This window comes from Juglans microcarpa x Juglans regia, chromosome 2D (genome assembly GCF_004785595.1).
Source record: "Juglans microcarpa x Juglans regia isolate MS1-56 chromosome 2D, Jm3101_v1.0, whole genome shotgun sequence".
NCBI lineage: Eukaryota > Viridiplantae > Streptophyta > Magnoliopsida > Fagales > Juglandaceae > Juglans > Juglans microcarpa x Juglans regia.
The window spans coordinates 25415660-25487748 of NC_054596.1; the positions used below are offsets into that span (position 1 = coordinate 25415660).

The 72089-nt window shown below is 37.1% G+C and overlaps 1 protein-coding gene, 2 long non-coding RNA genes and 1 pseudogene across 7 annotated transcripts; all 4 read left to right on the forward strand.

The window, feature by feature from the left end:
- The first annotated feature begins 1799 nt into the window (after positions 1-1799).
- On the forward strand, positions 1800-13538 carry LOC121250147 (APO protein 4, mitochondrial-like). 5 transcript variants are annotated; one of them, XM_041149099.1, is made up of 5 exons: positions 1800-1817; positions 8565-8752; positions 10872-11134; positions 11729-13077; positions 13170-13538. In XM_041149099.1, the coding sequence occupies exons 3-4, from the start codon at positions 10881-10883 to the stop codon at positions 12459-12461; spliced, it is 987 nt and encodes a 328-aa protein (XP_041005033.1). In that variant the 5' UTR covers positions 1800-1817; positions 8565-8752; positions 10872-10880; the 3' UTR covers positions 12462-13077; positions 13170-13538. The 5 variants fall into 5 exon arrangements, with proteins under 5 accessions (XP_041005033.1, XP_041005032.1, XP_041005034.1 ...); XM_041149098.1 differs by lacking the exon at positions 1800-1817 and adding an exon at positions 10385-10493 and having other exon boundaries at positions 8503-8752; XM_041149100.1 differs by lacking the exon at positions 1800-1817 and having other exon boundaries at positions 8503-8752; positions 11729-12578; positions 12743-13077.
- Positions 13539-29019: 15481 nt separating this feature from the next.
- On the forward strand, positions 29020-29449 carry LOC121248463. Its single transcript, XR_005937463.1, has 3 exons — positions 29020-29072; positions 29173-29267; positions 29377-29449. It is a non-coding gene; the product is annotated as an uncharacterized LOC121248463 (long non-coding RNA).
- A 188-nt stretch (positions 29450-29637) lies between these two features.
- LOC121248461 lies at positions 29638-30229 on the forward strand. Its single transcript, XR_005937462.1, has 2 exons — positions 29638-29778; positions 30155-30229. It is a non-coding gene; the product is annotated as an uncharacterized LOC121248461 (long non-coding RNA).
- Positions 30230-30277: 48 nt separating this feature from the next.
- On the forward strand, positions 30278-31225 carry LOC121249396 (annotated as a pseudogene).
- The last annotated feature ends 40864 nt before the right edge of the window (positions 31226-72089 follow it).

Consider the following 72089-nt stretch of genomic DNA (forward strand, 5'->3'; position numbering starts at 1 on the left):
GAGGAGTGGGGCAGCGATTTCAACATTCAACGGAAACTGTTAACTCCCACGTAAAGAAAGTTATGCAGTCTCTGTGTAGACTTGGGACACATCTTATTTACCCAACTCACACATCCGGGGTGCACCCAACAATCGCAGCCAATCCGAGGTGTTACCTTGGTTTGAGGTAAGTTGTTTATGGTAGATAATTAATTATAAGTGGGGTGTATATTGGGTCATTGTTTAATAAATTATTTGAACCGTATGCAATCATATCTAGATGGGTTCATCGTTTACAGGGATGCATTGGTGCAATCGATGGGACGATGATTGACGTTGTTGTACCTGCAGAGGTGCGCGAGGCGTATCACAACCGACATGGGCGAGTTGCCGAAAACGTGTTGTGTATATGTGACTTAGACATGAAGTTCACATTCCTGTACACTGGTTGGGAGGGAAGTTTGCATGATGCACGCGTATTCATCGATGCATTGAGTCAGGGCCGCAACCAATTTCCAATGCCTCTCGATGGTAAAAATATTTATATTATTATAATAACTTTTGTTTGCAAATTCTTTCTCTTTATATATATTTTGTTACATCTGTGGGAATGGTTGGTAAGGGTCTGATTTTTTTCCTGTTAATGTAACAAGTCATTATTATCTAGTCGATTCGGCGTACCCATGTACTCGGGGATTTATGCCCCCTATCCCAGAGAGAGATATCATAGAAGTGACCGTCAAGGTCAGAGGGGATTTAGGGGGTATAAGGATTATTTTAATCATCGTCATTCATGCATTCGTAACGTAATAGAACGTACATTTGGGGTCTTGAAATCACGATTTAGAATTTTAAGACTCATGCCTGCGTATAAAGTTGGGAGGCAAGGGGATCTGATCATTGCATGTTGTACATTACACAATTTTATTAGAATGACGATGCCGAATGACTGGTTGTTCGAGGACTGGAGAAATAGGGAGCCGAGTCCGAGCGGTCGTGCATATAGTGACGCCGTAGCTTCAGTATGTCATCCTGACATGACCGTTGAATCAGCCCGAGCTATGGCTGGAATTAGGAATGACATTGCCATTCGTATGTGGGAAGCTAGGGGTGATCATTGATATGTATGTAATAAATATTGAGATTATAAGGGTGTAGTTAGAGATTCAAATGTATTACAAACTTGAATTTGGTGTGGCAATATATTACTTATTTCCATACATGGGGAAGTTTGTACCAAATTTGTTTAGAAAATATGGTTGCTAATTTTATGAGCTATATATGTAAATTTAGTTTAATGCAATGATTGGTCGATATGTAAATTTTATACTGCTAAAATTATAAAAAAAAAAAAAAAGAAGTGATTTTATAATTTAATGATGTTATTTTTTCTAATTTATTATCATTTACCATTATATATATAAAACAAATTTTTATATATTAGTATTATTTAACGATTTTGGAAACAATTAAAAATCATTTTTAAAACATTTTTTATTAATCAATTTTTATTTGATATTTTACAAAAAAATTCCATTACAAAAAAATTATAATCCGGAATATATTATTATTCACTATATTAAAAAAAATAAAAATTAGGTAGTTAGTTAATTAATAATTTATTATTACTTATTATAATATATTTATAATAACAACTATTTCATTTCAAAAAAAGTTAAAACCATATCAACTAACAACTCATCTCATTACTATTCACAACTTATCTCAACTCATCTCACTACTATTCACAAATCATCTCAACTCATTTCACTACTATTCACAACTCATCTCAACTCTTCTTCGAATCCAAACGGCACCTAAGATTCCTGTAACTTTTGGTATGTTTTTCTTTTCCTTCAGCTTTTTTTTTTTTTTTTTTTTTTTCTAATCAAGCATATGATATATAAAAGAAAATTACAGAGTTTGAGGAGGGTCATTTCCACTATCAATATACAAAAACCAACTAGGAATATTATCTATAGGTATGTTGCCAAAATCAAGATTGGTAGCTGCCCACTGCGCAACAGAGTGCGCACATCGATTTTGAGATCGATGAATCTTGACAAATTTCCAGTTTTGATTAAGATTTGATAAGTGCTGGATGTCCTTAATAATAGTTGATATGTTCCAAAATGTAGAGATGTCTGGACTTTCGATGGAAGAGATTATTGATTGAGAATCCCCTTCAATGATTGCTAATCCTTGAGTTGATGCCATATTAGCTGCTAGCAGTGCTGCTTTTGCTTCTGCAATTAAAGGAATTGTAGTTTGTACCTTTTCTGTTAATATTCCCAGAATATCTTCATTGTGATTTCCTTGAATTGCTGAGACCACTGAAAATTGATCCCATACTGCTGCATCAAAAGAGTAGCTTTGATAGTTTAGAGGAGGAGGATGCCAATTTTCTTCTTTGCTTTGTTGATCACTTTTTCCTTCCATGCATCTTTATAGTCTTCATAGGTGACCTTAATCTGAATGCTTGCTTTTTCAATTGATAGAGAAGTGTGATTATGAACGATATCATTTCTTTTTCTCCAAATGAAATCTAACATTATGACTGCAAATAACTGGAAATGATGTCGTTCCTCTTTTTTAAGTCTCAATTCTCTATCCGGATAGATAATCATTTTGATCCAGTCTGATATAGAATCTATAGGCAAGTTTGCAAAATTTAGAGGCCAGCTGCTTTGTTGCCATAGGATTCTATTGAATGGACATTCGACAAAAAGATGCACTAGTGTTTCTTTCTCATAGCTACAGAATACACATTCTTCAGTTTCTTGATTTGTTATGACTTCACCAATTCTTGTTCTAGTAGGAAGAATATTCAATAGAAGCTTCCAAATCAGTAACTTATGACAATCATGGATTTTAAGACTCCACATAGGCGTAAAAAGTATCATTGAAGAATGTTGCTGAAGTGGAACTTGATCTTGTATTGTAGCTTGATATGCTGTTTTGACTGAATATTGCCCATTGTGATTTAACACCCAAACCACTTTGTCCTGCTCATATGCTCGTATTGGTAGTGGTATTTTTTGAATTTCTAAGATGCTTTGATGATCAAAGAGAGCTTGCATTTTTGGAACATCCCAAATCCTAGAGTTATTTATAATAAGATCTGAAACTGTAAGATTTGGAAGTTCTAATTCCATACCTTGTAATGGCTTTGGTTTGAAATTGATCAGTGTGGGAATCCATGGATCCAACCAAATATTTACTGATTCTCCATTATAGATTTGGAAACATCGGCCTTTTATAAGTAGTTCTCTAGATTTAAGTATTCCCTTCCACATAGATGAATCTGTTACTTTCTGCGAAGCTTCCCAAAATGTTGTGTTCTTCAGATATTTTGCAGTTAGCATTGACTTCCACAAACTATTTATCTGTTCGCTTAGTTCCCATCCTGTTTTTGCTAGCATAGCTTGATTCATCTTTTCCATTAATTTGATTCCAAGACCACCTGCTTTCTTCGGTTGACAAATAGATTTCCAGGACTTCAGTGTCAAATTATGCATTTTGTCTTTCGAAAAACCCCACCAAAAATTTTTGAAAGTTGCATCAAGAGATTTACAGACAGACTTGGGTAGCAGGAATGTATTCATATGATAAGTTGGTATCGTACTTACTACAGATTTGATTAACATGGTTCTGCCTGCCTGAGTTAGTAATTTTGACTTCCATCCTTCCATTTTTTTCCCCACTTTGCCCAGCATTTCACTGTAGTTTTCTTTTTTTTTTTCCAGCTAAAGGAAGTGGGTAATCCTAAATATTTCATTCTGGCTGATGATGCTTTGAAAGGCAGCCACAGAGAGATAGAAGCTTTTGTTGCCTAATTGATATTTCTGGTGACAAACATTGAAGACTTGCTCAAATTTACTTTCTGTCCTGACCAGCTTTGATATTTTGTAAGACATTCTGAGATGGTTCGAGCATTTTTTTCCGTAGCCTTAGCAAAAATGATTGTGTCATCTGCAAATAATAAGTGTGATACCATAGGACTGTTCCTACTGATTCGAACACCTTCCAGCTTATGTTGCGCTTCAGCCTTTAATAAGATCCTAGAAAGAGCTTCTGTAACCAGTGTAAAGAGAAATGGCGAGATTGGGTCTCCTTGTCTAATACCTCTCTGAGATTTGAAGAAACCTCTTGGTGATCCGTTGATGAGTATAGAGAATGACACTGTTGTTATACACTCCTTTATCAGATTTATCCATTTGTGGTTGAAGCCCAGATTTTGCATAACTGTAAAAAGAAAATCCCACTCCACCTGATCGAAAGCCTTTTCCATATCAATCTTAATAGCCATCAAACCGGATTTGCCTTTTTTTTTTTTTTTTTTTGAGGTGATGGAAAAGTTCATGAGCAATAATGGTATTTTCCTTAATGTTTCTACCTGGGACAAAGGCAGTTTGAAGTGGAGAGATAATTTTTGGGAGAAGAATTTTAAGACGATTGGCCATGATTTTAGTTATGATCTTGTAGCTGACATTTGTAAGACTTATTGGGCGATATTGGCTTGGATTATTTGGACAGTTTATCTTTGGGATGAGAGCAATGTTGGTATGATTGATTTGTTTTAAGAGCTTCCCACTGATAAAGAAATTTTGAACTACCAATATGACATCTTGTTTCACAATACTCCAATAGTGCTTGTAGAATAAAGCTGTCATTCCATCTGGTCCTGGAGCTTTGTTGCTGGGAATTTGTTTTAGAGCTTCTAATATTTCCTCTTCAACTGGTATTGCATTTAGAGATTCATTCTCTATATCCGAAACTTGCTTTTCAAAGAGATTATCCAGTTGTTCCGGAACATTTGGATTTGAAGAGGAATATATAGATTTAAAATGATTAATAAAAGAAGTCTCTATAACAGTAGAGTCCATTGACCAATTACCTGGCGCCAGCTTGATTGAGTCGATAGCATTCCTTCTTCACCGGATGGTGGTTGTTAGATGATAAAATTTGGTATTTAGGTCCGTCGATGTAAGCCATGTGAGTCTAGACTTTTGCTTCCATAAGATTTCTTCATATTCTCTTTGCTTGTGAATTCTATGTTGCAAAAATCTTTCTTTTTCTTGATTAGAAGGAGTCATATCGGCTTCCTGTACTTCAAGAAGTTCACTTTCAAGTTGATGTATATTGTGGTTGATCCTCCCGAAGTGATCTTTATTCCAGACTTTTAGAGCTTCCTTGGTTGACTTGATTTTCTTGCATAGAATATAAGACGGATTGTCGAAGTGATGTTTACTCCATGCTTCACTGATTATTTGATGGCTTAAAGGTTCTCGAGTCCAGAATTCTTCAAACTTGAAAGAAGGAGCATGACGAGTATTAGCTGTAGTGTATAACAAGATTGGATGGTGATCTGATGCTGATGATGCAAGATGTTGCAAAGTAGCATCTGAAAACAGTAATCTCCATTCTTGATTTGCAATGGCTCTGTCTAATCTCTCTCGTATGAGCGCTTGACCTTGTCTATTATTTGTCCATGTAAATTTTGGTCCCATATAGCCAATGTCTATAAGGCCATTCCTATTCATAAGAGCTTTTAGACCCTTATTAGGATTATAATAGATAGGTCTTCCTCCAGATTTTTCATTTTGATCAATGAGATCATTAAAGTCTCCCAAGCAAATCCAATGCCCTGGAAAAGCTTGATATAATGAATCCAAATGGCTCCAAAAACCAGCTTTATTGTTCCATTGGGCCGGCGCATACACATAGGTAATCATCCAAGGTTGATGTGTAGGATCAGAGTAAACTAAAACAGAAATTGCATTAATATTTATATTTACAGGTTCTATTTCTACACCCGGTCTCCACAAAAGAAGCAGTCCACATTTTTTACATACTGCTGGATAGTGAACAAAAAGATGGAAACCTAAGCTATTTACAATAGAAATGGTGCGTTCATCCGACACCAAGGTTTCCGACAAAAAGATTACATCCGGGTTATATTTCCTAATATTAGCCCTTAAGTTCCTGATTGCTTCGGGTCGGGCTAATTTCCTGCAATTCCATGCCATTGTCCTCACTTGGTCTGTGGAGGCATTTATAAGCTTGTCTCGCTAGCTGTCTTGGATTTTCCTTTCAGATGGGTTGGTGGTCTACTATAAGGACTGACTTTTGCTTTTCCTTTAGATTTTTTTTCTTTGCCTAGAGAACCTGACTGTAATTCCAGAAGAGCAATTGCCATTGAAGTTTCATCAGAGTGTGGCTTTGGATCTGTATGTTCCACTTTTATAAGACGCTGTGACTTTCTTTTTGGAGCTTCAGAAAATTCAACTTGATGCTGTCTTTTGGAAGAAATATTGACTTGAGAATGACGTTGAGCATTTGTAATACATACAACTGAGTTCTCACTGAGGACATTTTTCGTATAATTTGGATCATCAGATAAGTTTACTGTCTGTTCAATCATCATAGGATTCTTTTCACAGTGAATACTTAAATCTTCTAACAGTTGGGAATTCACTTGATTTGGAAATAATTCCATAGCATTTTCAAATTTAAGGCAAGATGGAATGTGAGCAGAGAAACTATATGGAGCAGTTGGAGTGGAAGAGCTGTGCACTGGATTAACGTCTGAAGAAGAGTTGAATAGAAGCTCGGGCTTACTTGCGTAGAAGAAGTGCTGAGGCCGATTAAAGGGTATATCCTGTGGGCCCATGAATAAAGGCCTTGACTCTTTCGGTGGATCTGATTTATTTGCGGGCCCCTTTCCCAGACCGAGTCCAATACCAAGACCCATATATTCCTTCGGCTTATTATAATGCTGTAGTGTCGTGTATATCTGCTGCCAATGTGCTCTCCATGTCAGTTGAGAATGAGTTTATGGCTGTGATGGATGGAGCCGAGGCTGCCGAATCTGATTATAGTACCCGAGAGCTATTTTCCTCTGCCACCTGCTCCTTCAAGCTTGAAGACAAAAGAGATATTTTGTTTTGATTTGAGGTGAGGTTGCTAGATTTGGCAGATGTCTAAACAGTGAAGAAGTTAATGGTTCTTGGTGAGGAAATTAATGAGCGTTGATCACTGTAGCTGTAAGGATGAACTACATCATTTTCCATGGGTTTTCCGCCCGGTTGAAGAGATTTCGAAGGAGAAAACAATGGTTGCAAACTCAAGCTATTAGATGGAATTTCGTGGACTTGATCTCTGGTAAGTCCATCATGTTCTTTCAAAATAATCCCCTTTTGTTTGCTTGCATTGAGTGTTGTTTTTCCTTTGTTAAGCTTAACCGATGTTGAGAGTTTTTGTAATTCCTCTGTTTCTTCAAATTGCCCATCACCCGTTTGACGAAATGCTTGAGTGTTATCAAGAGTTGTTTGAAATTCTGCTCTTATCCATGGACCATACAGAAGTTTTGTTGGAGGCAAACTTAAGAATCCACAGAAGATTTGTGAGTGACCGAGCCTCCCACATGCATAACAAAAGTCTGACAGTTTCTCATATTTTATAGCAATCCATATTTCACTATTATCAGTCCTCGGCATCATGAATCCTCGCTGAAGTGGCTTGGTGATGTCTAGCTCAACTTTAATTCTAATAAACTTTCTGAAGGCTAGACCATAAAGAGGATCTTCCTCCACTTTGATTAGATTACCGAGAGCTTTTCCTATTTCCTTGGCATTGTTGAGAGTGATATGATCGAGTGGTAAACCATGAATTTGCACATTGAAAGTGGCTTGGTTTAGACTGATTTCATTGAGTGTACTCCCGGAGACCATGGTTTTAGAATTAGCAAATGCCCTTTAATATTCCATGGGGCTTGATTAAGCACTCTTAGTTTATCATGGGAAGTTCTAAAGGTGAATATAAACTTGTTTATATCCATCTCTTCGATTAGGAAATGTTGGATGAAATTCCAAGAGGCTTTAATGCCGGAAGAGATTGCATATTTATTCAATGGTCTATCGGCTACTAACCTTCCTATCAGGATTTTATCTGATGTAGCTTGTGCTGTTTCTGGATCAGGTTGTAGCTCGAGATCATGCCATAACAAAGCTTTGGTTTGTAGGATCAGCGAGTCGATATCCATTTGATTAAGAAGATGTAGCAGCAACAAGTATTCTGATAGTTGTTATAGAAGATGTAGAAGATGTATTCTGATGTAGCAGCAACAAGTATTTGGTCTCTTATGTGTAATCTGTTTGCATGAAAAGGAGCAACAGTAAGTGCAGAAATGTGATACCACCTCCTAGACCGAGAAGCTCTGACTTCTCTCTAGCCAGTTTTTATCCCTTTTCCTTCAGCTTATATGTTTATTGGTTTGATAAATTAGAAACATGGAATTTATTTCTTCTGAACCTGCGAAAGGTTAGATTTTCACTCTTTCACAACCTAATCAACAAAATGCTCCAGTTGCCCAAACCCATCTCGAAATCACTTAAATCATTGTCGCTCACCTACTTAGGCCTGTTCAAAAAAATTAACAACCCGCACCCACCCGATAAATCCATCCGACCCCACCCGTTAAATGCGGGTTCAACTGGACAACTGGACAACGGGTTGGAATGTTTAACGGGCGAAACAGCAGCCCGAGACTCTCTCTCTCTCTCCTTCCTCGTTCACGCCTGCAGAAACCGAGTCTCTCTCTCTCTCCTCGATCGCGCCTCCAAGCAACCGAGTACTCCAAGCAAACACTTCAGCTGCCTGCAGAAACCCTAGCCAGTGGCGTCCGTTCTCTGTCGCCGTCTCCAAGTACGTTCTCCGTCGCTGTTCGTCATCACCATCGGCCGCAGTTCCAAGATCAAGTCGATTTGCTGAGGTATGTTCCGTTTCTCATGCTCCAAATTTCTCTGTCTTCACCTTTTCTGCCCTTCCAATATCTCGTCGTTGCTGGTCTTCCGTTGTGTTAGTTTTATTTGGGGTTTTGATTCGTTGGACCGTTAGTTTTATTTGGGGTTTGCTTAGTTTATCTGGGTCTGATTCTTTCTTTGTTGAACTCGGTCTTGATTTCTCATTTGTTTAAAACACTTGATGTGCATAATGTAGAAAAAAACCGCAATGACCATATAGTGATTATGGTCGTTTGAATGAAGCTCTTTTTACTTTATGAAAACAGAGATACGGCAAAATAGGGAAACCCCATGAGCTTTGAAGGTTGGGATTTGGGTGAATCAACCCTAAAATAATTGTTCACCAAAGAACCTGTAAAGTGTTCGTGTTAAATTCCCACAATCCCAAGAACTGCAGTCAGTGAGTTGGAGTTCCTAACTTCAGTCTAATTTTTTTTTTTTCTTTTTGTATGTTATTTATAAGATATGGATTTTCGTCATACAGGCCACTGTGCAGACTGATGTGATTAGAATTGAGACACCTCCACCATGATTTTTTTAATTTTGTTTATAATTTGATTGTAGAGTTGATCCAGTGGCCAACTGAATCATAGCCATGCTTTGTTTGAGCCAAACCGAGATTGTTTGTTTTATGTCTTTTCATCTGTTTCTCTTTAGCATTTAGAAAAAATTGAATCAGTAGCAGAAGAAAAAGTACAAGATAGAATGAGGGAAGGTCTACGTGGCAGCCAGCTAAAGTAGTATCATAAAAATTCTGAAAAAAATATCATGTATAGCAAAAACTTAATTAGTTTATGGATCAGTTTGTGACTGCAGAAGAGAAAAAGAAATTAATTAATTCACCCCAAGATCATGGTTTTGTGGCACACCCTTCCTTCAATACCCTTTTTTGATCTTGAGGTTTAGTTGTCAATAATAATATTTATGAAGAAAATAAATGCTTGGTCCCCCTAATTCCTCTAAGATAAAATATTTTCTTCTCCAATCATGTCATTTTTTTTAATTAAAGGAGACAGCATAATGATCTTTCTTTCTTATCAAAAAAGGATCAACTCCAATTATTTAGCAGTTCAATGTCACTTTAGACTTGCTGACCTAGCTAATTTGTCTTATTAAGCATAGATGGCTTTTGCTAATTTGGTTAAACATCAAGACTTTCGACAAGATTCTCAGTGCAAAATGCTTTGATGCGGAGACATTAATTGCTAATGCTAGTAATTAGTTTCTGCCTGCCTTTATGCTTCAAGCATATTCATGTTCTACCTCTATCTCTTTAATAGCTATAGCCTATATATAAGAATATTAAGGGACTTAATTTTTGGCACAGCTAGCTAGCACAGATCAGTCTCGCATAAATATTCCTTGGATGCTAGAGTTTTGACTGAAAATTAAAGTGGTAATTCGTTGAAGAAAACAGGGTTGCATGTGGCTTTCTTTCTTTTTCCACATTATTTTGCTTAGCAAAGTGGGTTGGCTGTAGTACTAGAATCTTCGTGAGTCGTGACCTCACATCTTTGTTTTTTCTTTGCCTTTTACCTTCTTTTCCCTTTTAACATGTATCATTAATATATCATTTAATAATCTTCTTTTTTTTTTTCCAGAGTTTGATCCCAAATCAAGCTTTATTTATGTTGATGAGGAGTGACTCAAAGCTTATGTTTGCACATTCTATATTTGTTGTTAAAGATTCATGTTTGAGGACTTTTCTGGGTTGTACTCCTTTAAATTATGATGTTTGTTGTACTCTTTTAAATTACGATGTTTAATGTACTCTTAAATTACGATGTTTTTTATACTCCTTTATGTAGCAAAAAGGAAAAAAAAAAATCTGTTATATCTGGATGCGTTACAAGATTGGGCATCTGTACAAATGGGGGTTATTAAAAAAAAAAAAAAAGGATTATTGTTACCCAACCTGAATGGTCCGGGTTGGGTCGGGTTATATTGTCCTGAACACTGTTGCGGGCTATGAGGGGTCGGGCCAAAATTCTATTGGACAGGCCAATGCACTGGCCTACACCTACTGCTTGATCTAATGTCTCTTTGAGAACTTATTACTTATTTTATTTTTCTTTATAAATGGTAAAGATTTAGGTCATGGCTTTGTGGAAGAGACTGTGGCAGAATGATTTTGGGCCCTTCATTGGGTGCCTTATCCATGCGAGGCTTTACAGATCCAAGGTGGACCTAAGCAAGCTCAGGCCAATGATTCTAAAACGAATCGAGAGCCGGGCCAAGGAATACCCGGTGCGCGGTATGGTGCCGGTCGCCCAGGAGGTCCTTAAGGCTCGATCAGTCCTCTTCCATGGCGTGTCCACTCTTCTCAAAGTCTTTCCCATCATGGCCTGCAAGTAAGTCCAGCACCTTAAAAAGTTAGCCTTTTCCTATAATGAATGTGGGTGTTCCACTTTATGTATTTGATTGCTATGTATGGTTCCAAATTTCTACTTGTTTCATGATTTACGTGTATGATTTTGTTGATATATATGAGTGGTTAGGTTAACACTCTGGAGTGCTTGTTTTAGTGTTTTTGTGAAGATGTAGTTACTTATGCTATCTGATTTGATGCTACTTCATAGATGAATTGGGTTTTTATGCCCCCTCCCAGCCTCTTGCTACTAATTAGCTGATATTAATCAACAGCTAATAGGGGAGCATTGTGTGTGCAATTTGTCTCTAACATTCAATGGAGGTCTAACATTGTTTTTATATGCTAAATAAGTCGCACACCGCAGGGGACATGAATCCGTGACCCAAACACCAATCCATTATTGTGAGTGAAGATTCCATTCAGTCCAAAAGTCATTGGCATGTTTACTTGAAGGCTAGTTATTTCCAAAAGATAATGCATCTAACTTGGATGTGATTCTTCTCGGTTTTTTGTAAATGTTCTCTTCTTCCAAGAGGAAATTGAGTCCTCATTTCTTGAAAATATACTTTTGCAGGTTCTGTCCGGAAGTATATATTGGTGAGAAAGGTCACTTAATTCAGACTTGCCACGGTTATAAGCGTCGTGCCAAGAATCGTGTTCATGAATGGATCAGGGGTGGTGTGAATGATATACTTGTTCCAGTAGAAACATTCCATCTACAGAACATGTTCCAAGACGTTATTAAACACCACCAGAGGTTTGATTTTGACCGTGTTCCTGCAGTTGTTGAACTGTGCTTGCAGGCTGGAGCTTATCCTAATGATGAAAATCTATACTCCAGCAGTACGATTGAATGTGTACATGCTGGAATTGAAGGAGCGGACTCATTCTCGCCTCATGAACAAATGATGGTTGCCAATAGAACTTTCAAAGCATGGGAGATGCTCAGAAGTGGTGTACTGAAGTTGTTGTTGGTTTATCCGGCAAAAGTCTGTAAATACTGTTCAGAAGTCCATGTTGGACCATCTGGGCACAAGGCTAGGCTCTGTGGAGTATTCAAGTATGAGAGTTGGCGGGGAGGCCACTTTTGGAAGAAGGCAGAAGTAGATGATTTGGTACCTCCTAAGATTGTATGGAGACGGCGGCCTCAGGATCCTCCTGTCCTTCTGGATGCCCATAGAGACTTTTATGGCCATGCACCAGCAGTGGTGGATCTGTGTGCACAGGCTGGCGTTATTTTACCAACCAAGTATAATTGTGCGATGAAAGTGCAAGGTTTATCAGGACCTGTTCAATTCAAAGTTTGAAGCATGATATAAGTTGAATTCTTAGTGGGTTGGCTTCAGCGAACTTGATCTGTACATTGGGTATAGCTCAATCCACCCGGAGAGTGATATTTTGGGTCGCTCATAAAAGGTTTATTGGTATGCACTTTTGCTTCCAGCAACAAATTTTTTTAGCATGGCCTATAACCGAACCAGAAATAGAATAATAGTTTTGAATGAACCCATATATGGTTTAATTGTTATGTTTGTACATTTTTCTTGGTATGGATTTGATAATTATCTACTGATTTGCGAACCCCAAGTCCATGTAATGGATGGTCCCCAAACATAGCCACAACAGGACGTAGAGGTCTGCTTACATCCGATGATAGAGAGGCAACCTAAGAGGCCTCGAATGTTGAGAAGAAGAGCTACTGATGAACAACCTAGTGGTTATGAAGTGACCTATGGCAATTGTTAAGGTACATCCCACAATGGTATACATGAATGTCCTGTACCTATAAAATCCTAATGCAAGGGTGTCGCCTAAAAGAACGAAGAGGCCAAAGCAACATTGCATGTGAGTAAACCAACTTCTTCCCAGCCTATGGAGCAAACCCAGGCTTTAGCTACTTCAACACAGTAGCTCAGGCATGTAGTAAGTTTATGATCAATTGCATAACATAGTTCACACATGATGGGATGTCATTTGTGATGTTAATTAGTAACGTTTGCTAAATTGTCTTGCAGAGCGCACCACAACTTATGGAATGCTACCCCATGGGTTAAAGCTAAGGTCAACAAGTGCAATGATTATCTATGAGCAATCTAGTAGTGGGTTTTTTCTAGGAAGGTTATTTTTGAATTATTGGAATAGATTGCAACAAAAGAGTAAGCACTATTGGTGTTTTTGTTTGTTTGTTTGTTTTTTTTTTTCTTTAAAAGATGGAGTTGTGATGTTAGTTGAACAATGGCCGGGGTACTTGATAATGCACTTTTTGATGGTTGCCTTTTTGCTTGATGGAAATGTAAAGTTTATTTGAACAATGTGATGTAATAATGCATTCTGTCATGTTTGTCTTTTTTGTATATAAATGAAGTCTGCGATGATTGCATCTTTGACGGTTGTTTTTGTATGGCTATGAAGAATCTGTATAAGGTTGGTTAAATTGCTTCGTAGGGATGATCATTTTGGATATCATTTTATATAAGGTTGGTTAAATTGCATTGTAGGGACGAATAAATGGCAATGGACGATTTTGATCCCTACAAAAAAAGTACAGGAACCTGACCTCAGGTCCTGGGGTGCTAGTGATGAAGGCCATGGAGAGCAAAGCATAAAGGAAGCTTGGCACGTGGCTTGCAAAACTTATTTTGAAGAATCAAAAGCAACAAAAATAAAAGACAATGAAAGACAACGCAGGAAGAACAACGAAAAATAAAGTTTGATAGTCACCTGGGATGTCACTCAATTGGGAGTAGAGAATGCCGCTTAACTCCACTAATCGCTGAATCACTCATGTGACCAAGCCACAAGTTTCATTGAAAAGGATATAACCTAGGAAGCCACTCGACTAAGGGATAGTAGAAGCCACTCAACACTGTCTAATAATGGATGTCACTCAACATGACCAAGCCATGTGCTTGCTTAAGGGAGGAAGCCGCTCAACTCCACAAGAATAACACTAAAAAGTATTTTTCAGTCAAAAAGGTGTTTATTTTTGGTTCATTTCATTCACTTATATAGGAGGTTACATCATTTAATTCTCGCAACCAACATCAGCCCTAATGAGTGGGAGCCACTGCTAAACCATTTTTCTCATTTCCGTCATCTTATTTGCAATGAGTAAGAATTGGTCACAAAATACTTTTCCCGGTGCAAATTACATCCTCGCAATTAAATTTGGATGTATAATTAAAAAGGCTACTTTTGGAATATAACTCTATTTTGGTCTCTCTCTCAGTAGATGCAAACACACATGTCAGATTGAGGTTGTAATTCAAATATACAGGTTCTCATGGTTAGTAGTAAAGTTTATATTATATATAGATCATGTGTATATATATTGATGGTTGAGCCAAAGTTACATGAGTCCAGTGCCATGTAAAAAAGATATAGTTTCAAAACTTTATTCTATTATCCCGATTCCCGAAGAGACTTGTGGTTATTATGTTGATAATGGAAGGTGTTAGATAAAATTGATTGGTTTATTTGACATTTACAAGAAATTATTGGAAAATTCTTTGTTTGCCATTGGGTGGTTTGGTTGATTGGTTGGTTGGTTGGTTGGTTGGTTTGTGGGGGCTCCAAGATCAAAGACCATTCCATGCATGCTTTAATTACCTGCATGTCATGAGGACTTTATCCATGCATGATGATCTGTTTTTCCTAATTTGGTCCATGCTTGATGATTTGTCAGCCATGAGAATCATAACTAATTAACAAGAAATATGTAATGAAGGACAAGATCATGTATTCTGCTATAGCAGAATAAATTGCAGAAATCGTCTTTGTATATGGCACTGCAGTATTTAAAATAGCATAAAAGTTGGTAGATATATATTTATAAAATATATATATATAAACACACACACACACACACACTTCCATGCTTTATATCAATACAATAACTTATTACTTACCAAAAAAGTATGTGTGTGTATATATATACACACACACACTTCCATGTATGGCCTTAACTCTTGACATTTGGCATTTTCCATGCATCACCCTAGGATATTCTTTTTGGGAAGCCTCATTATTTGTAATTAATGCACTCTGGATAATGAAACCTATGTACAACATGTTACAACAATTATCATCAGTAAGCTTCCGAGCCCATGTTACTTCCTCCACCATATAAGTATTAATATCAATGGACATAGTTTTCATCACATTTGCCATCAACTCCCAACATGAATGGCTAGACTTTAGAATAGGTGTATGAAATGAAGGGGATTTAGAACTTGGACGTCAGCTTTTATTTGGCCAATATTGTTGAAATATATATAATTGTTAACTATTTGCATCAGTTTGCCCTTTGGTTTTGCTATAGTAATGTTCTAGCTAGTACTTTTGCCTTAAATAGATTTTTTCTATTGGCTAATACAGTTAAGCATGGATGATACTTTTTTCAGGTGGATTTCAGGACTCCAGTTAAGCATGGATGATACTTTTTTCAGGTGGATTTCAGGACTCCATGCTTTTGTGAATCAAGAGGGGAATGTATCTTAATGATGTATTCAAGAATGGAGATTGTCTCAGTGAATCAGCAATATTACTACAGCATGTGTTTAATTTTGTAATAAATCAGCAAGAATGGAGATTGTCCATGCTGTTTGTAACATCTGGGTCCAGCACCCAGCCTTCTTTCTAAAATTTTCTAGGGTTTTTTTGTATGAAAAGCCCTTTTGGAATAGTTTTATTCCACAAGTTTGCCATGACAAAAATTGGTGGAAAAAATACCATTTCTCACGAAGTCTATACTTTTATGGACATCAGTCCTTCCCGGGAAAATTTGAGACACGTTGAGTAATACCATTTTTCTCATTTCCGTCGTCTTGTTTGCAATGAGTAAGAATTGGTCGCAAAAATAATTTTCCCGCTGCAAATTACATCCTCGCAATTAAATTTGGACGCAAAAGTAAAAAGGCTACTTTTGGGTATATTTGGGTCTTTGGCGTTTCATTTCCAGCGAGTAAGTATTCTCCGCAAAAAATATATTTTGCGGCGACATCCAACATGTTTTGGACGGGAAAAAACTTAAATTATGACTTTTTAATTATCTTACGGCGACATTAGTTTTCTGTTAATGACAATTCGTTGTATTTAAATATTTGCAATGAATTAAATGTCATTGCAAAATGTCACAATTTAAATCATGAGCTCTTTCCCCTTAATTTTTTTCCCTCCACCACGATGCTCTGCCTCCCTCATCTTTGTTGGTTTTCAGTCACCCCTTCTTACACAGCTGCTGCTCCATCCCCACCATGACTAGCCGGTGAGTCTCTCCCTCTCTTTCGCTTTCTTTCCCTCTTCATTCCAAGATTTGCTCGTTGAGAATTTTGATTACTAGAATTTGCTTTCCATTTTAACTATGAAGTGCTTTTTTCTTCTGTTTCCTTTCTCTCCTTGAGCATATTCTCCCTTGACTACTAGGGTTTGCTTTCCATTTAACTAGTTTGCTTTGTTGAGTACCTTTTTTGCATGTTTTGGACTCATTTCTTTCTTTGTTGCATGTTTTGAACTCATTTTTGCCTTTGTTGGGTTCCTTTGTTTAGAGTGTTATACATTTTAGCCAAGCTTTTACTGATAATTATTTTTTATTCAATTTTTAATTTGTAACAAAGTATTTCGGGTTAAGTCACCTTTGTTTGAAAAAAAAAAAAAAATCCATTTCATTTGTTTTTTTTATGATGATCTTGAAAAGTTAAACTTTATTAGAAGTTTCAATTTACAAGAACAAAATAAGGTATCACTATTGTTATCAAAAGAAGAAAGAGAAAAAAAATAAGTTATTAAAATAAGCATTTGAAAACTTCTCAAGAGTGGTCATCATTGGCAATATGAAAACCAAAGTACATCCATGGCAACTTTTGGCTCTTCATGGTTTTGAAATCATGTGTTGTATTTCAAGCAATAGCCCCTGTTCATAAGAGTTAAGATGATATGAGATGAGTTGAGATCATCTCATCTTATAAGAGTTGAAATCATCTCATAAGAGTTGAAATCATGTGTTGAAAACTTCGTTTAGGCTCAGTTTGGATTGAGAGTTGATCTCAACCTATCCCATCTCATCATTACAACTTTCTCAAATTCCCACACAAAATATAATAAACAATTCAAAAATTTCAAATCTCAATGCAATAATAATTAAAAAATAATATTCTAACAATATTTTATTCAACTTTCAACTTTCATCTCAACTCATCATCCAAACCTAACCTTAGTTTATACTATTTAGTTTCCTTCATTTTACACTTGTTTTGCCTTTTTCTTTTTCCTGATAATGTTTATTCCCTTGTAATTTTGATTGTATAAATAGGTATGGTAAAGAATCCCAGTTTTCTTGCACAAGTTTCATCACATTTTGGAAAATAGGATGAGATTATTATTGTAAGTTTCTGTTCCTGAAAACTTTCTTTTTCTTCCCCTACAGGCTCAAGATTTGCAATGATCTCTGGTTTTAATATAGTAATTTGCTTCTTTCAATCCGATTTAAGCAGTTAATGCATTACATTTGTTCTGGATTTGCAGGTTTGCCCGAGTGGGAAAAGGTCGCTCATGGCTGCCACTAATCTGTTAGTTGTTGTAAGCACATCAAGCTTTTACTTGTTTCTAAAGCATTTATTTATGATTATTGGAATTGGAAAACAGAAAAGAATAAGGTTGAATATCAAGATCAAACGTATTAATATTCCAAGGGGGCTCATTATTATAGAAAACTTACAGCAATAGGCAATGGACCAAAACTGTTCATTGCCTTTTGCTAGGAATATTGAATTTATCCTTAAAAGTTTACATAAAACTTATATGATGAAAATGTTGAGTGATATAATTCTGATAAAGATAGTGAAATCACATGGAAGGATAAGTACTGATTTAGTACCAAGATGCTGTAGATAGTGGACAGCTCAATAGTTGGGAGACCTTCACCCGAGCCCTCCAAGTTAGATTCGGACTGTAACACCCCGTTCCCATAGGATAGAGATGTTACTAACATTCATAACATAATGCCCGGTAAAGAGATTCATATCCTGAAATACCTCATTTATTGAAAAACGATAAAATGTTAAAACTGATTTGAACATAATCGTCTCGAAAACTGAACGTAAAGTAAAAGAACATGAACTAATCCTATGAATGACGTAAAAGAGATCTAATTCTTGTGTGAATATCACTTATTCCTTCCTAATTCTTTGTACTAAATCTACTCCTGGCCATCCAGCTCTGCATCGTCATAAACATCATCTGTAAAAATTAGACATGAAAGAAAACAGGAAGACAAACAAAAATGAGTCGAGTACTCAATAAATAGCATATCATACTGTAAAACATAATCTGGCCTAGCATGGATTTAGTTTCTGAAGACTCTTAACAAAATACATATAGCATAAAAAATTCCCAATCATACATGTAATATAACTTTCTGAAAAAAAAAAACTTCACATATATACATATATCGTCATATATCCACACAACACATATATATTCATCATCATGAGCGGAAGCATACATAATCAGGGCAAACATGTAACGTGAATGCATAATAACTTGTTTATCTTGTCTTAACATTGAAGGAAATACGCTTGAGTCCGTGTTCCACTTAGCTGAATAACATGGAGTGAAACACGCTTGAGTCTGTGTTTCACTTAACTGGGTAACATGGAGTGAAACACGCTTGAGTCCGTGTTTCACTTAACTGAGTAACATGGAGTGAAATACGCTTGAGTCCGTGTTTCACTTAACTGAGTAACATGGAGTGAAACTCGCTTGAGTCCGTGTTTTACTTAACTGAAATACATGGAGTGAAACACGCTTGAGTCCGTGTTTCACTTAACTGAAATACATGGAGTGAAACACGCTCAAGTCCGTGTTTCACTTAACTTGTGGTTAACCACGCTTGAGTCCGTGGCACCGTAACATTTCTTATCTTTCTTAATGCATGAGAATTTATTAGACTTCATGAACATTTCTAACATGGCATATTCTTGTACATGGCATAGCATAACATGACATATTCTTGTACATGGCATAGCATAGTATGGCATATTCTTATACATGGCATAGCATAACATGACCTGACATAACATGCTCTGAACGTTTTATGACATTCCATGGCATACATGATCTAAGTACTACATGAACATGACATACATGATCTAAGTACTATATGAACATGGCATACATAATCTATGTATTATATGGACATGGCTTGTATAATCTGACTATTCCATTACATGGCATACTTGAATTACTACATGAACATCTCATGACTTTCATATGATTTTAGTAACATTCAATCAATTGGACAACAAATTCATTCATTCAAGCATAATCTCATATTTCATCAAAGATCGTAAGAGGAATCTAACCTTGACTTGTCTCTTAGCGTAGCGTAGTCAACCATCATAAGCACATCATATTTTTATATAAAACAATAATAATCACAGTATGCATGCATTTATATGATCATACTATTTACCTCTTAGCGTTGCTTCCTGATTTCCAACTTGTAGCGCGTTACCTATAGGAGGTACTAGACGTTACTAATTTCCTAGAAAAGCGTGTCATAATATTCCATGTAATTAAACACATATAATGGAACTAAAATAATAGGCTTCATAGCATACTTTAAAAAATATACTTTAAAATCCCTTAAATATATTTTAGTAGGGAATATATATATATATATATATTATCTATTTTATAAAATAACCGTGTAAATAATGATTTCACAAAATATGTTTATTAATACAATAGGCTAATCATGATTTATTACCCAATAATGCATGTTTTAAATCCCTTTAGACTTACTGCTGTAAAATGGTTTATAAACTTCCCCCTGATTAACGAAATGTGGACCCTTAGAGCAATAACTCATACAACACAGCCCACACTTAAAGCAAATTCAATTTAAAATCACATGTATAATTGAATTCACCCAGCCCATATAGGAAATCAGCCCACGTAATGCACAGGTTTAAAACATGAAATTTCCCAAAGACACTGTAGACTACATTGTAATTACTTTAAAACAAAGTTTCTTCAATAGGATTTACGGAGACACGAACAAGTGTTTTTGAGGGTATTTTGGGAAAACTGAAACAAACAAAAATAAAGAGAGAACATAGGCTTACGGGAGAGGGGGCTGTGCGATGCTCACCGAGAGAGGGCTGAGTGCAATGGCGGCTTTGGGTGGCTGGGAGTGACCGGCGACACAACTGTGGGGGTCCCTATGGTGGTGCGACCCCGAGAGAGGGAGAGAGAGAGAGAGAGAGAGAGAGAGTTTAGAGAGAGAAAAATGAAACTTAAAATACCGTGAGGGAGGAAGGTGACGCGCGGCGGTAGGGGCTTACCTGAGGGAGTGGGTGCGATGAAAACAGGCTGGCCGGTGTTTTCTGTGGTGGTGTGGGAGGTGGTCCGTCGAGATGGCTGTTGGTTGCTGGGAGGGATGTTGCGTGGTGCTTGTGGGTGAGTTTCTTTCTCTACGTGAAAGAGTCTTTTCTCTAGGGATTTTTGTGTGTACAATTCAGAGGCCTTGTGGGTTTCTTATAGGCGAAAGAGGGAAGCAACATAAATCTTTAGGAGATTGTTTATAATTCGAAATTGCCTAAACTGTAGGAACATTCTCCTACGAGGGATCAGATTCTGAGAGGATTTTGAATGTTTTGAGTTTGAGTTGGTCTTGAACTAGGAACCAAATCTAATACGGAAACCTAATGGATAACCATACGAAGGTTCTGATAGGGAAGGAATCCAGTTTAATCTATCGGTTAGCACATGTTCTAAAATGATAATAAAAATATAAAGACAATAAAAATAAATAAATAAATAAATAAATAAATAAATAAAATACTAGTTTTAAGTCCTAAATTTGGATCCGTATGTTACACGGACTCACTGCTTATGACAATCCAATGGAGACACTCACTAGGCTGAAGCAAACAACAACAGTAGCGTGGGTAAGTTTGAAGCCCTTTTAAATATATTTAAAGGGCTCTCGAACACACACAAACTGAGCTGCTTCCTTAGTGGCCTCATTGATGAAATTAGTCTTCCAATCCGCATGCTCAATTCAGTGAACTTGAGTGCTACATTTGGCTTAGCAAAAGCACGTAAGAGTATTTGGTCAGTACAAGAAAAACAGTGAAGAACTGGGGGGAGAAGGGAAACTCGTCACTGGGTGGAGGGTAGTGGTTACCCTGACCGTAAATTGGAGTTAATTGTGATGTTTCTGGAAATGGTCTTATCTGCCATTCAATGCATCCAAGAGATGCTTTGAAAAAGTTCCTTTTGAAACCCCCTATCAACCAAGTTTGTAATAAGGAGATATAATATTCATAACAATGTTGGAACTATTGCCTTACACATGGGACATGTGTAGGCTTATTTGACTTAGGCCCACACTTCATATTACCCAAGCCCATTAAGAGACCCAAACCCTCATCTACTGAAACTAATAAGGAGCTAGATATGAAGTTTGGGCCAATTAGAGGCCCAGGTGGAAAGACCACTGAGGTGGTTTATCGGCAAAACGGGGCTGGGCTTCACCCTTCAGCTACGGTGGCTTCCCTTGTGAAGAAGTCTGGTCCACCACCTCATACAAGGTTGCCGGCGAGGTGCGAACCATTGGGGAACATTTTGGTGGAGAGTTCTACGGAGGTGATCAGTGCGAAGGGAGCTGGGATCAATGTAGTAGTCACCCAATAGTCTCTGGGCTCTCTCCTTTGGCTACGGTGGACTGTGATGGTTAGAGTACTGTTCCATCTTCACAAAAAAACCGGCGAGGTGCGAGCTGACGGGGACTATGGAGTTGTCAAGTTCGACGGCTGTGAATAGTGATGAGGGGTTTTTTTCTACTGCGAAGATGGTGTGTGCTCAGTCCAGGGAGGATTTGGGTTCGATTCTGTTTGTGTCTTCACAGAAGGGGTCGATGGAGGTGGGGGGGTCTTCTAGTTGTATCCCGTCAAAGTGCTTGCCCTTATAGGATAGGTTGGAGGTTGGTGTGCAGTCGGCAAATTTTGTGGGATTGAGTCCAGTTCAGTCTAGGGAGGATTTGGTTGGTGATGCTAGGGCTGGGGTCTTGGAGGAGTGTTGTGAAGGGGTAGCCAGTTTCTTCTGTGGAAGTGGTGCCCTGCACCCTTCTCAATAATTCTGAATTACAGTTGGTGTTGGGGGGAGGGGAAGATTCGGTTTCGTGTGAATCAGGGGAGGTTTTAGATTCTGATGAGGATGAAAATCCTGTCCCTTTGAGTTTTTTGAATCCAGGCTTTGAATGGCGTTGTAATTCTTCTGACTGGGTTTTGAGGAAGGTTGAAGAGATTAAAGATATTGTGGGGATTTCTTGTAATGGTTATGATGAACAGATCAGAGCTCTTCTAATTGCTATAGAAGCGGGTCAACCTACTTTGGCCAAATCTGTTGCACAAAAGGAAAGGGAACTTAAGATGTGGAGTGTTCTATCACCTACAAGTCTAAGGATGGGAGTGTTTGGAGGGAAAAGGGTAAGGAAAGGGCTGTTACTGGTTTGTCATGAAACCGAAAATTATTTCTTGGAATGTTCGGGGTTTAAATGATTTTAGGAAGCGTTTAAGGGTGAAATATTGGTTGTGTCATTGGAAGGCTGATTTTATCTGCGTTCAAGAAACCAAGCTGAAATTTGTGAATAAAGCCATAGTTTAGAGTTTGTGGAATTGTAGTAGTGCAGGCTGGGTAGAGCTGGTCTCTAATGGGGCCTCGGGTGGTATCATTATTTTGTGGAATAGGACGGAGGTGGAGCTTGTGGATCACTTTGTGGGGGAGTTTTTGGTGGCTTGTCATTTTAAGAATCTTGAGGATGGGTTTGAGTGGGCATTTGCTGGGGTTTATGGCCCAAATGTGGATAGTAGGATGATTCAATTATGGGATGAAATGTTGGGTGTGTGTAGTTGGTGGAATTTACCTTGGTGTTTTGGAGGGGACTTTAATCTTACTTGGTTTCCTAATGAGAGGTCGGGGGATTCATATTTTTCAAGTGCTATGGCTAATTTTTCAGATTTAATTTTTGAGTTAAATTTGATAGATTTGCCTTTGGTGGGAGGAGATTATTCTTGGTCTAATGGTAGATCTTCTTCTAGGCTGGATAGGTTTCTGGTCTCGTCTTCTTGGGAAGCACACTTTTCTGGTTTAATGCAGAAAATATTGCCGAGACCGTGTTCCGATCACTTTCCTATTATGTTGGATTGTGGAGGAATTGTGAGTAGAAGAAGTTATTTTAAATTTGAGAACATGTGGCTTAAGGTTGAAGGCTTTGGGGAAAAGGTTAGAGGTTGGTGGAATTCCTATAATGTTATTGGCACTCCTAGTTTTGTTCTGGCTAGAAAGTTGAAATATCTTAAGAAAGACTTGACGAGATGGAATAAAGAGGAGTTTGGGTTGTTGGATACCAAGAGGAAGCGGCTGATGGAGGAGAAGCAAATTTTGGAAGAAAAGGATGTGCAAGGGTTGTTATCGGAAGAGGAAAGAACCAGAAAATTAGGGGTGGTTTCTGAATTGGAAAATTTAGCCTTGATGGAAGAGATTTCATGGAGGCAAAAATCGAGGGTGTTGTGGCTGAAGGACGGGGATAGATGTTCTAAATTTTTTCATCAAATGGCAAACTCGCATAGAAGATATAATGCGATTGAGGTCCTTCGTGATGGGGACAGGTTGATTATGGATCAAGAAGATGTTAAGGCCCACATTGTGAATTTTTATGAGCAGCTGTTTTCAGAAAATTTTTCTTGGAGACCAAAATTGGACAGCCTTGCTTTTAACTCTATAGAGCAGTTGGATGCTGTGTGGTTGGAGAGAGAGTTTGAAGAAGAAGAAATTCTAGATGTGGTTAAGGGTATGGACAAGAATAAGGCTCCGGGTCCGGATGGGTTCACTTTGGCTTTTTTTCAAGATTGCTGGAACGTTCTTAGAGATGATATCATGAAGGCAGGGGCTGTGGAGATAAGGGACTTTAGGCCAATTAGTCTGGTGAATGGCATTTATAAAATTATCTCTAAGGTGTTGGTGAATCGTTTGAGTAGGGTGATGGAGAAGATTATTTCACCATCTCAAAATGCTTTTGTGAGAGGAAGGCAGATTTTAGATTCTTTTTTAATTGCTAATGAATGTTTGGAGAGTAGGTTGAAGGTGGGCAAAGCTGGTATTCTTATTAAATTGGATATGGAAAAGGCTTATGATCATGTAAGCTGGGATTTTCTTGTTTATTTACTGAGGAGATTTGGTTTTGGTGCTAAATGGAGTTCGTGGATTAAGCATTGTGTTTCGACTTCAAATTTTCTATTTTGGTGAATGGTGAACCGGCTGGTTTCTTTTGTAGTTCCCGCAGTTTGAGGCAAGACGATCCCATTTCCCCCTTTCTTTTTGTTATGGTTATGGAAGCTTTGAGTAGAATGATTGAGAGGGCTGTGGAGGGTAATCTGCTGTCTAGTTTTGTGGTGGGTAATGAGAATAGGAACTGTTTAAAGATCTCTCATCTGTTATTTGCTGATGACACCGTGATTTTTAGTGAGCCTGATTTGGATAATTTTCGTGTTTTAAGAGCACTTTTGTTGTGTTTCGAAGCTGCTTCGGGGTTAAGAGTTAATTTGTCGAAGTCTGAAATTGTTCCTGTGGGTGATGTTCAGAATTTATCAGACTTGACTAATTTACTGGGGTGCAGAATCTCTTCTTTGCCTTTGAGGTATCTTGGGCTTCCTTTGGGAGCCTCTTTTAAAGCTGTCAATATATGGGATGGGGTGATTGAAAAAATTGAAAGGAGGTTAGCGGGTTGGAAGAGGATTTACTTGTCTAAGGGGGGAAGACTAACTCTTAGAAAGTGTACTTTGTCTAACCTTCCCACCTATTTCCTCTCTTTTTTTCCTCTTCCGGCAAGAGTCGAAAAGAGGATTGGGAGTTTATTTTGTAATTTCTTATGGGGAGGCATTGGTGAGGAAAAGAAGTTTCACTTGGTTAGTTGGAAGAAGGTTTGTCAACCACTAGATCGTGGTGGTTTGGGGATAAAAGATTTAAGGGTTTTTAATAGAGCTTTACTTGGGAAATGGCTTTGGAGATATCATTTGGAGAGTAGAGCCCTGTGGAAAAATGTAATAGAAGTGAAATATGGAAGTTTGTGGGGTGGTTGGTGTTCTAAAGCTGTTAGTGGTGCTTATGGGGTTAGTTTGTGGAAATTTATTAGAAAAGGATGGGATTCCTTCTCCAATAATTTCAGTTTGAAGGTGGGAGATGGTAAGAGGATTCTCTTTTGGCATGATTTGTGGTGTGGGGATACTGCTCTCAAGCTGGTTTTTCCTTCCATTTTCAGAATTGCCAGGGATCATAATGCTTCTGTTTATGATTCTTACAGCAGTATTAACAACAAGGTTGAATGGAATATTATTTTTAAAAGGGACGTCAATGATTGGGAGGTAGATGAAGTTAAGGCTCTGCTGGTTAAACTCTACAGTTCAAAGTTGGTGCTTGAAAGAGAGGATAGCATGGTGTGGATTCCTGCTGGAAATGCTAAGTTTTCAGTCTCATCTTATTACAGAATTCTGTCTAGTCATAGTAGTTGTGTTTTTCCTTGGAAAAGTATATGGAAAGTGGAAAGTGAAAGTTCCCAATAAGGTTGCTTTTTTCTGTTGGGTGGCATCTTTGGGCAAAGTTTTGACTACTGATAATCTTAGAAGGAGAGGTCTGTTTATAGCTGATTGGTGTGTCATGTGTAAAAGGGCAGGTGAATCTGTAAATCACCTTTTTCTTCATTGTGAAGTGACAAGATTCTTGTGGAATGAGGTTTTGAGTTGGACAGGGTTACATTGGGTTATGCCTAGAGAAGTGGTGGATTTATTGGAAGGGTGGAAGGGTTTGAAGGGCTGTAAGAAGGCGGTGAGAGTTTGGAAGATGATACCTCTTTGTCTTATGTGGTGCATATGGATTGAAAGAAATGGGAGATGCTCCGAAGATAAAGAATGCTCATTGGGAGATCTTAGGGATTTTTTCTTGAGTACTTTGAGTTCTTGGGTTAAAGTGTTTGTAATGGAGGATAATTTTCTGCACTTGTTTTACTTTTCTGGCATTTAGTTTCTTTTCGTTTGTGGAAGTTGTAGGTGTTTCCTTTGTATATGACTTGTGTACTTGGGCTTATGCCTATTTCTTTGAATAAATTATTACTTATAAAAAAAAAGTAAGGCATTATGAATGTTTAATTAAGCTTTGGGATGTTTTGTTTCATTCTGGTGCAAAACTTTTACAAGTTACCGTTTTTGCTGCGATTTAATGCATACTGCTAGTACAATGCTAGGTTGCATAGTATGTTATTTGTCATGAGCGAAGGTATGTAGCCTTGTGTTACATGTCTCAATGCTCCAAGTCTTCCTTCCATCCCAAGCGGAGGTTGGAGGGGGTCAGATTTTGTTTAAGCTTCAAAAAAATCAGGAGGTTCCTACGGCTACATGTTACAAAAGGGCTCAAACTTAAAAAAGGGAGCTTTGTAGTGGATCATAATGCCCCATTTAAAAAGAAAATCCTCCAGTACAGACATGATAACCCACAGGCAGGTCACTTAGGATATTTGAAGACCTACCAAAGGGCTAGAAGAGACTTTTTCTAGAAGGGTACGAAGAAGGATATTAAAAGGATGGTGAATGAGTGTGACACCTATCATGTTAATAAATGTGAAACAACACCACTTGCAGGACTCCTACAACCTCTCTCAATTCTAGAACAATCTTGGGAAGAAATCGCCCTAGTTTTGATTGAGGGGTTACCCCTGTCTTAGGGAGCTAGTGTGATTTTGGTGGTCATTGATCGATTGACAAAGTATGGGCATTTTATGGCTTTGTCTCATTCCTATACTGCTATTGGGGTGGCACAAGTGCTCATGAACATTTTTAAACTTCATGGCCTTCCTAAGGCTATAATATCCGATAGAGACCCACTACTAAGGGGTCTTTTCTCGCCACACAAGATTTCGTTTAGGAGATGGGACAAGGATCAAATTCTGGAATGATACTTGGTGTGGTGATTGTGCTCTAAAGGATCAATTTTCAGCACTTTTTAGGATTGCAAGTGCCAATGATGCTTCAGTGGCGGAAGTCATGGTGATAGCGGGGGAGCAAATCCAGTGGAACATCAATTTTAGCCGGGCGGCACATGATTGGGAAATAGACAGTTTTGTAGGCTTTTTTAGCCTTTTGTATTCATTCCTACTGAGTACCCAGCTTGCTGATTTATTGTGGTGGACACCTACAGGTAAAAGCATGTTCCCAGTTCTCTTGTTTTATAAGTCTCTTTCACAAAAGCGTCCTATTCAGTTTCCATGGAAAGGGCAAAAGGCGCCTTTCAAAGCAGCATTTTTTGTGTGATCCGCTTTCTTGGGTATGATCCTCACAACGGATAATTTGAGGAAACGAAAGGTGATCATTGTAGATTGGTGTTGAATGTGTAGGAATGGGGGTGAATCTGTAGATCATCTTCTACTACACTGTGAGGTAGCTCGAGGGTTATGGAACGAGGTATTTAGTAGATTAGACTTGTGCTGGGTCATGCCGAAGACAGTAGTGGCGATGCTGGCTAGTTGGACAGATCTAAGAGGCAATCAACAGATCAAGGCTATATGGAAAATGCTTCCAACTTGCATCATGTGGTGTGTATGGCAGGAGCGTAATGAACGGATGTTCAAGGACAAAGAGAGATCGATGGAGGAACTAAAAGCTTTCTTTTTAGAACTCTTTGTACTTGGGCTATAGCCGTTAATTTTAATGGTCAAGATTTCCATAATTTCCTTGTATCCTTTGCTACTACGTAGTTAGGGCATTCATTGTACTGAACGTGGCTTTGCCCATTCTTTAATAATATACTTTTACTTATCAAAAGAAAAAGTTTTGAGTTCCTTTTGGAATTCTTTAATGCCAAAAATCGTACAACAGGCCGGAAGGAGAGAAAAAGTCATTCCCAGCCCACTATGATCGCCTCTCATTTCTCACTGTACAATGAGAATATGCTTTTGCTGGAGCCCCTTTAGTGAGGTTGACGAAGCTGAAGAAGTTGAAGTTAAAAATTCCCTTGAAATCTTCTGGCCATTTCCTTTTATATTTCCCATCTTTTCGCGTGCCCTTAAGGAGTGGTGAGGATTTGCTGCCTTCCTTTACGTGTTTAATATCTTCCTTTTCTTTCCACTTTTTTCTTTTTCTCTTCCCGTTCCTTTCTTCTAACACTCTCTTTTCCTTTGTCCCCTCCTTGTCTCCCCTTCCTCTTTCTTCCTTTGTCTTCTAGTGGTGAGACCTCTCTCCTTTGACTGGACCTAATAGGCTTACTTTAGAAAGGGTATATTTTATCCCTTTCAATCATTACAGCAAATTTCCCAATTCCTTACAGGTATTCCTCCATCCATTACCCTACTTTCCTTATTACAATTCGAACCATAGCATTATGAAACAGCATTTTGGGATTCCCTCGACCAGTGTTCGATGTACCTTAGAAGAGCAATTTTTGTGGATTATTATTATTCTCGAGAAAGGAACTGGGGATTATTGAACTTGGAGTTGCTCTATTTCAATTTTCTACATGTTAGCATTTTTTTTCCGTTTGTTTCGTTTCGCACAAAATCAATTATTCCATAAATCAGAGTTTTCGACGAGAAAAATTGTAAACTCAGGCCCGTTGTTTTAACACATCCACACAGCCATCAACGTATCTATTGTCTAACACTTTGAATTTTACAGCAAGCCAAATCCCTTATTTGCCATTGCCATACACAACGACTTTAACCTGGGATATGTAAAGCTTTAAAAGCTTTGAATCCTAGTCATCCCCCTCCACTGTCATGTCGCCGAAATTGAGACGTTAGAACGGAGGCGACGTCGTGCCTGTCAACCATAATTGAGGGAGCCTTGTAATTGTAGATGCTACCCAAACTGGTAAATTTATATCTTCCTCGTCTATTCTTCTCCATCTCAATCTTTCTATGTTATCTAATCTAGATTTTGGCTAATTGAGTTTGTCTGTCCTTTACTTCAGTTGTGAGCAGTTTTGATCATAGGATTCGTTGGTCACTCTATTGATAGTTGGGTTTCATGTCTGAACTCAAGACAGTAAGATTCCTATGACTTTTGGTATTTTTTTCTTTCCCTTCAGCTTATATGTTTATTGATTTGATAAATTAGAAACATAGAATTTTTTTCTTCTGAACCTGCGAATAAGGTTAGATTTTCACTGTTTCAGAACCTAAACAACAAAATGTTCCACTGGCCCAAACCCATCTTGCAGAATCACTTAATTCATTGTCGCTCACCTATTGCTTGATCTAATGTCTCTTTGAGAACTTATTACTTATTTTATTTTTCTTTATATATGGTAAAGATTTAGGTCATGGCTTTGTGGAAGAGACCGTGGTAGAATGATTTTGGGGCCCTTCATTGGGTGCCTTATTCATGCAAGGCTTTACAGATCCAAGGTGGACTTAAGCAAGCTCAGGCCTATGATTCTAAAACGAATCAAGAGCCGGGCCAAGGAATACCTGGTGCGTGGCTTGGTGCCGGTCGCCCAGGAGGTCCTTAAGGCTCGATCAGTCCTCTTCCATGGCGTGTCCACTCTTCTCAAAGTCTTTCCCATCATGGCCTGCAAGTAAGTCCAGCTCCTTTAAAAGTTAGCCTTTTCCCATAATGAATGTGGGTGTTCCACTTTATGTATTTGATTGTGAAGTATAGTTCCAAATTTCTACTTGTTTCATGATTTATGTGTATGATTTTGTTGATATATACGAGTGGTTAGGTTAACACTCTGGAGTGCTTGTTTTAGTGTTTTTGTGAAGATGTAGTTACTTATGCTATCTGATTTGATGCTACTTCATAGGTGAATTGGGTTTTTATGCCCCCTCCCAAATTTCTATGCCTCTCGCTACTAATTAGCATATTAATCAACAGCTAATAGGGTTGCATTGTATGCAATTTGTCTCTAACATTCAATGGAGGTCTAACATTGTTTTTATATGCTACATAAGTCGCACACTGCAGGGGACATGAATCTGTGACCCAACCACCAATCCATTATTGTGAGTGAAGATTCCATTCAGTCCCAAAGTCATTGGCATGTTTACTTGAAGGCTAGTTATTTCCAAAAGATAATGCATCTAACTTGGATGTGATTCTTCCCGGTTTTTTGTAAATGTTCTCTTCTTCCAATTGAGTCCTCATTTCTTGAAAATATACTTTTGCAGGTCCTGTCCAGAAGTATATATTGGTGAGAAAGGTCACTTAATTCAGACTTGCCACGGTTTTAAGCATCATGTCAAGAATCGTGTTCATGAATGGATCAGTGGTGGTGTGAATGATATACTTGCTCCAGTAGAAACATTCCATCTATAGAACATGTTCCAAGACGTTATTAAACACCACCAGAGGTTTGATTTTGACCGTGTTCCTGCAGTTGTTGAACTGTGCATGCAGGCTGGAGCTTATCCTAATGATGAAAATCTGTACTCCAGCAGTACGATTGAATATGTACCTGCTGCAATTGAAGGAGTGGACTCATTGTCGCCTCATGAATTAATGATGGTTGCCAATAGAACTTTCAGAAGTCCATGTTGGGCCATCTGGGCACAAGGCGAGGCTCTGTGGAGTATTTAAGTATGAGAGTTGGCGGGGAGGCCAGTTTTGGAAGAAGGCAGAAGTAGATGATTTGGTGCCTCCTAAGATTGTATGCAGGCAGCGGCCTCAGGATCCTCCTATCCTTCTGGATGCCCATAGAGACTTTTATGGCCATGCACCAACAGTGGTGGATCTGTGCGCACAGGCTGGCGTTATTGTACCAAGCAAGTATAATTGTGCGATGAAAGTGCAAGGTTTATCAGGACCTGTTCAACTCAAAGTTTGAAGCATGCTATAAGTTGAATTCTTAGCAGGTTGGCTTCAAGGAACTTCATCTGTACATTGGGTATAGCTCAATCCACTCGGAGAGTGATATTTTGGGTCTCTCATAAAAGGTTTATTGGTATGCACTTTTGCTTCCAGCAACAAATTTTGTTAGCATGGCCTATAACCGAATCAGAAATAGAATAATAGTTTTGAATGAACCCATATATGGTTTAATTATCATGCTTGTACATTTTTCTTGGTAATAATCTGTTGCCTTGTATGTAGTTTCCTTCTTTTGAGGACTTCTGGGGACAATAGTTGCCGCATGTTATACAAGTCAGTAACCTCATGCTTTATTTTAGAGGTTTAAGACTCCATAATTTTCAAATTATGCTTTGTCATTGAAAACATTTTCTGTACTTCATGATATCTATATGGTCTATAATATGATCCACAATTGTTTTGGGGTTCAGCGACTGACTTTAGACTTCTTACTGTTCAATATTTTAACATAAATATTAATGATTGGATCTTCGATCTTCTATGATCTACGATAATAAAATAATAACAGTTAAAAGATGTATCTTTTTCTATCACAGTTCGATGAAGAATCTGACCTGACTATTAGAGAAGGATCACCCTATCCTAATAAAGCTTTACAAGTGTCTCCCAATAGCTAGAGGCACAATGATGTTGTTGGTGAGAACCCACCCCTCAGTACTATTTATAAACTTCTGACCATCAAGAAATCTAGACACTTGTGTCCCACTGTGATTAGATATAGTATTAATTTATCTCACTAGAGTTAGACTCGTTTGGTTACACTTTTTGGTCAAGGTCTCCTTATTATTAAAATCCTCACTTTTGGTCAAGGAAACCTTCTACAAAAACTCCAATGCAAGAAACATCATATGACAAAAGAAAAGCCCAAAGCCAAAGAAACCCATAAGTCGTATAACACTACTATTGAAGAACCTAAGCTAAAATTCATCTACAGACCTTTCTTAAGTGAGGTAAACCCGTGCGATCTGTTCTAAGAATCCCCTTAAGCAAATATGGGAGCTCATCCTGTGTCGGCCATACTCTATTGCAGCCATTACTTCCCAATCTAGCAATGTAATCCGTTGCCATATTACCTTCCCTATAAACATGTTGTATGTGAAAATTCATCAACATTAACAGCCGACTCAACTCATCCCAAAAATCTCCAAATACCATAAACTGCACTTGCCTTCCCTTAACCAATTTACCACCAACAGCGAGTCCATCTCTAAAATGACATTGTTAAGACCCATGGCCTTACAATTTTTAACACCCATTAAAAGAGCCATTGATTCAGCTTGATTATTGGTTCCACTACCTGTGCTAGCAGTAAATGCAAACTTCAATCTTCCTTGTTCATCCCGCAACACTCCACCCACACCCAGATCTCTTGGATTTTGTAAACTACTTCCATCAATGTTTAGTTTCAACCATCCTGCACACGGTTTAATCCAAGACACTGCTAGTAGCTTCTCTTGTTTAACGTTGAACGACAACTTCAACATCTTCAATATATCAATATCCCTACTTTCCAACCGAGAAACTGCCTAACCCAACTCATCCAATGCTTCATAGAAACTGCCTTTAATTTCACTTCAATATATCAATATCCTTGCCTTTAACGTTGAACGACTCGTTTGGTTACTTGATTACACTCAGCTCAACTAAGTTCACTTCAGATTTAGACATCTTCTAATATCCAAACACCTAACTGTCAAATTATTAAATTCATTTCAACTCAAAACCTCTTTACACATGGGACCCACAATCTTTTTCAACTCAACACCTCTTTACACGTGAGACCCACAACCTTTTTCAACTTTCTATAAATATATCTAAACTCATCTTAATATCAAAACATATCTAAACTTATCTTAGGTGGGTCCCACAGAATTCACTCCACCATCTCAACCCACTACTATTAATAGAGAACTCAACTCAATTCAACTTATCTCAACATCCAAACACAGCCTTAATCTTATCCCATTGTGACTCATCAATTAAGTGATAAGTATTGAGTTATTCTAAACCCATCAAGATATGAGCGTGTGGGACATAGAGTTTAAATAAAACTCTTACAGCTACCAATGCGAGTCATGACGGTCCTTTGTTATATGACCAATAAATTCACTTCCATGTACTAGTAACTTAATTTAACACGATTTTTAATTGGGACAATTAAGGCTAATACTATGATGCCTTGGGTTCCAATTCATGTCTATTGTAGACATTATCTTGTCATCATTCATCCACACAATTTAATGTACATATAAAGTGAAAAGACAAGAAAACAAAAACAAAACAATCATAATAAATATCATTAAGTGTCCAACTAAAAAAAATCAAAACATCTATGAGCTCATTAACATGTCCACATCATAAGACCCATTCTATCAACATGTTCTTTAAACTATTTCGCTACTAGCCCCTTTGTGAATGGGTCTGCTATAATAAGCATACTACTAGTATGTTCTATGGACACTGTTTGTTTCTGTACTTACTCCTTAACGCTTAAGTATTTGAGCTCCATATGATATTGCAGAAGAATTATTGCAATAAATTCTCAGCGGCCTGGCAATAGAGTCGACAACTCCATGTCTTGAGATAAAGTTCCTTAGCCATAAACCATGCACTGTAGCCTCAAAGCACGCCAAAAACTCAGCCTCCATTATAGATGAAGCAGTGATTGTTTGCTTCATGCTTCTCCATGAGATCGCTCCACCGGCCTACAGGAAAAACATAACCTGAACTAAATTTTCTGCTATTAGAGCAACCGGCAAAATCAAAGTCTGAGTATCCAATTACCTCCACACTGTCAGTTCTTCTAACTATAAGCTGGTAATCCTTAGTTTCTTGCAGATATCACAATACCTTCTTCGCTACTTTCCAATGAGACATCCCTGGGTTACTTCGTACGCTCAAGTATGCAGAATGCAAAACTAATGTTTGGCCTTGTGCAAATCTGTGCATATATCAAGCTCCCCACACCCGAAGCATAAGGGATTTTTGCCATCTCTTTATGCTCCCACTCAGTTTTAGGACATTGTGATAGGCTAAACTTATCACCTTTTGATATCGGAGTATCTAGTGATGAACAACTTTTCATGCCAAATCTCTCAAGAACTCTTGCTATGTAACTTTTCTAAGACAATCTCAATAGTCCTCATTTTTCATTCTGAATTTTTTTGATTCCGATCACAAAGGATGCCTCACCCATATCTTTCATTTCAAAGTTCTTGGAGAGAAATCCCTTGGTTTCATAAAGTAGGCCAAGATCACTACTAGCCAACAAGATATCATCAACATGCATGATCAAAATTATAAACTTATTCCCATTGACCTTTAAATATATACATCAATCAACAATGTTTTCTTTAAATCCAAAAACAGTAATGATATCATTAAACTTTAAGTACCATTGTCGAGAGGCTCCGTAGATCGATTTCTTGAGCCTACATACTAGGTGACCTTCGACCTTTACTAAGTAGCCTTCTGGCTACTCCATGTAGACCTCTTCATCTAAACTTTCATTTAAAAATTCCATTTTCACATCCATCTGGTGTAACTCTAAATCATAATAAGCCGCCAATGCCATAATGATCATGAAAGAGTCTTTTTTATAAACACTGGAGAAAAAGTCTCTTTGTAATCAATGCTTTCTTTTTAAGTGAAACTTTAGCAATAAGTCTGGCCTTATATTGTTCTACGTTGCCTTTTGAGTCGCATTTGGTCTTAAAGACCCATTTACGCCCGACTCTTTTACTCCCTTCAAGCAATTTAACGAGATCCCAAACTTGATTATGATCCATGGATTTCAACTCTTCTTTCATGGCATCAACCCATTTATTAGAATAACTTCCCTCTATGGCTTGTCAAAACGTTAGTGGATCTTCACTTGTCCCAATGTCAAATTCAGATTCCTAGAGATACACCACATAATCTGCCAAAATAGCAGGTCTTCGATCTCTCTGAGATCTGCGTAAGACAATCTATTCTGGTGACTCCGAACTTGGTTCATCAGTAGTATTATCATTCTAAGATGGGTGATCATTTACCTGTTCCAATGTATCATTGTGATGCTCAATTAGAGGAACCATTATCTTTTCAAAGGATAGAGACATCTACCTGATCACATTTCCTGTTTCCACCATTCTCAGACTGTGATTAGGACAGTAAAACAAATACCCTTTGGATCTCTTTGGGTACCCAATAAAGTACCTGCTTATTGTTCCAGGATCTAATTTCCTTTCATGGGGATTGTAAAGTCTTGCTTTGGCTAGGCAACCCCAAACATGCATTTGCCTTAAACTTGGTGTCCTACCAGTCCATAGATCGAAATGAGTTTTTGGAACTGACTTACTACGAACTCAGTTTAAGATATGCATTGCTGTCTTAATGGCTTCACCCCACAATGATTTGGGTAAGGTAGAACTGCTTACCATACTTCTGACCATATCCAATAAGGTCCAATTACGCCTTTCAGCAACATCGTTCTGCTATAGCTTCCTTGGTATCGTGTACTATGCTACAATGCCATGCTGTTTAAGAAGTTTGGGGAATGGGCCAAGGTCACGACCTGATTCGTCATTCTTTCCATAGTATTCTCCACCTCGATCCGACGTAATGATTTTCACTTTTCTATCTAACTGTCTTTCCACCTCCATGAGAAATACCTCAAGTACTGAAACAGCTTGAGATTTCTCATGTAGTAGATAGATATATCAAAATCGTGAAAAATCATCTATAAATGTGATAAAATACTTTTCTCCCACAAAATATTCAGTGGGAGAATGATCCACATATATCTGTGTGAATTATTTCAAGAATCTTCTTACTTCTTGTGGCAACTTTCTTAGTATGTTTTGTTTGTAATAAGTGTTATGTTTATGTGACTTTTATCACTTTTTTATTTATGAAAAATATCATTTTCCCTTTAATACTATTAATTTTATTTTATTTTTACATATTTTTATTTATTTACTTGGTTTTGAAGGAATGTGAAGATTTAGTACAAAAGGAGAGCATTTTAATACAAAGAAGAGACTACGAATCTAGACCAATGAGAGGCAGCGAGATCTAAAGAGAGCCGATGAGATTTGGGAGAGAAGCCTTGTCCCTTGGACAACAAAGAGATTTATCTCACCCAAAGGCGAGAGGACTTACCTCTTAGTAGGCGAGGAGACTCATGACCAGAAGGCGTGAAGACTTGGCGACAAGGCTCTAAGCAGTTAGATTGGGCGACTAGTCTAAAACGACCAACTTAAAAGACCAACCTAAACGATATCATGAGCAACAACTAGAAAAAGTGAGAGAAGTCTTTCATCCTGGTCGGGAGTCTTTCCACTCAGTAAGTAAGGAGAGGGCCGTGTGGTCTTTATGACCTCCACGCCCATGCATTTGTGACCTCCACGCCAGTTATATTAAGCGCACATGGCATCTACTCGCCTCTACCATTTCAAGTTCTGCAATCAATCTATTGGCAACTAAATCAGCCCGAACTTCGCAAATCAAGCCACATATCACTGAATCTTCCATTTTAGATAATTTTGATATTCTTGGGATAAATTTCTTTTATATTAACATCTATCTGTAGAAATTATTTTCTAGATTTTTAGGCTAGATTGTAGTTGCATTTATTTTGTTTTCGGATTTGTGTTTTGACATCTATTTAATCCCGTCATGTGGGATGAATAGGGAGTCTTTTGGTTTGTGAATCTTAGTTGGAGTTCTGAATTAGAGATTGAGAGTTTTTAGTTTTAATTTTTGAAGTGTTCTTTCGAGAAGGCAGATCTGGGGGAGTAGAGGCGAGAGCTAAATGTTTCATCAATCGACTTCAACAAAGAACACTAGTTTTATTCTTTTTCTTTATAATTTTATTATGAACTAATTATATTTTCTAGAGTTTTGATGTATCCTAGCATTGAGCACACATGTTATTCCAAGTTATTTTATTTACAATATTTTCATGATTGAGTGTTTATTCCTTGTTCTTAATACTTATCATTTTCCAACTAACTATTGTTCGATCTTTTGGATTGCAATGAGACCGACATGTGATTAAAGACCTAGGATTAAACACCATTAGTTGAGCGAAAGCAGAGTTGCTTTACTGCAACTAGTGTATTTTCAAGAAAAATTTAAAGAACTTAATGAGTCTCCAATTCGTTAAATTCTCATAGGGATATGAAGTTATTAGTTGGAGATATTTTTGGTATTGTTCGAGGGAAAATATTGAATAGTTAAGGAATTTATATCATCAACTTGGGATAATTGGGATTCCACAACAAGGAAGAATAAATTGTGTGAGATTTGCTAGGTGAAGTCAAACGCTCTAGATCTACTCTCATTATTTTCAAAATCTTAATTTTAATGTTTTTTTCTTCAGATTAATTTAGATAAACCATTCTTCAAATTTCGATTTTCCAAATAGTAATTAATTTAGTTAATTTTAATACTTAATAGCATAATTATTCCCTGTGGGCTCGATAACCGTTTTCTTTAAAATACTTTACTACTTGTTATGATTCTGTGTACTTGTAGATTATATTTTTATGCAAATAGTTTGCTTGCCTTGAGTGCAATCCACACACACTTCAAGATTAGTAAAATCTAAATGCAGATGTATCCCTTCTTTTACTAATCTCTGTAACCTTTCTTTGGAGATGTGCCTCAATCTTTTATGCCGCAGGTAATAAGAATTTTCATTCATCATGTTTCTTTTAGTTCCAAAACAAGCTTCACGGTAATGACTATAGGTATTTTTAATAAATGTCTTATCGAGGCAAAGTCAATAAAGGCTATCTGGAAGAAACCCAGAACCAATAGATAAGATGTCTCTAAACAAATTGAAACTACCATTATGGAATGAAAAAGAATGACCATGAGTGTCAAGTCTGAATAGAGAAATTAAATTATGCCTCATAGAAGGCACAAAAACTGTGTTATGAAGGTCTAAACAATGACCAATACTCAAAACTAAATGAAAGGTTCCTATGGCTAAAACTTAAACCTTATTATCATTTCCCATAAAAATAAATCGCTCACTAGGGTTTGGTGTATAGCTTGTAAGCTATCCTTGCATGGTAATGGAAACATGAACACTAGCACTCGAATCTAGCCACCAAGAGTTAGTAGGAACATTTATAAGGTTTGATTCAAAACATACAAAGGTAAAAGGCTTACCCTTCTTTTCAAACTAAGCCTTACGTTTTGGACACTCAACTTTTATCTGTCCATGTTTGCCACAAAAGTAGCATTTCCTATTGCTATGTTGAACCTGATTGACTTTCGCAGGCTCCTTTCCTTTTGGTAATCCAGTTCGTTTCATTTTGCCATAATGATGTTTTTTCTTTGCCAATTCTTTAGTCACAAAATTAGCAAATTAATGTGCTTGTTGTTTCAGTTTTGCTTCCTCCTGAACTACCATACGTTCCAACTCATTCACATTCCATTTATCTTCAATAGAATTATAGTGCATCTGGAATGGATTGAACTAATGTGGCAATGAGTTCAGAATAAAGTGTACAATAAATGACTCATCTACTTTCATTCCAAGGGTTTGAAATTTGGCAACAATATTGGTCATTTAAAGGATATGCTCTTGAATTCCTTTAACTCCATCATATTTCATCATGGTAAGTCTAACCATCAGTGTTCTTGCTAAAGATTTATCTGCGGACCGAAACCTCTCATCATCATTTTGCAAAAATATTTGGGCATCCTCAGTATAGGTATTTTTCCTATAAGAATTTTGCAAAAATCTTTTATGCCACAAGTCATAAGAATTTTCATTCATCATTTTTTTTAGTTCCAATACATGCTTCATGGTGACAGGTATAGATATTTTTAATAAATGTATCGAGGCAAAATCAATAAAGGCCATCAGAAAGAAACCCATAACCAATAGATAAGGTGTTTCTAAACAAATTGAAACTACCATTATGGAATGATAAAGAATAACCATTAGTGTCAAGTCTAGATAGGAAAATTAAATTACGCCTCATGGAAGGCACAAAAACTGTGTTATGAAGGTCTAAACAATGACAAATACTCAAAACTAAACAAAAGGTTCCTATGGCTAAAACTTAAACCTTATTCTCGTTTCCCATAAAAATAAATCACTCATTAGGGTTTGGTGTATAGCTTGTAAGGTATCCCTACATGGTAATGGAAATATGAACATTAGCACCCGAATCTAGCCACCAAGAGTTAGTAGGAACATTAAAAATGTTTGATTCAAAACATACAAAGGTAAAAGGTTTACCTGTTTTTTCAAACCAAGCCTTACGTTTCGGACACTCAACTTTCATATGTCCATGTTTTCCACAAAAGTCATCTTTCCTATTGTTATGTTGAACCTGATTGACTTTCACATGCTCCTTTCCTTTTGGTGGTCCAGTTCGTTTCATTTTGCCATAATGGTACTTTTTCTTTGCAGCTTCTTTAGTCACAAAATTAGCAGAGTAATATCATTGTTGTTTCAGCCTTGCTTCCTCTTGAACTACCATACTTGCCAACTCATTCACATTTCATTTATCTTTAATAGAATTATAATGCATCTGGAATGGACCGTTCTAAGGTTGCAATGAGTTCAAAATAAACTGTACAATAAAAGACTCCTCTATTTTCATTCCCAGGGTTTGTATTTTGGTAGCAATATTGGTCATTTCAAGGATATGCTCTTGCATTCCTTTGGCTCCATCATATTTCATGGTGGTAAGTCTAGCCATCAGTGTTCCTACTAAACATTTATCTATGGACCGAAACCTCTCCTCAGCATTTTGCAAAAGTATTTGGGCATCCTTAGTACTATGGAGTGAATTTATTATATTTTCGCCTATGGTCATTCTCATGAATATTAGACTCACAGCCTATTTAATCTCTCCCACTGCTTAAATGATTCTCTCTCATCCCTGTTACTACTCTCAGTGATGGGTGGTGGTTTTGGACTTGTAAGGGATGAGTCCGGGTCAAGGACTCCTAAGGTGAATCTGACTCGCTCAACCCACTCAAAAAAATTAGAGTCATTCAAAACAGGAACAGATGAAGCCTTAGAATGTAATGATGTCGGTATGCTTACTGTAAGAAAATTTTTGTCACGTAATGCTTTGAGTTAGACACTCATAAACAATAATCAAAATTTAAACAATTATGGATGAACTCATATTGTCATCAAGACCCTCCTTTAGGAGTAAATCTTGATACACAAAATGTTCTCACCAATATTAAATTTTGTGGATGAGCTAGTTCTATCATCAGAATTATCCTTTGGGAGTAAAATTTGACATACAAATTGTTCCGTCCAACCTTACTTTGATGAATAAACTAGTAATGTCATCAAGACCCTCCTTTGGGAGTAAGTCTTGACACACAAATTATTCACTCCAACCTTTATTTGATGAATGAACTTGTAGTGTCATCAAGACCTTCATTTGGGAGTAGATCTTGAAACACTATGGGAAACGATGGGGTTTAATGATTTTTTACCAAAATTTAAGAAAATCTTGTACCTTTGGACAATCATTCTTTTCTTTAATTTTGGTGTAAATCATTTGCCCCGTATTAGATAAACAATTATATATGGCATAATAACAATAATTTAAATAAGAGCCAAAAATAAATATTGAATAATTCATACATGTATTTAACAATAAGAACATGCATATAAAAAAAATCAAATTTTAGTTAAAAGACTTACATTTTTCCACGATGATAATAATAAAATTTCCATGATTTATTATTATTATTATTATTACTATTATTTTAATATTATTTATTAAGAAAATTTGAAATTTGTTTTTTCTTTTATGTGCATGTTCTTATTGTTAAATAAATGTATGAATTATTTAATATTTATTTTTAGCTCTTATTTAAATTATTGTTATTATGCCATATATAATTGTTTATCCAATATGGGGCAAATGATTTAATCCAAAATTAAGAAAAAAATTGGTTGCCCAAAGGTACAAGATTTTCTTAAATTTTGGTGAAAAATCATTAAACCCCATAGTAAGTTGGATACGATGGAATGAATAATTTTGTTTGTCAAGATCTACTCTCAAATGAGGGTTTTCATGACACTACTTGTCATCCATTAAAGTAAGGTTGGACGGAACAATTTGTATGTCAAAGTTTACTCCCAAAGGAGAATTCGGATAATACAGCTAGTTCATCCACATAATTTAATACTGGTGAGAATACTTTGTGCATCCAGATATACTCCCAAAGGAGGGACTTGATGACACTACGAGTTCATCCATAATTTTTGAAATTCTGATTATTGTTTATGAGTGTCTAACGCAAAGTATTATGTGACAAATATTTTCTTGCAGTACTACCAACATCATTAAATTCACAGGCTAGTAAGCGTACCGATATCATTAAATTCATAGGCTTCATCTGTTCCTGTTTTGAATGGTTTTAATTTTCTGAGTGGGTTGAGCGAGTCAAATTCATCTTATAAGTCCTTGACCTGGATTCATCCCTTACGAGTCCAAAACCACCACCCATCACGGAGAGTGATAACTTGGATGAGAGAGAATCATTTAAACAGTGAGAGAGATCAAACAGGCCGAGTCTATTGTTCATGAGAATGACCATAGCTGGAAAAATAAAATTTTATTCCCTAGTACTGAGGATGCCCGAATATTTTTGCAACATGATGATGAGAGGTTTCGGTTCGTAGATAAATCTTTAGCAGGAACACTGATGGCTAGACTTACCACAATGAAATATGATGGAGCTAAAGGAATTCAAGAGCATATCCTTTAAATGACCAATATTGTTGCCAGATTTCAAACCCTTGGAATGAAAGTAGATGAGTCATTTATTATACACTTTATTCTGAACTCATTGCCACATCAGTACAGTCCATTTTAGACGTACTATAATTCTATTGAAGATAAATAGAATGTGAATAAGTTGGACGTATGGTAGTTCAGGAGGAAGCAAAACTGAAACAACAAGGACATTAATTTGCTAATTTTGTGACTAAAGAATTGGCAAAGAAAAAACATCATTATGGAAAAATGAAACGAACTGGATTACTGAAAGGAAAGGAGCCTATGAAAGTCAATCAGGTTCAACATAACAATCGAAAATGCTACTTTTGTGGGGAAACATGGACAAATAAAAGTTGAGTATCCAAAACGTAAGGCTTAGTTTGAAAAGAAGGGTAAGCCTTTTACCTTTCATTTAGTTTTGTGTATCAGTCATTGTTTAGACCTTCATAACACAGCTTTTGTGCCTTCTATGAGGCATAATTTAATTTCCCTATTCAGACTTGACACTCATGGTCATTCTTTTTCATTCCATAATGGTAGTTTCAATTTGTTTAGAGACACCTTATCTATTGGTTCTGGGTTTCTTTCTGATGGCCTTTATCGATTTTGCCTCGATAATACATTTATTAAAAATACCTATACCCGTCACCATGAAGCATGTATTGGAACTAAAAAAAATGATGAATGAAAATTCTTATGACTTGTGGCGTAAAAGATTGGGACACATCTCCAAATAAAGGTTACAAAGATTAGTAAAAGAAGGGGTACTTCTGCATTTAGATTTTGCTAATCTTGAAGTGTGTGTGGATTGCATTAAAAGAAAGCAAACCAAACATACTAAGAAAGGTGCCACAAGAAGTAAGTAGTTTCTTGAAATAATTCACACATATATATGTGGACCATTCTCCACTGAATACTTTGGTGGAGAAAAGTATTTTATCACCTTTATAAATTATTTTTTACGGTTTGGATATATCTATCTGTTACATGAGAAATCTCAAGTTGTTTTGGTACTTGAGGTATTTCTCATGGAGGTGGAAAGGCAATTCGATAGAAAAGTGAAAATCATCGTGTCGGATTGATGTGGAGAATACTATGGAAAGTATGATGAATTAGGTTGTAACCCTGGCCCATTCGCCAAACTTCTTGAACAACATGACATTGTTGCATAGTACACGATGTCAGGGATGCCACAACAGAACGGTGTTGCTGAAAGGCGTAATCGGACCTTATTGGATATGGTCAGAAGTATGGTAAGTAATTCTGTCTTACCCAAATCATTGTGGGGGTGAAGCCATTAAGACGACAATGTAATCTTAAATTGAGTTCCTAGTAAGTTAGTTCCAAAAACTCATTTCGAGTTATGGACTTGTAGGACACCAAGTTTAAGGCACATGCATGTTTGGAGTTGTCCAGTCGAAGCGAGACTTTACAATCCACATGATACGAAATTGAATTCTAGAACAGTAAGTAGGTACCTTATTGGGTACCTAGAGAGATTTAAAGGGTATAGGTTTTACTGTCATAGTCACAGTCTGAGAATTGTTTAAAAAGGAAATGCCAAATTCATTGAACTTGGCGAGATTAGTGGAAGAATTGAAGCTAGAAATGTGATCATTGAGGAAGTACGAGTAGATGTCCCTATACCTACATCCTTAGAAAAGATAATGGTTCATCTAATTGATCATCACAATGATACATTGGAACAAGTAAATGATCACCTATCTCAAAATATAATAGCACTAATGAACCAAGTTCGAAGCCACCATAATAGATTGTCTTAGACCGAAAAGAAATAACAAATAGAGGCACGGGCATGTACAATATTTTATTGAGATCATAAAAAATGTATAACCTGACTCTCTAATACTATATGTTAAATATTTTAACATAAAAATTAATGATTGGATCTTCGATCTTCTATGATCCATGATAATAAAATAATAACAGTTAAAATACATACCTTTCTCCATTATAATTGGATGAAGAATTTGACTTTGACTATGAGAGAATGATCACCTTAGCAACTTAGCCTTACAAGTGTCTCCCGATAGCTTGAGGCACAATAATGTTGTAAGTGAGAACCCTTAGCCTCTCAGTACTATTTATAGACATCTGGCCATCAAGAAATCTAGAGACTTTGTGTCCCACTATGATTAGATATTGAGTTAATTTTATCTCATTAGAGTTAATCTTATCCCATTGTGACTCATCAATTAAGTGATAAGTATTGAACTATTCTAAACCCATCAGGATATGGGTGTGAGACATAGAGTTTAAATAAAACTCTTATACTTACTACTCAGCATTTGTGATCTGGCATACGATTTGTATTTTTTGGTCACAAGGCTAGGTAATGTGATAACGAGAAGGCAGCTTAATTAGGACACATTCATTGACTTTAAATTATTAAAATCAATGAAACGCTCAAAACTCAAATGGATATCGACGGGAAAATTTTGTCATATATATGCTCTTTTCTTCTTTAATATATGCTGGTATTATTTTATTCATATCAAGCTATAGTTACATAAGTTCCTGTTATTTGTGTGAAATTACACGGATTTCAAATTTGCAAAGAGTGACAAACATTTCACTTAATTTATATTCTAACAGTCTTGAGGAACGTATCTCATACTCTCTTTGATTGAAAGATTCATCTTCCACCTCTATCCCAGAATAGAAAAGTCCTGATTTTCTCTTTGAGACTTCGCTGGGTTTGTGCAGCATCTACCTCTGCAAGAAACAGCCTAGCCCCGAATTTTCACTATAATTTGGATTCTACTACAATAGTTCAGTGGAGGTAACATATTAGCGTGGATTTGGTGATGAGTTCAATTTTTGTACCTTAAAAGGCAATTGGATAATCTTCCCCGTCAAGTCCATCTATCTTGATACAGAAAGAGTCTTGTTAAAGCCACACGGACAACAAGAATTCTTACATCTACCTTTTAATTTCAAGAACAGGTTATTCGAGACCCACTTCAAAGAAAAATTGGCGTGCCTTATAACATTAATGATTTCCTTCACTGTGTCACAAAAAACGTAGCCTACTTGATTGCTAAGGCTGAAGGATTAACGATCGAAGAGAAGAAAACCTACTGTTAATATTCTTATGTTTAGTCAAAGAAAATGTAGCCACAAAAATATCAAATTATCAATACAACGCTTCTCCAATATTCAACCAAATATCATCCGATTGTGATTCAAGCTAATAAATTTTAATGTAGGAAAATTTGCCACCGAGGAGATGGCATCACGAGCTATGCACAAAGCTATGATATTTGCATAAGAAATATCACCAGGACACTTAATTTCCAACCGCAAATTTTACAGACCAGTGGATCATTTTGGTAGGTTTGCACTGGACGAGGATGATATGGGTATTCTACTGAGACATTTGTGTCTTGTTGGGAACAAAGAACATGAATGGGTATTCCTAAAGGTATTCCAAAAAACATTCATTTCAATTCTTCCAAGACAATCAAATTCCTAAAGGAATGGGAATAGGCGCTTCTATTAAGAAGTGTAAAGGTAGTATAGAGTTTTGAAAAGAAATGAACCGAATACGAGATGGAAGGGTTTTCCATAGAAGCTTTCGACGATGTTGTCCACAATAACACCATTATAACACCCGGATTCAATCAAGCTCAATTTTTATTTATTTACTTATTTTTTTTTTCTTCACATGTTAACTTTCCCGCACGTTTTATTTTATTTTTGTCTATTTTTCACCCCTAGAGTTTTCCTCACTTCCACGGCATGCATGATCTTGCACGTCTCTTGCCTATTTTTTTTCTCTAGGTTTTTGCCAATCAACTCTTTATATACTTGTACCCCTCTCCTGAAAATGAAGTAGCCGCAAACCTCCCACGGCAGTCTTCTTCCCCGCAAGCCCAACGCCTCACTCACACAACCCGTAGCCCTCGGCTCAACACTCGTAGCCAACCACCAGTGTGCATGAAGGAAACCTAGGAATAGCACTGCCGTCACCTTCCCCATCCCTCTCGTTTGCGGAAGCCCTCCACAACCTAAGCCCAAACCGACGTAACACTCAGCCGTGTAGGAAGCTCTTTGCGCGCAGAAACCAACGCCTGTGTGCACTAGCCGCTTCAGTTTTTTTTTCCTTTTTGTTCACTCGGTTTATCACTGCCACCACACCACACCTTCAAGTAACCACAACCCAGCCGCTGCCACCAGCGTCCTTCCCGTAGCAGCAACCCCACGGATCAGACTTGACACCACCGTCGCGCCCTGCCCTAAGCCATCATTCAAGCCACTGCAGGTCCCCTGTTTTTGACACCCAAAACAGAGTCGATCGTCCCACCTCCACTGCCAATGACTGAAGCTCCCTAGCCTTTTTGCCGCTGTACACCATAGCCCAGTCGCGAGTCACTGCCAGGTCGATCTCCATTCACTTTCGTAAGCTTCCGTTTCCTCCTCCTGTGTCCTCTTTTTCCCTCACTCTCCGTCTCCCTCTTGATGCTCTCATCTCTCTCTCACTTATCTCTCTCCCTCTTAGACTGCACCGTCACTTGCAAAGGAGGTCGCCGCGGAAGTTTTTCCGTCCAACCACCAGGTCTGCCGTCGCACAGTGGTTGTGCCTCTCGGTGAGTATCTCGCACTTTCCCTTCCTCACTGTAATTGTTTTTTTTTTTCCTTTTCCGTAGCCTTCGTAAGACCACTCGAAGCCTCTAGCCAAACATTCAAGCTTTTCACTTATTTGTAAATTACATCCCTACCCTTTTATCTGAAAGTCATGACAGATTGGATTATTTTTATTCATGTGGGCTGGGTGTTTGTAAATTTGTTGAATTATATTATCAGTAATAATGTATTTTTATTATATAAATTTTAGAAGTACATAGTAAGTGAAAATTTTTATTTTGAGATCTTTAAAGAGAAACTAATTAGTCTATTTTTATTAAATGGAATTACATTAGTATCCTTTACTACATGTTATATTAATGTGCTTTTAAACTTTTATTATGTTTTAATACTCCCTACTTTATTTATGTTTTACAGAAAACTTTTAAGTAAATTAAATTGGTATTAAGCAAGGTTTTCTTTCAAAGAGTAAATAATAATGTTGTGTTTATTATTATGATCTGGCTTATTATAGTTTTAGCTGTTTAATTTTAAAATATTTTGCGATAAATATATTAGCTAGAATTAAATTTTATAAGTTGGTCTCATTAATAAATAAGTTAGATTTTGTGTTTGGTTTAGACTGATTATTGGGACATTGATGAATTTAGAAAATGTGACCATATTTTAGAGTTACGTGAAGTTAGGTTTGTGAAGAATTAAAATAGATTAATTGACCAGTTGATAGCTTAGTAATTCCTTCCATGGCTGCCATGGCTGAAAATGCCCAGCAACATCCTACATTTCATCACTAAAAATAGTTAACAGTCTGAAAGTTAGTATAATTCATTTCAAAAGTAGGCACTTACTGTAACACCCGGACCCAACCAAACTCTATTTTTATCTATTTATTTATTTTTAGCTCAATTATTTTATTATATTTTCTTCACATGTTTATTTTTGTTTTGAAACACTAGATTTAATTTTGTTTTGTTTTGTTTTCTTTCTGTTTTTATTTTTCTTTTCCTCCCTAGGTCTGCCTCTCATCCACGGCATGCATACACATGCATTCGTTCACTGCATGCATGCACACACACGTCTCTCTCGTCTCTCTAGGGTTTCACCTCACATATATATAGATGCATATGTTTTTCCCATGCAATGAGAAACTACCCAAACACTGTCGCCGCTAGAAACTTCTTCCCACGCAAACAGCAACCGCAGCGTTGCATGCCTTCCCACCATCCAACTTCAGTGCGTCCTCTCAGCCGCTTGAAGACCAACCGCAGCGCAGCATCCCAGCCACTACCTCGATCAAACCCAGCCCAAAACACACGAACCACCGTGCAATAGCATTGTCCAAGCCCCACGAGAAACCGAACAACCACCACCGAAGGGTAGTCCCACTGTCAAGCCTTCCACGCTGCAACCCACACGGCTGGCCCCTTGCACGGCGGAAAACACTAGCCCGAAGCATAACCGACCACTGCAAGCCTCCACCGGCAGCCACACGAAGCTGCCGCCTATCATCCCGTAGCCTCTTCTGCAAGTTTTGGCTTCCTCTGTTTTAGTATCCAAAAACAGAGCAGCTTTCAGCCACCATAAACCGCTTCCATACCCTCCATCAAGAGCCCCACCACGTTGTGACCCCACCTTACGGAAACCACCACGGTTAACTCAACCGCGAGCCACCCTTCTCACGGAAAACCCAGCTGTTTATTCCCCTGTTTTTAGCCACCCGAAACAGAGGTCCACCCACTGCACCGCACCAGCCATTCCAAGCCGTCGCCACCTGATCAGAAAAGGGCGCTGAACACCCTCAGCCCGTAGCACCCCCTCATGGTGAGTACCTCCCTTGGCTACTCCCTCCTTTCTCTCCGCCCTCTCTCGCACTCACCTCTCCCTCTCTTTTTCTCTCTTGCTCAGCCCAACTCGACGGCATCTCCGCCGCACTCCTGCTCCTCAGCCGTGCCACCACGGTCCCTCCAGCCAGCCCCGTCGCGCCTCACCCCTCGACGCGTGCCTCGGTTTCCCTTGGATAAGTTCCTGCCGCCGCATGTGTTAATCCCGTTATTTGCATGATTTACGCTTATAGGTTATAGGTTATAGGTTATTTGCATGATTTACGTTATTTGCATAATCCCGTTATTTGCATGTTAATCCTGTACTTTATATAAATATATATTATATATATCGAAAGTTTTAACCTAGGTTGGGTACTTACTAATTTTGACCTAATATATATATATATATATATATATATATATATATATGGAAGGTTGGTTTAACCTAATGTTTTCGGGTGAGAAGTTTTATTTTTGGGGTTTATGTTTAAATGAGTTTTGCTTTAAGTGTCAATAAATATTATATTTGGATTTTAATAATATTGTTTATTAAAGGAAGTAAACCTATTTTTAAGAGAGGAATTTTTCATGACTTATTTTATGGAAATTTTAGTAACCAATGTATTCTTTTTATTTATAAAATATTGTTGGTATTTTAGATATTTTGAATATTAATTTTTATTGAGTTATATAATTATCATAATACTTATTCGATAAATTCTCTTATTCGGTATGAATTCGATTAAGTGGATATTGATGGTCTTAGAAAATGATGGTATTTTAAGGTTATGAGGATTTTTAGGTATTGAAGGATTAAAATAGGTTATTTTAGAAGTTTAGGATTAAATATCGAAATGTGTGATTAATTGGAAATTTACGAGAATTACGTGATTATTTTATAGGTGAGGATTAATTATTATTCGACATTTTGAGGAAAATTCTGAAAAAGCTAAGAAGTCCAGATAAATGGGGTTCCTATGCTAGATTTTGCATTAAAATAAAATGAGTTGAGGTTGACTTTTTGAAAAATATACATATTTGGTTATGAAAAGAAATTTTGACTACCTCAGTTATTTGTTCTGCATTATTCATGAGATTCTGTTTAAGAAGAAAGTATTTTCCATCATGACTGGTGTAGACATGAGCTTATTTTTGACATTCTGTTTCTGAATTTTCAAAAGAGAGCGAATATGAAAATTTGTGCATAATTATGTAAATATGCTTTGGATCTGCTTTGATTGCGAAGATGATATGAATTTGTTCAGTACTCTGTTGGATAAGATGTGATTTCTGAAAATCTTTGGCATGACTCTTTGATTCTGAATTTGATTCTGTTTCCGTTCTGTTCAGTTACGGCTCTGCCATGGGTTATAATAGTAGATACGGCCCAACCACGAGTTACAATAGTGGATACGGCCCAACCACGGGTAATAATAGTGGATACGACCCAACCACGGGTTATAATAGTGGATATGGCCCTGCCACGGGTTATAGTAGTGATCTCTATTTTGAGTCACACCTTGGTGACAGAATGATTTATGTTCTACTTGATTATCCACAGATTACACAACCCTACTGATAAATTGATATGCGCTTTGATTGATAGCAAGCATTTTAGTATTTGTACTTGGGTACTGTCTCACCCATGAAATCAAACCAAAAACGTCCAAGCGTAACGTTACGTTTATTTATGAAAAAAAAGTTTTGAACACAAACAGACAACGTTGGATAAACGTTATTTAATCTTCCAAAAGCATCGTAGCGTTTCTGCTGGTTTGTCCACTGGCAGGGTTAACTTGTACGGTAAGTTGACAGGTATTCCACACAGCTTCATTGCCGTTCATCAATATCATTCTTTAGTTCAGTGTATCTTATAATTATTTGACCCTTCACTGTAACACTCTGGGCTTTGATTTGGACTTTCTCTATGTTCTCAAAAAAGGAATGGCTCTTTACAAGCATATTGAGCCCCCATTGCAGCCTCATGCTCTATTGCTCTCAAATTACTTGTATTGTTGGGCTAGTTGAGCGGTCCCATTTGCTTTGGTTTGATATGTTTTCTTTTTGAAAAATTCTATTCATTATCTCTACATTACACACTAAACGTACACAAGATAGAGGAATTTGTCGGGAATAAAATAAGAGAAATATTTTTTCAACCCTAAATTTTTTCAATCTTAATTATATCTTATCTGTCAATATATCACATTTTAAGTGATAGACACGAATCTAGCTAAATGTGCAACAAGAATATACCAACAATTGTGACTAGGGATGATAAAATCGAAATATAATTGTGTCTTTCCATTTAAAATGTATTGACTGTTTGAATAATTTTCTGACCTATTCTAACTTGTGCTTTTTATTTATTTTTAAACTAAACTCGGAAGGATTAACTTGAGACTTTTCTACATGGGACTTTGTCTTCTTGTTCATTGTTCTACTTCTTGTCTTCTTGTGGCATTTCCTGGAGCTTTGCTACTCATCATCCCACACATCATGCAGTACACTTTTTTTTTTTAAAAATTTTTTAATATTGTTTTTGGTTTTATTTTTCTTAATCTTATTGAATTCTTCTAAACTTCATTCATATACCTCATATTTGGTAAGAGAAAAAAATAAAAAAAAAAGTGTGGTGTAGTGTGCGGTGATGATGAATAGAATTTTTCTTTCCTCTTTTTGTAGTTCAACTAGTATTGTGAACACACCCTGTCCATCTTGGACTCCTTCAGCCAGAGGAACTAGGTGTCACTAACGTTCTTAAAACATTAATTTTTTGCGCTAGACATAAAATATCTCATAATTAAAAATCCTCACTAAATACTTTTATTAAGAACCTCTTAAAAAAATCTTGTCCATAGCACTTATTTAAATATATACTAGTATAACTTGTGCTAGCATTGCGGAAGCATAAATCATTCAATAGTAAAGTAAAAAGTTGAAATCATCTCTCATACCCTTAAAGTCTCATTGCCAATATTAACCTCTTGAACAACATCCTTACTTGCAACATCCTCTAACTCTTCCTCACCTGGGGGTGAAAAACATTTAAAACAATTAAAATGAGTTGATACTCAGTACGAACCACATCAAGTAATAAAGAAACTTTAAAACATAGGTTTATTCGTTTGAAAACTTTGTTCTTTTGAAAACATACATCAAACATAAATGTTAATTGTAAAGCATTCAGAAACATTCCTTAACCTCATTTTCAGGCTTAAACATTTCTCATCATTAGCCTTTAAGCATTGGTAACATCATCTTTATGGCCCTTTAAACACTGTTAATCCCCGTGTGTTAGAGTTGGTGACCCTTGTGATCAATGATTCTTCCCAAAGTGCCATTTCGACATTGCCATCCATCCCAACCTCAGGGTGGCTTCCTTAACCTCATATGGCCATTACATTAACCTCATCATTCATACTTTCTTTCTCTTTCCATTACGTTAGCATTTGTCTTAATTACGTTAGCATTTGTCTTACTTTCCATAAACATCCATTCATGCAACGTAATACTCAATCATAAGACAATCATGCATACTTTAACATCTATCATCATGTTTGGGTTCATAAAAAAGGGCTCTCAAAGAAAGGCTCATAAATACATATATATTTTGGAAACATGCATTACATATATATATATATATATATATATATAAATCTTTGAAAATAAGAGTTTTAGTTTTATAGTTTACTCTAAAGTGATGCCTTGAATAACTTGATCATAGTCACTTACCTCGATTCCTTAAGCAATTTAAGCTAATCTTTTATTTCCTCAAACCATTCAATCAAACCTATAATAATTTAAGCAATCATTTAAACTTCTAAATCATTATGCATTAGACGTGTAGTACTTAATGCATGAACCTCCTTTCCTTTTCTATCCCTATACGTACTTGGCTCTACGCTATGGCTTGGTCTCATACCTATACTTTACTTGGTTTCATGCTCTTATCTATGCTCAGTTCTAAGGTTCATATTGTGAGGATTGTGCCTACGCAAGGGAATAGACCACCAATCGAGTGTGAATGGAAGGAAAAAAATAGAGTTAGTCCATTGGTTTGGTGAAAAATAGTCGTGGGTGCTGCAAAATGTAGCTAGTCTAGCATATGGACAAGCAACACTGTGTAGAAAGCCTGGGTGATACGTTTCAACCCAAGGTGTAGAAAGCCTGCGTGATATGTCTCGGCCAAGGTGATAAAATGACTTTTCATTATATCATAGGCGAGCTAGAAAAGCCGCCCAGCACACATAGGTGAGGACGAGGAGCTGAAAAGGCTTGTAGTTCTGGAAAGGCACCATTCATATAAAGGCGAGGAGCGAACCAAAGGTTTGTACATGTACGAGCTTTTTGACATAACACGAAAAAGCTCAGAAGGTGATAGTGTCATATTCAGAAGCCCACACTCCATTTGAAGAGTCACATCTAGAGTAGGTCTGCAAAAAATATCATGATTTGATAGATTATATCATTTGAGCTTAAAGGTATGGTCCAACGCCACATAGGAGACTCTCACTTAAAGAGAGATTGAGGACTGGACATAAAACAGGCCGTAAGGACGTGCAAATCATGCCCTTCTAGTCTGTCTTTGTCATTCTGTAGTAGGATGACCGAGACTAAATGACTCCTATTCAAGCACGTCTAAAGTCAGAAGGACACTTGAGGTTCCCATTCTATAAAAAGACATAAGGTATAAGCCAAAATCCCACTTTTTGAGATCGTAAACGCTTGAGTGCCCTTAGAGTCAGATTCTTCAAAGAAAGTAAGCGACTTAAAAGGAGACAAAGAAAGGACTAGCTTTGTAATCTCTCCCTTTCTGATCATGAATTAGTAAATTTTTTTAACATTATGTTTATGAATATTCTTACTTCGTGTTTTCTGAGATTTTGAATGCAATTGGTTTTGGTGCAATCTCTGTGTGAGTAATCTTATCATGTGTCGATCAACAACGACGGGAAGGAGGGTTCCCCAGACCATTCTTGCATTGTGTTGCGATGAGTTTCATTAGGGAAGGAGAATCCCCCATGATGATTGGGTTGGAACTGTTTGTGTTAGGCTCATCTGACAGACAGGAAGGAGGATCCCCTAGGCATATGAGGTGTGGTGTCTTCAAGTTGGTAGGCCATGTAGACATTCCCTAGTGTAACATGAATATCTCAGTGTGAGTGTCAACTTGTTTGGGGACAAGCGATTTAGCTTGAATGTTGGTCGAGTGAGAGTGTCTCCTGATTTCGAATAGTGGAGCTGCTTCACGTGTTGACTCTTTAGACAACGGATGTATCTATGAGATGAATATGTTGTGAGGGCCCTACCTAATGCGAAAGGGGACAGACCATTTGTGGAGTTGAAGGAAGAGCAAAGACAAGAAATGGTCTTAGGAACCAGTAGCAGGAGACATCGAGTGCATGTAATCCAACATCTAGACGAGTAAGCACTCTGTGGGAATCTGCCTGATATGTCCCAATGTGAGGTAGATATGAAGAACTTGACCATGGTAGGCAAGCTAGAATAGCCGCCTATTGTGGGGGCCAGAATGAGGAGTTGAAGTGGCTAGTCAACTCGGAAGGAGAGTTAATCATCAAGATGAGAAAGAATCAATTGGCAAAAAGGAACTACAGACAACTACTAACACAACCAGACATGGAAACTTTTTGGGATAACTGTAACACCCCGATCCCCAATAAAAATATTTTTATAATTTTCTGGGAGCGAGTGTGCTACTAAACTTGAACTTAAATACTTTTCTTTTTGTGCCAGATGTGAAAGATTCTATAAATAAAACAAACTTTAATAAATACTTAAAAATCTAAAATCGAGTCTACGGAAACACTTATTTAAAAAATATGAAAGTCTCGTGTACTTATCATAATAATTTATTTAAATTTTAAACCATAAAACTAATCATAACATAATCTGTCTAGTCATCTGCCTCGCCTCCTAGGTCAAGTCTTGTCCTGTAGCCTCATCCTCATAAATGCCATCACCTAGGGTGGTTTAAAATATAAAAACATATAAAAATGAGTCAAATACTCAATAAGTAACATCATATAGTAAACATAATAAATATAAAGTTTTTTGAAAAACGTGCATACTCATAAATATATACGTAAATAACATGAATATGACTTTATATTTCACTTATCGTAGGCCAATACCCACTATTGACCCCCGTGACTTAGGGTTAGCAAATCTAAGTAGATTCCGATTCTACCCGTGACCGCAGGTTATGGAATCTATACATAAGGAAGACATACTGGGTGCACTACCAGCATGCACGACCTGTCAATACAATATGGCCATAACATAGGTACCGTCTTCATATCATAACATGGGCCGCTATATATCTTATCATTTATATTTCATCATAATCATACTTGCATACTTGTCATATCATAGATTTCAAATGAAATCGCATGCATACTTGTCATATCTTGTCATATCATATCATAGATTTCAAATGAAATCGCAGTCTTTCATAAATTTCTGTGATATATGTTTCTTCACATAAAATCATGATTTTTCATAAATATTTTGATGCATAAATATTCACATAAAATCATGCATGACTTTTCATAAGTATTTTAATTCAGAAGACTCACATAAAATCATGAATTTTCATAAATAATTTAATGCATAAATCTTCATATAAAATCATGGATTTTCATAATTTTATCATGACTTGGGTACATAAAAAGATGCTTCCAATGGACGGCATACATGCATAATATTTTTATAAAAGACATGCCGTTTACCATACATATATGTAAGGGTATGATCATGCTACTTACCTTGCAGTGCTAATCTACTATTTTCGGCGCGTTATCGGTTTCCTATAAAAATAAACTCGTAATTTGCACAAATTTCTAATTAAACATATGATTTTATTTCAAATCTAAACTACTAAAATAATCTATATTTCCTAAACTTAAAATCTTCCTAACACTAAATTACTCTCAACTGTTAATCCTAAAAGGTAGGGGCATTTTTGTAATTTAACTAACTCCCTTTAAATCCATTCTACTGGTTTCATGCATTCGGGAATGGTTTATGCGAGAGGCAAAGGGCAGGGCTTATTGTGTTCAACTAGGGGGTATGAGCAGTGACTGGAAGTGGGAGGGGCGTGGTGGTGCTTCATGGTGAGTTGGGCGATCACTATGCAACTAAGAGTGATGAGAGAGAGACAACTTGATGAGAGATAGAAAGGTTACAGGGCAACAAGAAAATGCCAAGAGGCTATGCATGGAGAGGATTGGCATGAGCTTACAGAGCAAGAGCGGCGGCTTGTGGTGGCGTTGCCGTGCGAATGGGTGACAGTGGTTTATAAAAGGAAGCCAAGCTGGTTTCTGCTTTATGTGGGGCTGGGCAATGCCATCACATGGGTTTTCCGTTGTGCAAGTGGTTACATTGGCATGGCCTGGGTGGTGGCTTCGGTTTTAAGTGGAGGGAGGCTGTGTGCTCATGGCAAAGGGGCTGAGTGTGGGCTGGGCAGCAGCTCGAAATGGTTCTCAGTCTGCGGCTTGGAGCGGAACTACGTTAAGGTGGTGCGGCGTGAGGAGATCAAACAGTATATATGATATGAACCTGCGGGAATAGAATCCCTTGAATCCACAATCAAATTGAAAACTCACCTAAGAAGGCCAAAATCAAGTCAATGGATGGAGAACCTAGACCCGATGAGAACTCGTTTCAAGAACTTAGATTATATTAAAATCTAGACCCATTGAAGAACCTGTCTCAAGAACCCAGATTATAAGGAGGAACCCCACAAAGGTTGTGATTTACCGTTGATAAGTTCAAGAGTTCAATTAAGAACAAGAGATGTAAAACTCAACTCACAATGAATAAATTTATCAAATTTCATAAACTTCTTAACATGAGGCAACAAAGAGTATTTAAAGCAAAACCTAATTAAATCTGAGCCAAAATAAAACCAGTTTTCCCAAAAATACCCTTGATGAACAGTGCTGCGGCTATAGTAACGCGCTACAGTACTTGCTATAGTAAAACCCTAACCCTAGTTCAATAAAATAATAATTTTCCCAACATGCCCTTGCATAGGCCCCCTTAAGTCCTTTAAATGAATCAAACAAGTTGAAAGTCTTCAAGTGCGCAAAGCCTTTAAGTCATGTTGTTGCCATCTTCTATAGCTTATCAAATGAATCAAAACTTGATCTTCATCTTTGAAGCCCATCTTGAATGTTGGGCTCTTGCTAAACTTGTCCCAAGCGGATTGCATCAATCTTTGCATTTCCTCCTTGATCTTCTTGGCTCTTAACCTTGGAATTGGCCCATCTAAAAGTTGCAAAGGATCTTTAAAACTATGAGCATCTTGGTTTCCATCATTCCCCATCTTTTCAAAAGGATTCGACCTCGAATCTCCACCTAGATCAAAGGGAAAATGGTTAGTAATATTGAAAATAGCAGAAACAAGATACTTACCTAGAAGATCCATTAGATATGCATTATCATTAATTTGTTTAAGAATTTGGAAAAGTCCATCGAAGCTACTCCTGTGATCAATAGGTAAAGGTGTTAAATCTAAATGAGCAAATGGATTACGTCTATAAACAATTTCAAAAGGTGAAAATTTAGTAGCATGAACACTCGAATTATATGTAAACTCAATGAATGACAAACAATATTCCCACAAACGTTCATGAAACACACCTAAAGCTTTCCTTACACCAAAATGACCACTCCAATTATATGCAAACTCAAGGAATGGCAAACAATACTCCTACAAATGTTCATGCAACACGTTAATCAATGATAAATGATACTTCCATAAACGTTCATGCAACACTTTAATGAATGGCAAATGATACTCCCACAATCGTTCATGCAGCACATCAATGAATAACAAATGATACTCCCACAAACGTTCTTGCAAAACATCAATGAATGACAAATGATACTTCCACAAACGTTCATGCAACACGTCATTGAATGGCAAATGATATTTCCACAAACGTTCATGCAACACAACAAAAGTCTTCCTTACACCAAGGTTAACCAATAAACCACCATGTCTATCACACACAAGCAACTTATGCATAAAACTAGTAGGCATACAAAATCTATTCTCTCTAAACAAGTACCAATATAGTTTATGGAACTTACCAAACGATGCTTTCTCATATGTTCCATACACACTAGCAAAGTCATCATCATTAGCATGCAATTCCTTATCATATTCAAGTCTCAACAATTTTGCATCTAAAATGAAGACAAGGACATACCTTCTTGCTAAAGCATCAACCACAAAATTTTTCATGTCTTGTGTGTATTTGAATACATGAGGAAATGTATCAATACAGTCCTCCCACTTAGCATGCATTCTAGTCAGCAACTTACCTTGTCCCTTCATGTGTGTCAAGGACTCATGTTCTTGAAAGAAAGGTTGGTTAGGAATTGTCGCACCTGGCACAAAATCAATATAGTGCTCTATCTCCCTAATAGGTGGCAATCCACTAAACACACCTCTTGGAGACACAACCTCATATCCATGCAACAAAAAGACAATAACACTAGGCAAAGATATGTCAAGTTTGTTAGTATTAAGACTTGCCTTAGCATAAAAAGTCACTTTTCTCTTTATTTTTCTCTCACTTTCTTCACTCTCTCTTTTCTTTCCACACTCTTTTTCTTTTTCACTCTCTTTTTTCCCTTCACTATCTTTTTGCTTTTCACTCTTTTTTTTTCTGTCACTCTCTTTTCCTTTATCTGTTTTTTAACTCTCGACTTGACAATTGTTTTTCAACTTATTCTCTCTTTCTTTTGAGGTCTCAATCTCAGCATCATCTTTTTTCTCTCTCTCTCCTCTTTTCGGCCTCACTATTTCTTTTTTTCTCAATCTCACATTCACTCTTGCTTTTTAGCTCAATCTCACTTTCACTCTTGCTTTTTAGCTCAATCTCCTTTTCACTTTTTCTTTTTTGATCACTCTCATTTTCACTTTCTTTTTTGAGCAACCTCACTTTTCAGTTTCAATTGGTCCCCATGGACTTGTGTTGGAGTTAAAGGAGCAAGTTTGATTGTTTTTCCATCCTTTTCAAAACTGTACATGTTCCTTAACCCATCATGGATCACCTTCCTATCATACTGTCATGGCTTCCCCAACAAAATATGACCAGTATGCATAGGCACTATATCACAAAGGACCATATCCTGGTATTTCCCATTGAAAAAAAAACTAGCACTTGCTTATTTACCCTAACCTCCCCACAATCACTCAACCATTGCAACATGTATGGTCTAGGGTGTTTCAAGGTAGGTAAATTCAATTTCTCAATTAAAGTAGTGCTAGCCAAATTAATTCAACTCTTCAAATCAATAATCATACTACATACCTTGTTGTTGATGTGGCATCTAGTATGGAAAATGTTCTCACTCTATTGCTCTGTATCATCCATCTTAATTTGTGTATTGAGTGCACGCGTAGTAACAAGAGAATCACCATACTCTTCTTTTTCAGACCCATTTTCAACACTAGACTCACTTCGCCTCCTATCTCTCATGCCCTGTAGATTTCTAATTACCACATTTTGATGATCTATTCTATCCCTCACTTCACCTAACACCAAGTTCAACCGCTCAAACTGTTGTTGCATGGATTGCAACACAAAGGATGAGCTATCTATCATCCCCTTTGGTGAAGAGCCACTCCGGCGAGACATTGTAAAGTGCTGCATAAAAGAATGTTAGTGGAAAACTTCACATACTCTCTTACATGTTTACACTCGAATAATGACACTTTACTCATGTTTCACTCTTAATTAGTTTTTTCTGGATAATAGTCTTACACTCTTTTGCCTTTTACCTCAATAGTTTTCCCGCTCAAGTTCTTTAAGAACTAGTTGAACTAAATCAAGACCATACCACCTTGTATTATTCCAACCAGTAATATAGATCTAAGAAACAAAAAACAATGAAGGAATAAAATGACACGAGACTCAAGGAATTTATATGAGGGAAAGAGTAATTATAAAACAAGATACCAACTACAAATATGTATTCAGCCCCTTTAATGATAAAACTCAATCAATAAATGTTTTTCTTTTTCTTTGTTGTAATTATGTAGCAACCTTTAAATATGTTACCTTTTCTTTTCTTCTTCTTCTTCTTTGTTTTTTTTTGAATTTTTTTTTCTTTTCTTTTCCTTTGCTTTGCTTTCTTTTTTTTTCTTTTCCTTTTTCTTCACTAATTCAATCACAAATAGCAATACTCAATTGTGAAAATCAAGCAATTGAATTCAAGCACACAAAGAATTGACAACAAAATAGAAGAGAATCAATGGAACGACTCTCCAAGCAATTGACAAACTTAGAGATGCATTAAACCTTAGAATTTTAAAACCCTAGGTGATGCAAATTTTAGCCAAACCCAAAACCTTAAGAATTTCGGCAGCCTACTTTTTTCTGCAATTTTCTTTTTTTTTTTTGGCAACCCTAGAACAATGTAGCCCTATAATTAAATTTAAGAATGCAATAAATTAAAAGATAGAATCAGACCTGATTGAAAATCTTGCTCTGAATACCAAATGATATGAACCCACGGGAATGAAATCCCTTGAACCCACAATCAAATTTAAAACTCACCCAAGAAAGCCAAAATCAAGTCAATGGATGGAAAACCTAGACCCAATAGGAACTCATTTCAAGAACCTAGATTATATTAAAATCTAGACCCGTTGAAGAACCTGTTTCAAGAACCCAGATTACAAGGAGGAAGACCACAAAGGTTGTGATTTACCTTTAATAAGTTCAAGAGTTCAATTAAGAACAAGATGTGTAAAACTCAACTCACAATGAATAACTTCATCAAATTTCATAAACTTCTTAACATGAGGCAACAAAGAGTATTTAAAGCAAATCCTAATTAAACCTAGCCAAAATAAAGCCACTTTTTCCAAAAATGCCTTGATGAACAGTGCCGCGGCTACAGTAACACGCTACAGTACTTGCTATAGTAAAACCCTAACCCTAGTTCAATAAAATAATAACTTTCCCAACATGCCCTTACATAGGCCCCGCTTAAGTCCTTTAAATGAATCAAACAAGTTGAAAGCCTTCAAGTTCCCAAAGCCTTTAAGTCATGTTGTTGCCCTCTTCTAGAGCTTATCAAATGAATTAAAACTTGATCTTCATCCTTGAAGCCCATCTTGAATGTTGGGCTCTTGCTAAACTTGTCCCAAGTGGATTGCATCAATCTTTGCATTATCTTCTTGATCTTCTTGGCTCTTGACTTTAGAATTGGCCCATCTGAAAGTTGTAAAGGATCTTTAAAACTAGGCGCATCTTGGTTTCCATCAATATACATACATACATACATATATATATATATATATATATATATATATATATATATACAGGTGATAGAAAACATTCAAAAAATAAATCCTAGGGAAAGAGGCGTGTATCGAGTAAGAAGGCTAAACGTGCATGCGGAGGAAATGAATGCTATAAAGCCATGCACGCAGTGGTTTGATGCATGAATGGAGGACTTACGATGGAGGACTTGGGGCTAGGGCATGCTGCGGGTTGTGTTTGCTAGTTTCGGTTTCATAGTGATGAGTATAAGGGGGAATATTATACTATTAGGTTTAAAGCTCTTAACTTAGGATGAAAGTAGAGTTGTAGTCCTATTAGGAGGGTAATATTGGATAAATTTTAGTGGGTGTTTGAGACGTGCATGCTTGTGGTTTATAGAGGAAATCAGTTAAGGGTTTTATTATGAAGAGGAATCTAGAATGCCAATAGTGTTTGGAGTCTAACACTAAGGAGTTTGGAGTTTATTAAAAAAATAATGGAGCCTTAACTCTAGGTTCAACTAAATATAACCTATTTGATAAATTCTTTTATGGGCTTTAATTCATTTATTGAGCCTAGTAAAATAATCCATAATTTATCCTTAATAATATAGGATTGGGTCGTTACAATAACACGAAACAATTCAAAAGAGTGTCAGTACCATACTTAGAGCTATACCCCACCCAAAGGGTCGTGTTAGGACTAGTCATGTCAACTAGACGTAGAAGCATGGGCCAATGCCATGTGAAGAGCCCTTGTTCAAGGAGGGGTGGAGGAGTTGGTGGACTGTATGGGTGTGCGGAACATACCTTGGTCACCTGTCTCTGTCATCTTGTAGTATGGCAAGACAAGGATGAAAGACTCCTATCCAAGCATATCTAGAGTTAGAGATACGTTAGAAAGAACATCTGACATTCTCACTCTATTTAAATGACCTAGAAATCTGACAAGATTTCACTTTTGAGACCTTATTCACTAAAGATCTTGATTAGGCGACTACTGCGAAAAGAAAGGAGCAGGAAGACAATGAGAGGGCTTCCGACGTGGGAAGGTAGATTAGTTTCTGAGGAAGTGCTTAGTTAGGGGGGTTGAATGTTGTGCGTGGGAGACATTGCCTCATCTCTGTAATCTTATTCACTTTTTCTATAAGTATAAATAAATATTTCCAGCACTATGTTTCGAGCTATATTCACTCGCTAATTTTTGGTGCTTTCAATATTTGCGATGCTTTTAATTGCTTTTTGCTATTGATGATGATATCTTGGTTGGAGACCTAGATACCTGTGTGTGTCTGTGGAGTCAGCGAAAGTCTATCATCATGGTACGAGATGGAGAATTCCCTGAGATCATTCTGCGAAGCATTACCACGTACATCATAGGAGATGGAGAATGCTTCGTGGGGAGTGAATTCGAACGATGTCGTACTTGCCTTCAACTAATAGTTGGGATGTGGGATCCCCCAGGGTATCACGTGTTGGTGTCTTAAAGTTGATTGTGGCCAGGTAGATTAGCATCCCCAAGGCAACAAGTTTTAGTGTGTGCATATGAGCAATGGTGGAACTGAATGCCTATGAGCAAAGAACGATACTTGATTCACCACAAGTTTTGCATTATATGGAGATAGGTAACTCCTCCACATAATAGTACTATTGAGTTTTTATATATTTTGCATAAAGAAAGGGCTACGTCTTGAGAGGGTGATTCCTCACCATGCCTATGTATTTGTATGTTTTCTCCAAGAGGACGATTCCTTGCTAGGTTTTCAGGATGTACAAAGCTGCGAGGGAGAGAGTGATACTTCCCTTACAAGCTTTTCCAGTATTTTCATGAAATATTTTCATTGTATCTCCGATAGCATTTAGCATTATCTTGCATTAATGGTCTTGTCATAGCTGCCTAACCTACCTATGGTTTTGTTCTTGAGACCACAGGCTTTGATGCAGATTTCGACCCTAGTATGATGCCTGAGGAAGAGGAGTCAATCCAGCTTAAGTCTTGACTCCTACTATTCGTCGTAAATACTTTGTACCATTCATAGGATGTTCATAACTGAGTTGAGTGCTCATTTGTAACTTAGTCGGCCGCCTATGGCAACTAACCCAATGTATCTAAAACGATGTGATGTTTTGAGATTATGATGGGCGAGAGAGACCCCTTTTTGTATGATGTGTAGATTTTGGTACTTATACTCATATACATTGCTGTTACAACGTGTTTCATTTACATTTTTGCTATGATTGAACCAAATTTCATACACGTGTACTTCCTTTTGGATTACTACGTGCCTGATCGTTCCTCTTGGTGTTGACCAATCAGCCAGTATCCTTGGCACCACAATACCTCACCTAGTCTTTCATGAGGGATGGGGAGCCATAGCCTGGTATCAAAGCTATGCTTTTATGTGTGATTCTGGGTAACTCTTAGAAGTGTATGACTGTGCTAGAAAATATGAGTGATATAGCATTATAAGCTAAATACTCTAGCACTAAGCTTGATCTATGCTTACGGAGGTGAGGTGGGATATGTGATGCCCTCAACTCTTGCTTGGGATTTGATGTAGCTTAAAGTGTTGGGACATGCAACATAAGATTACATACCCTTGTTCTTGACAATTAAGGATACAATGCACCTAGCATGCACATAAATAGTATACAGTATTCGCAACGGATAATTTTTTATTTGAGCAATACATAATGCACTAGAATGCTAATCACAAACTTGACCACTTTTCCATAACTATTCACATAAACCCAAATCACAAAAACCATTCAGAGGCTAAGTTAAACCATACATGAACAAAAGTAGGGTCCCTAGAACATTGGCACTCTCAAACCTCAAAACAGAAGACTTAGTACATGTTGTAAGATTCCAATCCTTATCCTGTACTTCCCAGAATTTCTACAATCATATCTAATAGAGTCAAATTGGATTCCTTGAAGTGATTAGCTAACACGAAGCGATTCTCAAGAGTGAGAAATTGGTAGCAATAAGGGCTCAGGATTTCCCTCCAAATTTCCTGTGATACCCTTCACTAGCAGTATAGTAATATTCGTGTAGCAGTCTATCAGTCGAAAGCGATTGTCTATAGTAAACTCATTGCTATTCAGTTTTGGCCACTCCAACCTTAGCCTGATCCAATTTGGTTGCATCGATCTTTATCACAGCTTCTACTATTTTGGGAGGAATAGTAGTTGACACTACCAAGTGAGATTTGTTTACAAATCTCACAAGCTACCAAGCTATTAACAATAGACATATGCATGACAATAAAATAAAATAGATGCATCGTGACATGAACGTGAATATGCATGACATGACTTGGCAAATAGTGTGATAGGTGTTTGACTTAAAAAATAACGTGGCTGCACATGAACATGGCATGACTCAACCGACCTGAACTTGGCATGAAATAAAATTGACATGAAGATATACATGTTTGATTAAAAATGAACTGTGGATGCTTTATGGGTCCCCTTGAACCGTGTTCTCCTGCTGGTACCACATCGGATCACAGGCATTTGCACCAGTTATAAGTATGTCAAGATAATTGTAAGTATAAATGAGATTGGCACCACTAGCATTGGGTGCCTGCCTTTGCGCCAGAAATGTGTTGTTTAGGTCCCATTCGAAGCTTTTAGATCTTTACCTTATCGACCCATTGAATTCCACACCAGTTTAAACACTCTAGCGCATAGGTGGTTTTTTAATTGGCCAAAATGGGTCTGTTAAAGACCTTGTCAACCCATAGGTGGTTTTTGGGCCATGAAATTCCATTCGAAGCCATGGAAATCCTATTCGAAGCTTTTTGATCTTTGCCTTGTCAACCTATAGGAGGGTTATGGGCCAAAATGGGTATAACCAAATGGATCTTAACTTAGGGTATATTTGGGGTTTGGTTTACGGTATCAGTTGGATCAAGTCCAAATCTAATTCTTCTTGACCTAATGAAAGTACCAAGGTATAAAAAGAGTGAATGAGGGTGTAATAGTATGTACTTGAGGGGTTAATATCATATGAGAGTGATTAATCATTTAAGCAAAACTGGCCACTTTAGGATTCAGGAAAACCATTTAGGATTTCAATTTCCACCATGGATTTTGGGGTTTCCATTGTATTCCAATGGTTTCGGATTACACTAGGGTTGGCACACAATGTTTGGTTGGATGGAATATTGTTTGGTTGAGGTGGTATGATCACATGCCTTGATTTGTCTTCCATTCCTTTACATCTCCATCTCATGATTCATCCTAGTGCAAAGTGTCTTAAACTATGCACCAATTGTGGCTAGAATCTTGCCAAGTGCCTAATAAATACTTCTCAAGGCTGTTCTGGACATTCCATATAGCGATTTGATAATCGTTTGAACAGGGTGCCATACTACTCATCCAAAAATTTGTGAAAATTATTACTGTACCATAAAATCCTATATAATAATACGAGTCTAGTGGTGCAATTTGTTTGGCAAAATTAGACTTCTAAGTGCCTCGATTAAAAAAAAGGCAGTCACGACTACTATTCATCCGAAAAGTGGGAAACGTATTATTGTACAGTAAAATCTTAAATATTCATATGAGACTAATGGTGCAATTTGTTTTGCCAACTTATACTCCTAAGTGCCTTAAACAAATAAAAAGGCAACTTTGTCACCATAGCAGGTCGGGATCCGACTATGGTTACAGACTAAAACTTAATCGGTTGCTCAATTTGTATACTTTTTTCAGAATTTCACGATGTTTCTAAGGTCAAAGAATTTCATCCACCGATTTTCTTGTAGGTCATTACATCCTCCCCTCCTAAGAAAAGGATTTCGTCCACAAAATCTACGTGTGTACGTAGTTTAACTACAATCATATAAAAGGAGAATATAACACTTACAAAGGCTACCGCCTAAACTGAACAAATTCTAGGCAAGTTGTCTAAGACACTGAATCCTTGCCTAATTGAACTCACTACTATCCTTCTTGCTCAAAGGGCTATTCACCACATATATTTCCACTATTGAGATCATGTTGCTCCTTAACTCTCACTCTCATTCTCCAATCAACAACTTGTCCTAGAATCCTTCAATAAGGTAGATTGAGTCATATCAATATACTCTCTGAATCTAAAACTTCGGATGGTTGATCTCTAAACTCTTCCTTAGAAAAATACATGTGATATAGTTCAGGTGTTCTTGTAAGTCAGTTGGAAAATTTGTGCACACATAACTGAATCCACTTTCTCAATTACCTCTAGGAACCCTACTTGTCTTTAATTAGTTTACTTTTTCATAATCGAAACGATTTGTCCCTTTTCCTAGGTGGTACTTGGATAGTCATTTAGTCACCAATATAAACTCAAGGCTTTTATCTCTTATGGTTGGCGTAACTCTTCTATCCAACATGAGTTGTCCTTTGTCCTGACCCTAATAAGAAGGATGTGTTCCTACTATTCACGCAAAACATTAGATTCAAGACTTTACTCTCCCCATATTTGTCTATAATAAAATAGTGACCTATGTTCCACTCATACAGTTGTAATAACCCTGCCCCGAAAAGGGCGAAATTGCTACGTACATACTTGTCCCTTTTCTTTCCTTTCTCCATTTTTTTTTCTTTCTAGTAATATGCGATTAGCCTGGACATGACACACGTGTACTCTAAATTTTTAATTTAATAAAGGGAACACCTGATAGACATTCTATTCAAACATTCATCCAGAAGAGACTCTCAGAGTCCATCATATGTTCATAAAAACATAACTGTTCTAGTTAGGAAGAGACTCCATCCCAACATAAAAACAACATCCATAAACATAACCCATCATTTATGTAACAGGAAAGACACTAAGCATTTGCCTCTTTCTCTGCAGTAATGCCTTACTCCCAGCCTTTTCGTCATTACTTGGACATTCAAAACATAAACACAAAGTGAGTCGAATACTCAGTAAGTAGTACATCATGCAGTGAACATACTAGGCATCTATTCTTTTTCTTTTGAAAACATGCATACATAAACGTTTGCTAATTTTGACAATGCTTTCATGCATAAACAGTTTAAGAAATAAGCCATACTTTCATGCATAAACATTTTAAAAAATAAGCAATACTTTCATGCATAAACATTTTAAGAAATAGCTATGCTTTCATGTTTCACTTTCCTTTGGCCGATACACACTATTATGTCCCATGTGTTAGGGTTAGCGATTTTCCTTTGGACCTGGATTTTGGTCGTGGCCACAAGTTGGGAATCCCCTTTCTGTCAGGGGCAACACTGGGTGCACTACCAATACTACTTACCCGACATTGCAATCTGCCCATTCCTTTGGTACCCTTTCATTCAGTCATGGCCGTTACGTATTTTCATACATTAAAACATTCATTCATTCGGTCATTTCTTTCTTTCATTCATTTCAGTCATTTTCATTTAACAGTTCATTCATGGAAAAACACCATTTAAAAGCATGAGCTTAAACATCATCTTTCATGGCATAAAACATCAGTTCATAGGGATATTTTAAAACACTTCATTTACATCATTTAAAGGATCAGTTCATAGGGGCATTTTAAAACACTTTCTTAGCGTCATTTATGTATCAGTTCATAAGGGCATTTTAAAATACTTTCTTCGCGTCATTTAAAGTATCAGTTCATAGGGGCATTTTAAAACACTTTCTTCGCGTCATTTAAAGTATCGCTTAAAGCATAAGGCATGAGACATTCCTTTTCTTTCCTTTGCAATCAAAACATTTTCATCATCTTTCTTAGTCCAATGCACATGCATTTTTATGAATAAGATATATTTTCATGCTATACTACATATAGGAATAATCAATAAGTTTCTTGAGAGAGTATGTATAAAAATCTCATGATTTAGAACCTACGTGCATGCATTACCTTATACATATAAACACAATTATAATCGATAGGGTGCTAAATAGGAGCTATCAAGAAAGGGTTTGTACATACTATATTCATTTACTCTTTTCTTTAGAAGAACATTTGCAAAGAGAGAAAGAAACATTTTTTCATAAAAAGAACTTCATGTAAGAAGCATGGTCATAGCTACTTACCTTTATGCTCCTCGATACTTCCCACGTCAACATAGGTCCTATTCGAATAAATAGTATAAGCATGTTAATACTCATACAATATTCTTTCTTTAGCTCTCCCTTTAAAAGAGAACGCCACGATATTACAATCTAACGTCCCTTCTATGCTTAGTGTTATCCCAATTAACTAACCTCTCGTCTAACCTTTACAAGAATCACATAATTAATACTAAAGCATGTTAGCTGTCCATGAAAGGGCCACTTGGGTATTTTATATGGAAAGGTAGTTGAGGACTCGTGGGCTTAACAAAGTTTATTGGATTTATGCTTACTTTGAAATTAATGGAGATAAAGGCTCAAATCTGGAAATTTGCTTAATAAAGGGGCTTAGGACAGATTTGGCATCTCGGACAAGCTAATCAATTTAGAAAGACATGCCCTTTAGAGTAGTTAGTTGTCCTTTATTAGAAAAGTCTCACTTGTCATCAAAATAGGGTATATACATGGGATTAGGCTTGTTGGACAGCTCACACACAATAGTATAACATGCACAAATAATCATCTGCTTCTAATACCAACTCATACTATAAATCTAGTGACATTAGAATCAAGGAAAAATTTCTTAATACAGAATTATTTGGTTAAACATAGCATGAAACAGGTAGGTTAAACCCATTAAGTAATCTTGAAAACTTTAAACAACCAAGAATATAGTTTACTCATTTAATACATTTTAGAAGCAAGCTATAAAATTACAAGGAACTAAGCCAACCCCTTTAAACCGATCCTTTAGCATCCTAATAACAAGTCACCAACCAGACCTCAACACAACACACACAACGTCAACATATATATATATATATATATATATCAAAAGATCAACTAACATCACTTATGACTAACCAAGTTAAATAGCAAAATACCATTTTCGAATGATAGGAAAATATATAGCAAAACAGTTTTCACATACTCGGCTTGGGCCAAAAATAGAGCATTCACTTTCATTGACAACATAGATAATAACTATAATTAAAATGTAAGCTAAAACAACTTAGTTGGCCTCCAAAATCAACTAAAACCGAGTTGGTCAAGCTAGGATTTTTACCTTTGGTGGATCCTTCCCAAAAGACGAAAATGGAGAAGAGAAGAGGTGGGTTCGGCTTAGGGAAATAGAGAGCACACGAACCCTTGGCTGGAAGTCTAAAACCGAAACATCAACAATCAACAAAAGAAAGACCCACTTGATTAAACCATGGTAGGTTTCGAGATACACAAGGGAGAAGGTTAAAGGTACTCTTACCTTGCTATTTTCCTCTTGAGAAGAAGAAATGATGGGTGCTTGGCTTGAGATTGGAAGAGAAATGGAAATGGGAGAGAACGGGAGTAGGTCGCACGGTTAGACTTGAGGGATTTCTCTTCTTTCTTGCCTTAGAGCCGACAGGTGCAAGGAAAAAAAGAATTTAATTGCTTGACTTAGAAGTCGACGGGTCCAAGGGAATGAGGGACTTATTTGCCTTAGTCAAAGCTTGTCCCATGAGCTAGGGAGATGGACAGTGGAGATTAAGTGTGGAAGGATATTATCCTTACCTACCCATCCAATGGTGGAGAGAGCTTGGACCATTTCTTGAATAAATGAAAATTAGGGGGCTTAAGGGGAAAAAATATTGTAAAGTCTTAAAATCATGCCCTTGAATTATTTTAATAAATCCCATTTTAAAATAAAGCATACTCAGCATACTCATCTTAAAATAAACTAATTAAAAATCTTTATTTTAAAATGCATAAAAGAATATTTCACTTAAAGAATTAATAAAGATGGCATAAGAGTCAGAGTCTACGCAGTAGGACTCTGGTATTACAACAGTGCATCGCTAAAGGCCATTTAATGACGGCTGAGAAACTACTATCATAAGCAAATCCTACTAAGGCCCGAAGTTTCTCCCAATTACCCTACTCTTTTTTTATCAAAACTTAATCGCTGCCTCTACATTGAAAAATTAATTCTGTTTGTTCATCCTCAGAATTACAACAACTCCACTATGCGGAATACTATTGAATCGACCTTCAGTATCCTTCTCCTCATTCCTAAAGGGAATTTTATTTGTCCACGAGTATAAGCAACAATATTCCTAACTAGAATTGTTACTCTTACCTCCTGGGTAACAATTTGATTTACCAACTAAACACTCGCACAAAGTCGCAGTCACTAAAAATAGTGATGCGCTTGAAACCAATAGCGTACAAGCTACAAACATCAATGGCTAGGCATTGATTAATGTTAACCATATAGCAGTACTATTACTAACCGTAGTTACTACTATAACGCCCCGGTCCTACAGGGATCGAAGAGTTACTCCCTGTATCTTAAAACTCACAATCCCTCAATACATTTACAGACTCCAAAAATATAAATTTATCAGAATACTACAAAAATCTCTTAATAAAATCCGCCGGTTCTAAAAAATACTCTATGAGTAATCCACCATGCTTAAATAATCATACCACCCATGCTCCATAATCCTGATCCTTAGCTGAACTATTCAAAATCATCTGAAAAATATATGGAGATAAGGGGTGAGTTATCAACAACTCAGTAAGCAGAGGACATATACTAGCGTGTAAACATGAGCATTTTCACAGAGTTCAGAATGCAGAAACAAAACATTTCAGTATCAACATGGAAATCTCAAAATTACATATTATCATAAAATTAGGGCGACTTTTCAAACATTTTATATTCACAAACCAACTTTTCATATTCAAAGACTCCTTTGGCACAACATGACTGAACATCTTCATCTTATCATATCATATCAGAACATAAATCATGTTTAACCCCCGTGGTAGGGTTGTGCATCCTGCGGAAAGCCAAGCAGAATATAAATCACCATGTTACCAAAGCGATTGCACTCAGAACAGAAAACCACTATTATATCTCGTGGCGGGCCAGAGGTCACTATTATATCTCGTAACAGGGCCAGAGGTCACTATATCTCTCGTTACAGGTCCAAAGGTTTTTTAGAAATCACATCATATCAGAGTACAAAACCTCTTCAGAACGGAACAGAATTAGATCCCAAAACATAATTTATGCACAAAATTTCATATTCGCTCTATTTTTCAAAGTTCAGAAATAGAATGTCAAAGATAAGCTCATGCTTACACCAGTCATGACAGAAAATACTTTCTTCTTAAACAGAATCTCATGAGTAATGCAGAACAAATATCCAAGGTTGTTTTCAGATTTCTTTTCATAACAAAACATGCACATTTTCCAAAAAGGACCTCAGTTCATTTTATTTTATGCAAAGTCTAGCATAGGAACCCCGCTTACATGGACTTTTTAGCTTATTCAGAAATTCTCCACAACAGTACTGAACAATTGTCACTCGTCACTTATAAAAATTCATGTAACTTAAAAATAAATCTCATATTACACCTGAAGTACCTATTTTAATTCCTCAATACTTAAATTCTCTTAACTCTAAATATCATCACTTTCTAATTTCATCAGTATCCACTTAAACGAATCCATACCGAAGAGAGTAATCGAATAAATATTATGATAAAAGAATACCGGTGTTTTTAAAATACTAAAGTACCCATAACGTATTATAGATTAATAGAATACTATGGCTACTTAAAAATCCCATAAAATAAGGCCAACTTAAAAATGAGTTCAATTGAAAACTAAATAGTTCAAATTGACAATATAATCATTTTTTTCTTTAAGTATAATAAACACCAAGCCCAAACATTAGATCATAACCAATTAAACCCAGCCAATTAAAACATAAACCCATTAAACTAAAACCACGAAACCACATATCAGAAAACATTATACTAAGGGCAAAGCTGTAATAAAATCTCAAAACTTTATTCTTCTTCCTACATAAGGCTTTATGGTGAAAACTATCCTAGTTTGAAAGCTTGCCGTGAGGGAAGGGAGACGTGCGGCGGATCCTTGTTCACCAGAGGGAAGCTCGCGACAGCGGATTGGGGAGGTACTGGGTGGTCGGCGACATGAAATAACACTGAGGGAGAGAGAGAGCGAGAGAGAGAGATGAGACGGAGAGGAGGGCTGAGTTCAGGGGTGGCTTACCGAGAGGAGAGTGACGAACTTGGAATGGAGTGCAGTGCCCAACGATACTCTTTGTGCGGCGGCGATGACATGGAAGAGGTTGGCGGCGGCGTCGCTCTGCTGGTTTGCATTGAACAGCAGCAAGCAGAAAAGAAATTTGCTCTGTTTTTGGGGACTAAAACAGAGGTTTCTTCAGTGTTTGTTTGACTGTGGATGAGGCAGGGTGGCTGGGCAGTGGGAGTTGTACCACGATGGTTGAGAAGGGGTGCAACGGTGGTGGTGCAGGGACAGTGCTAAGTGGGGTCGCAATGCAGAGGCAGCGGCGGGGCTACGTGGGGTTCACAGTTTGCCAACGGCAAGGCGGTGGAGCCTATGTGGTGGCCGCTTACGCTAGAAGGATGGGCGTCGGT

Coding starts and splice junctions, on each gene's coding strand:
- LOC121250147 (XM_041149099.1), top strand. CDS start 10,881: ATGGCTTTGTGGAAGAGACTGTGGCAGAATGATTTTGGGCCCTTCATT. Junction 11,135..11,728: donor TTTCCCATCATGGCCTGCAA/GTAAGTCCAGCA, acceptor ATACTTTTGCAG/GTTCTGTCCGGAAGTATATA.